The sequence below is a fragment of the Alosa alosa genome, chromosome 16 (genome assembly GCF_017589495.1).
Source record: "Alosa alosa isolate M-15738 ecotype Scorff River chromosome 16, AALO_Geno_1.1, whole genome shotgun sequence".
Lineage (NCBI taxonomy): Eukaryota > Metazoa > Chordata > Actinopteri > Clupeiformes > Clupeidae > Alosa > Alosa alosa.
Genome location: NC_063204.1, coordinates 26,493,869 through 26,565,957, shown reverse-complemented (window position 1 = coordinate 26,565,957; position 72,089 = coordinate 26,493,869). Strand labels below are relative to the sequence as shown.

The following is a 72,089-nucleotide window of genomic DNA, read 5'->3' as shown; positions in this document are numbered from 1 at the left end:
TTATGGGATTTTGGGTGTGAATGTGTTTTCGGTTGATGAGTCCATTTAGTTTCTTTAATAAGATGAAACCTTCAGAGGGCGGACGTATTCTTCTTGGGTGCTCTTTACTGTTAGCTTACAGTGCTAACTAGACTGTACCACATGTAAAACAATAAGGAAAATAGTGAACTAACATTTATTTGTGCATGTTTGTTATGTGCCTGTGTGTGTGTGTAACGGATGTGTTAAAATGTTGTTGCCGTTCCTACTTGGTGTGCCACCGGATCAGCCGACAGCTGGGAGTTCCACACCCTCGTCATTGGATCAGGGCCAGCTGGACCTGGCTGTGGCCCCTTCAATATGGGGAAGCCATTCCCAATCCTCTTCCACCCACCGGCGCAGAACTTAGAGATCCATTTCAGCATGGTCCAAGGACTCCCCAGCCCAACGGTCCTCTTGCTTGAGTTTCCATTGAAATGCACCAAGAACACACCTTGTACGCATAAGGCAGGCCAAACCACGGTGTAATTATTGTGGTATTGTTGTCGGATTATTGTTTGAGTCATACTGGAATTCATTGTCCATGCCATTACGTTAAGTCTACCATTTCTGTTTATGAGGACCAACCTTACCCATGAGTTTGGATTTTGTGGGTGTGTGTGTATGTAAGTTCTGGCCAGACAGTTTTGTGGTCTAGTTCATGCTGGCTTGGTTTTTATTTTCCCTTACTTCTTCACACCCTTAAGTGCTATTTGTGTTTTAACACCACAATGTGTTACCTTCATACTCTTGGCATCGGATTTCTTCCTCTGGCTAAGGTGTGAATCGCCTCCATCAAGCCTCCTAACAGAGTTTCGCACCCTGAAACTCTGATCCAGGGCCAGGTTTAGGCCATAGGGTGTAATATACTTAAAGATATGGGCACTGATCCCAAGCCCGTTTTTTAGCACTGCAAGTAAACGTAACTCCCTAAAGCCATTGACCCACTTTAGATTTAGCTGTGGCTTCTTTCTACCACGGAGGAGGTAGGGCAGTGATGGCCTCTCCCGCTGGGCCCCAGAAGCAACCCACAGACACTTAATACACTCTAAAATACTCACTTTTATTTTTACATTTCATATGGAAAAACATGGCAGGTTACACAAAACAGAGGGGCACATTTATAATTAATATTGTTCATTTTTTATTATTATTAATGATAATAATATTAAAAATAATAATAATTGCTTGATGATGTTGTCTATGCATTCACCAAACGTTATTGAATTGCCCTACAGCTACGTTCCGTGACACCACTATTTGTGGGTTAGGGCTGAAGAAAGCCTTTCCTGTAAATTCAGTTAGGCTACTTTGAAATTGATTTAGCAGTCAATAGAAGAGGGCCTGAGAGAAGCGACATCTGAAATGCATGATGGGAAATATAGTCCGTCCCCCCTGGGTGTACAGAAGACAGTGTGTGCTCCAGTTACCTTGGCACACTGAACACAAAGACCCAACGTGCATTTCTAACCTACTCTAAATGCAAGCTTTTTTTTGGGCTGTGGGCTTTGAAGCAGCAATGTGGACTAAACGAGAGTCAGGAAATACATATAAAAAAGGAGTTTTCTCTCTCTCTCTCTCACTGCCATCACTGATGGTCGGTTCAGTACGCCGTTGGTCTATGTGCGCTACAGTCGGGTTTTTCCCCTCCATGCTGCTCTATTCCCCCATGCAAGGGTGGAGAGGGGAAAAAGTCACTCTAAATGAAATGCCCTGGAACTTTCTGGTACCGCTCCAATGTACCTAACGCTAACACACACACACACACACACGCAGCTCAGTCACACTCTCATTTACCCAACTCTAACTGTTGCTCACACTCACTGCAAACTTGGTCTCTCCCTTTCACAGACACACACATACGCACACCTTCTTCACAGGGCAGAAACCTAGTCAGGGGGAACAGTTGGCAGACAGTTTTTACTGCATAATGAACTGCACGGCCTTCAGAAGGCTACCGCTTGTAGCCTGGTGGAGAGAGAGCGCTCACCTTCATACACATACACACAAATACTGTATATATATATATATATATATATATATAAACAGTATATACTACCATCTTCTGCACATACTTGTTTGTATATTTCCTTGATGTATCCCTAGTGTGTCTGGTGTCGTGTGTACTGTATGTATGTATGTATCTGAAAGAGAAAGGGTGAGTGTGTGTGTGTGTGTGTGTGTGTGTGTGTTTCCACTCACTTTGGTGAGGGGGCGGGGTGGAGCGTCACAGTCTGTGTCCCATGCTCACTTCATTAGAGTTTAACTGTCCTGTAGGGACAGGGGGGGACTGCTTTTCACATCATAGCACCTGGCTTTACCATTAAACACACGCACACACACACACACACACTTAGAGCTGCATACAAAACACTACACATTTTGTTTCTACAAAGGCTTTGATATTACACTGTACATTCGAATGGCACATTCACAATCACTCATACAGGCCATACGTGGGTATACTGTTATTATTTACAACAAAATATTTCATATACACACACACTTTTTTTCACTGTCATCACTCACCAAGGCTTCACAAAGCATACATTATGACTACATTTCACATCAATAACTTTAAACATTATTAATGTTGTCAGTCTCAGGAGTATTTCATACATTTCCTTTTGCGTGGGATTGCAAATGTTATTACAGTTGTGTGTCAGTGACTGAGTCAAGCTAAAGAATTCTGCCCCACATATGACGTCTGGAATCAGTCCTCAGACCTCCTCAAACCCTGAGACTATGCTTGCTGTGCCCCCATACACACACACACACACACACTGTTCCAACACATGACACAGTCTTGCTGAGGCATGAACTGATCCGTGGCTGTGTGTTCCCCACGTGACTCTTCATTCTCTGCTGACTCTGCTCTTGTAGTGTGCCTCTTAACAGACGTACACACACACATACACACACACCAGGTCCCCATAAGGAAATAGTCCCCACAAGGACAGGTTCCCATAAGGCAAGTCCCCACAAGGACAGGTTCCTATAAGGAAAAGTCCTCATAAGAATGACTCCCGCGAGACCTCTCAGTCATAAACAGTCCTTATGAGGCCTCACGTCCCTCACTCACACAGTCACAGGAGGGTGTTTCTGGTCGCTCGTCACACTGGCCATACTTGTGGGAGGGTAGGGGGACTGCAGCTGCCGGTAGCCTCCGTGCGTGGGGTCCAGGTAGGCAGGACCAGCCATCGTGTGCGCCACTGGGTGGGCATAACCGATGTACTGTGGGTGCAGGAACTGGCCCTGGTGGGGCATAATCTGCGTGGCCTGCTGGCAGTTCAGCACCGAGAAGTTGGTGGGCATGTTGACGTAGACGCTGGCGTCGGGTGGGATGCAGCAGGATGCCTGGGTGCGCAGGAGGGCGGCAGTGGCGCCCGCTGACGGAGGCGGGGACATGGCAGTGGGCGGGCGCTGGCCGCTAGGGGGCGCCGACGAGCTGGATGAGGTGGCCGTGCTGGACTGGCGCGAGGACGAGCCCCGCGAGGTGCCCACGCTGGCCATCATGGGGATGGTCTCCAGGAGGCGGCCGCCGCCACCACTACCCCCCTGCCCGCCACCTCCACCCCCAGACGAGGGCTCGTGTTTGGGGCGCAGACAGTGGCAGCAGCACACAGCCACCAACGAGCCCAGCAGGACGAAGGCCACAAACACGGAGCCCACGATCAGGAAGGGCACATAGATGGGCACTGCAGACAGAGAGGGCAGGAAACAGGGTCAGGCAGACAGACAGAGACACACATGCATTGGAGTGACTGCTTTAGGGCACTAATTGAGTTTTTCTTTTCCCCACAAGGGCAGGAGGTTACAAACCAAATGAGCATAAACCGTTAAATGTTAGTCCTTGTGACTCCACTGGTAGGTTGTGGTATAGTGATGTCTAGGTCAGAGGCGGCTTTCTCAGAAACCACAAACTCAAATAAAAAGTACTCGTGGGAATGAGCCTTGTGACATGTATATTACCAACTAAATTACATGGCGGGAACAGAGGCTCTTGGAGGCTTAAGGCTTGCACATTTAAAAATACATATAATGTTGTGTCAATCATGTTTACACGTTGACTTAGAGACTTTCGTCCATCATACAAGTTTTTGGAACAGGTTCAATTTTCTGCATTTTTCACCTTAATATAGTGGTTTTATTTGACAGATAAAAAAAATATGAATGTGGTGTGCTAGGGTCTTTTGGTTTTATACATCAAAGTAGATTTTAAAGATGATTATATGATTGCTTTTGCAGCAAGAAAAAACTATAGAATCGTGCCTAGTTCAGCTATGACTTGCATGTTACAATAAACACGTTCAGCAAATTGCTCAAAGTTGGATGGACAATTTGCAAATATGTTTAAAATTGTATTTCAACTGTATCACTTAACACACTGACAATTGTACAAGAGTAGTGTGAGAAGTTATGAGGTGAAAGTTATCCCATTTAAACCTGTGTTGACCTGAAGCTCTAGTCTCCCAGTGTAACTAAAACACCAGCAAACATATCAGTCTGTCCATCTCAGACTCCTGGCACCACAGTTATTTGTATCACTTGTTTGTTTTTGCTGCAACAAGCACCATGGCGTCCTCAACCACACATAACAACAGAACCCTCAGAATAGTATCTCAACGCACCATTCCAACGTTCCACTCCATGCTGCATTCCAAAATTCCAAACACACAGAAGCAAAGTAGGAAAAATCATTTGAATATGGCCAAATGCTCGTTTCATGTCTCTTTCAAGTGAGGTGACGCTATCTACATCAGCTAAGTGGGGTGCTCTGCGGAAACAAGATAAAGTCCTGCCCTTACAGGTCCTGACCCTAGACATCTTGCTGGCTTGTCAGAGTGAAACTGAAAGAACTAAGAAGAAAAGACGTGTGTGTGTGTGTGTGTGTGGGGGTATTAGGTGTTCTTTTGGATCTATGATGATGTCTAAGTATGTGTGTGATGTCTCTATGTGTGTTTGAGTTAGGTGTCCTTTTGGGTCTATGTGGATGTCTGAGTGTGTGTGTGAGTGAGTGAGTGAGTGAGTGAGTGTGTGTGATGTCTCTATGTGTGTGTGTTTAGGCGTTCTTTTGGATCTATGTGGATGTCTGAGAGTGTGTGTGATGTCTATGTGTGTGTGTGAGTGAGTGTGTGTGATGTCTGCATGTGTGTGTGTGTGTGTGTGTGTGTGTGTGTGTGTATGAGTGAGTAAGTGTGTGGAGAGTGTGTAGATATGAAAGAGCCCTAGAGCTGACCAGAGACACCCAGAGTAGAGCCGGGCAGTGAAGTGTCCCCCAGGGGGCCCGGGGCCCTCATTAGCGGTTATTAGCGTTGTTTTGATCTGTTCTAATCCAGCGCAGCCAGCTGTGACCCCACTGCCCCAATGCTGGCCCCAACTCCTCCAACCAAGTGGGCACAGACAGAGAGAGAGAGAAGAGTGGGGGAAGAGCCCAAGAGCTAGAGAAAGTGAAAGGGATAAGAGGAAGGAGATAAATTCAGGAGTGAAATGAGGAGAGATGGAGTGAAAATAAACGAGTTAAAGGAACATGATGGACATGATAAGACAGAAACCGCGTCGAGAGATACCGAGTAAGAACACAACAGCAAGAGAACATAGGAAGGGGTAAGAGATGGCAGGAGATAAACAGAGAGAAAGAGAAGGATGAATAAAGCAGACTGGAAAGTATGAAAGATGGAATAAGAGAGAAAGAATGTGTGTAGGATAGAGAGGTGGGATGGTAAGAGATAAAGGGAGGCAGAGAGGAGTTGCAAAATGGAGGCAGATAAACGAGACAGAGAGAGAGCGAGAGAGTGATGTCTTCCAAAGAAAGCCTTCCATACATAGCTCTTCACTCATGCATTCTAACTTAACTTTATAATGACATTAGTCTCAGATAACCTCAAATATGCAGCACGACGTTGCCAGAGGCCTGTTGATTCAGTCTGACAGCCCTCAAAACAAATTTAAGAATGTGTTACAAACTTCAGTTTTGCTGCTGCTATTCTGTGATAAGCATATCATTCAAACCTGTAATTGAATTACCACTACATGCAATAATGTTTGGATGTTGGTTTCAAGGAACATCACAGACCACTTTACAGTAATGATTGCAATACAAAGTGGAAGGAATAGAGGTGGTTGTTATATAAAACAACCTTATACACAAATGGTTAATGCTGACATGAGGAAACTGTATTTTTGTAATTCTGTGACTTCTGACCCTAACAGTGAGATGGAGAGGAAAGAGAGGGGGAGTTTTGGCAGTGGGGTTTTACGCTGGGCAGTGTGTCAGCGGTTGTTTTGGCATCATGTTCCTATCGGTTCTCCATTCACACGTTGTCCTCTCATTATCCACTGAAGAACAATGAGGAACCTGTTGGATTGGGCAGTGTTCAGACCCATTTACAGTTCCCAGGGGGCCGTTACACATTTTCCAGTTCACACAATCCAACCAACGTATTCCTGACTGTAACCGTAACCCAGAGAGAGACAGAGAGGGAGAGAGAGAGAGAGGGAGAGAGAAAGAGAGAGAGAGAGAGAGATGACGCACACTCACAGATGCAAGGACTGGGTACAATTATGCTGACAGTAAGCAAACAGTACATTAGCGGCCAATATGGTAGGTAGCCTACTGTGAAGACATTGAGTGAGCCACCATATGCAATGATGTCAAATATTAACTCTATATTGCATATGTATCATTCATTCATTCATTCATTCTGTACCACCTGGACAGGCTGGAAAATCAAGTATTGTTTGTACCTCTCTCACTCGTTCAATGACTTTCACACACACACAGTTGCACCCTAACGCATTCATGCACATGCATTCACACAAACACACACACACATGCATGAACACACACACACACACACACACACCATCTCCAGGGGACAAAATACTTTACATGAACACACAGTCACATGACCTAGGTGTCCTTACTGTATGTACCACATGGGTTCAAAAAGTTTAAATCCACCTTATCAATAAATGGTCAAATTACTATCTTTTTTACACTCATGACATGCCCAGATGTCCATAAAAGGTGATCTTGCCCACATTCTAACATTAGTCCACACCTGTTGCATTCCTCTGCACAGACTGGACGCCACACAAAAGCCAGGCACTCTATCAAATGCACACAGCTGGTGTGCATCCTTTCACCAAGTCCTTGACAAGACTATCTGTGCTGTCTCATTGAACTTCAGTTGGAGTAGAGCTTATCCAAAGGGAAGCTTTGATATTGAAATCCATTTCTTCTGATTAACTTGCATGATTTCTTATCATGATCTGTTTTATCAATAATTTTTACCTCAATCCCATTAACAATACACGCAGGCCTACAGTAGATTTCACTGTTGGAATGAATTTGAATATGAATTCAATTCAAAAATGAATTATTGGAGAAGCCGGCGCTCTTGGGCGTTTCTGTCAGCGTGTCAATGAGGGGTGTACTATGTGCGTGCAATACGCCAGGGACATGAGGGCACCGTTAGAAAGTTGAAGGCTTGGATGAAAGCACCGGGCATTCACACGCAAGCCTCGTCAATGAAACATAACGCGATTTGTTTTATGAATCCGGCTGTCAGCACCATCGAAACCGGGATCCGGTCAAGTCCAAACTTGATCCTCGTAGGGAGCCTTGCGATTCGAGCTCCGGTGTGCAGCAGTCCTTGTGGCGCGCGCGTGTGTGTTACTGCTAGAACAAACACAGCTATTTATAAACCGGCCAGCACAATTTGCCATTTGTGAGCGGCTGTCCAGTTAGCTTTCCAAAGTGTCTACCTTTCTACGCCAGCTGCTTCTGCATACAGCCTCCTGACATCTTAAACGGTTTCTGTACGCTATCGAAAGAATGCCTGCTGTTTTTAACTTGTCTCAGTCGGGCTACAACTTTGGCCTAATGTAATTTATCCCCGTTCTGCCCGGGGGTAGAGCAATACTACCCGTCTTAAAAACAACGAGGATAGTATACAGAGAACCTTGTTATGAGAGTAGGCCTACGGCTTTTCTTGCTAAACACTTATTGAGTTAACCTGTTAGAACATTAGGCCAGTATGGAATTGAATTAAGCTACCATGGCAAGATGATCTGGTGCGGCCAAAACAGCACGGAGAGTAGACTATGTTGCAGGTGAGTGACCTGTTTGAATGGCAACACCCGCACGACAACTGGATCGTAAAGGCAAATGTGCAAGAACACACCACTCACTCTCTCACACCCCCCTCTCTCTCTCTCTCTGTAGCTAGTATTCAATCTATTTACCTGCAGCGTTGTCTTTGTCATCTTTACTTCCTGGGATTGGATCTTGTGCTTGCTTGTCATTTTCGCAGGTTCCCTGGTCCAGTCGGGCATCGGTGCTAGCGCAACAGTATCTAAGCTCACATTTGCCGCAGCATATGATTGCATCCTCTTGGTCAAAGCGCTCTGGACACGGAAAGCCATCTCTCCAGCCACCTTCCACGGTCTGCCAGCCGTGACAATACTCGCCACTTGCCGTTACCTTGATAAACGCCAACAGTGTCACCACCATAGCCAGAGACATCGGGTAACTTCCACTCCTCATCCCTGCGCCAGACTTACAACTTGACGCTAGGTAACAAAAAGACTTTCACCTCTTTGGTGTAGCTCGGTAAATCTAATGTTGCGGTGGATTAAAGAGATGAGAGAAGAAGAATAGACAGACAGAAACCAAATTAACGACTTTGAAACTCTCATTTGACAGCGAAATTCCGAAGGTAATTTAATAGATCCTCAAGTGGGTAGCCAAAGAACTTCCAAGGAGTATCCTGTGTTCCCCTTTTATCACAGTAGTCTACTTGACGTTTCTTTATCTAAGGGTGAGTTCAAATCTCAGCGGACATAGCTACGCGGAACTACGCAGAGATTACTTAGGCTACGTTAAATCAAATCTCTCAACCGCTACACTTCAATTAGTTCCGAGACCTCCAGTAGACTTCACATCAATCCAACCCGAATGGAGCTGCGCTTCTGTGCAAGCGAGGCTGTCCATGTCCTGCAAATACACTTCTCATATGACCTCCCCAGAGAAACAGCCTGAGCAGCACTGTTTTTACATGTAATCCATACGCTCTTTAGATATTTTCTCACGGAATTATTTCTGTCCCGTCGAACAACAGAGAAAGTTGTTCTTAATCCATGTCAGGCGATGTGGTCCCTTCAATAAGTTAGTAACGGTTAGCCCCGGGCGTAAAGTTAGGCAAAGCATCACAGAGTAGCGGCGATGAAACTTTCAGTAATGTCACTGCAATGGAACTTCATTGGCGCAGCGCCACTTCCATCGGACTTGGCAGTGATGACTGAATGCAATGTGGACATGGTTCTCCCTTACAGTGAGAGGTACAGGTCACTCTGTGCGCCTGCGTACAGCTAACCAGATTTGCCGACGTTGTTTTGTGCTTGGTCGCCAGCGTTGACAAGTGGAGCTGTGCGGTCCCTCAGAATCAGAGCCCCTTCGTGTTTTTAGGGTAGCCCCGTGTGGTTGGGCAGGAGTGGTGCTTGTAGGGAGTTTAACGCAGAAATGGGAGAAGGGATGTGGCTACAGTCAATTACTTACTACGATACACAATTTTCATGTGGGCATGGGCGTCGATCAGTGACATGAAAGGATAAAACAGCACGGGAATAATTGTCATTTGAACGGCCTGTTACTGGCCAACTCCTAGAGTTTTTCCTCGCACCATCGCCTTGTGCGCATTTGGAGTCGATTGTTACTGACACTGCATAAGGGCCTATAATGATGATGATGATGATGATAATACTAATCACAATACTAATACATTGATCTTGAGATGTAACCTGATTACATGATCATGTACATGATTACATGTCTCACACACACACACACACACACACACACACACACACACACACAGACACACACACTTTCTTATAGCCTATTTAAAAATCCTGGTGTTGGATCATGGTGGCTCGTTGATGAGAAAAAAATGAGGACTGAACTGAAGTATGGGTAATATCTATATGCTGATGGAAAAGCAGAAGACTCATTAACTTATTTCAGATTCCCTGAACTATTGAATTATTTAAAACGGTAATGCTTACTGTAACAAGAAATACGACAGTTTGGCTATAATAATAGACGTAGGCCTACTCTTAAAATTGACCTGGGGTGGAATAGAACCGTTGCAAATCAATGCTCACCTCCTGTCACAACTTGTAGTTATTTGTAGATCCACAGCGCCATCTTTTGGTAGACATTATTATTGCAGTAGCCTTTTTTGTGTATTGCAGTAGCCGTATTCCGTTTTGAAGTCTACCTCTGTAAATCTGCTACAGCTGCGAGTTGGCAGCAGTTCACACCATTACTATTCCACACATACACATAATTAGGCCGTTAAAAGATGCTCACTGTAAACGTATGTTCCTGTAAAGTCTGTGAAATGAAGTGCATTTGTGTTGAGTCTGTGAACTGTGTATGTTTAAAAAAGCTATAGTAGGTGGTTCCCAAAAATGATACAAAATTATATAATGGCAGCCCTCTGTCACACGATTAATTGCATTTCCATAACCTAATCAGCTCATTTGGCAGTACTGTCTGCAGGTAGAGTTTTGTCAGGAAGACTGTGTTGCTTGCGGTGTCTTTGGAGTGAATTCAATTGACCAGAAGGGGGCGTATTAGCGCTATAAAGCATTTATTTTGAGGGTCTTTGCAGTGTCTCAACTCTAACGCCTGACAGACAGGTTCATGATCCGGAGGAGCAGGTGACAGTGGAGTGGAGGGCTGCAATGTCCAACGGATCTACCAGTACAGTTCAAAGAGAGGTCAAAGTGTGTATGTGTGTATGTGTGTGTGTGTGTGTGTGTGTGTTTGTCATTCAAAAGAGAGAGACTGTTTGTGGGTATGTGAATCTCTCTCTCTCTCTCTCTCTCTCTCTCTCTCTGTGTGTGTGCGTGAGCGATAGAGAGTCTATTGAATTTGAATTTGAGAGAGAGACTGAATGTGTGAATCTCTCTCTCTCTCTATCTTGTATGTGTGTGTGTGTGTGTGTGTGAATCTCTCTATCTTTTATGTGTGTGTGTGTGTGTGTGTGTGTGTGTGTGTGTGTGTGTGTGTGTGTGTGTGTGTGTGTGTGTGTGTGTGTGTGAGTGAGTGAGTGAGTGAGTGAAAGAATGAAGAGGGTGGGCTCGGTAGGGTTTCTTGAGGAGTCAGTGGTCTCATCTCTCAGGTGGGCAGGCAGAGAATCTGCTGAGAGGGTCCACTGGCCACTGCCTAACATCTCAGCACTGACAAGGGACAACATCGGATAGGTTACCAGCTGCTATTTCAGTCCCCTGGCTTTTCATGAGCGCAGCAGTGTGCCGGGGAGCTTACGTACATTCGGGTGCCACGCAGTCACGTGGGCGTCTCCCACTGCACTATCAAATTTAATTGACTCAGTGTTGATGCATTGCATGACCCATTGGGTTCTACTTTTGGATCATCTATATCCACAAACAGTCAATCACTTTAAAACCTTTTCACATGAACAATAGCTAAAGAATCTATCAGCTTGTGAAGTGTGTATGGATTTGCTTTGGTTTTACACCATCTACAATACAGACATAGTGTCTCTGATAAAGAAAGATTTTGAACTCATTAACATGTATCACTGAAGTCAAATGTAAGTAAGATACTGTAGCTGCCATCTTGTACTGTAACTTGCACCATCTTTGGCCAGAGAGGCAAGTAAGTACAGTCGGTCTCTTTCATTCAGCTCACCTGATATACCCACTCTCACTTACTGAGAAGGGGTCCAATTCAATAGGATAAACCTTGTTATCTTTAGCCTGGGAATACCCATACGAACCTTTGGCAAATTTGGGATTTGCCCTGCAGGTCCCTAAAACACAGGCATGCAAATGAACCCCCACATACAACATATTGTATGAGCCCAGTTACTGTGTCTTGTCATTCAACAGTAGTGCCCAGGTAAAGTGGCAGAGAGAGGACAACAGAGGTATCCATTTAATGCGGTGACTTTGCCACTGTACCCCAAGTCCTTTTATAAGAGAAAAAGCTCTGACTGGTGAAATACGAGGCTGTGTGTAGTCTGAGACTCCTGAGGTCTGGCTCTCGCTCCAAGTGCATGCTTGGAAGTCCTGCTGTTTGACCTGTGACGGTCAGGACCAAAATATCCCCAGCTTACTTCAGGGCCATTTGCATTTGCAAATAGCCATCATGAATAATAATATGCCTCATAACATGCATCACTGTCAATATTACTGTGATAACTGTTATTATTGTTATTGATTGAGTATTGATTTTGTTGTTAATATTATCAATTGTAAGTTGCTCTGCTCTCAAAATGCCTACTGCTAAATATCTGTTATATGCTAATATCATAAATATCTCATCTGTTATATCCTAACATCACACACTTAACCTTAAATATATTACAGAATATTCTGTAAAATATTGGTGTATACCTTGAATGAAGTGAATGAATAGGAATATAACTTTTTCTACTCCCAGGCAACCAACGAACAGAGGAGCTCCCTTTTTTTTTTGCTCTCAAAAGATTTGTCTCAATGGCAGGATATGATTACAGTGGCATTGTCAGGAGGGGGAAACCTTAGACGTGGCGCTGGAGGAATGTGACTGTGTACTCTTCTAATCAAATGAGTCAGGCACCTTGTAATTTTGGCTAATAACAGCTTTAGGGTGGCCTGGTGGCTGTGTTACAGTATGTTCCTGGGGCCAGCTGCTTCCACGCCGTGCCCAGAAAATGTCATGCCCACACTGTAGAGGCTTCATCTCTGCATGGAGCCGAGGATAACAGGGCAGTGTGTGTGTGTGTGTGTTTCTGTGTGTGAGTGTTTCTTGCTATGTGGGTCATATGGCACAGTATGTGAGATGTGTATTACCTGTTGTATGTGTGTTTCATAAGTGTGTCTGTGTGGGCGTCTGTGGGTGTCTGTGCTCAGTGAGGTCAATTTGGACAGAGGCTTAGTTGATTCATTCATTCATTCATTCATGAATTTCTTGATTCATTCAGGTATCAAAATCCTTTACATACATGCTGTATCATTAAGGGTACATTATGTAAAAATGTGTTGCCAGACTGATCTCCCTCCCATAAACACACACACACAACACACACAACACAAACACACACACACACACACACACACACACACACACACACACACACCCCTCAACCCACACTCATGCATGCTTGAAACAATCAGTGACCTTCCAGTCGCCCATTACGGCACTTACACAGATGATCAAATGGAGGCACGAGCCGCCGCCGCTTTGAAGCTCCTCGCAGATGAGCCTCCCCGCAGCAGCTGTGCCTGCCACTATTTTGGGGCGGGTACAAGCCAGGACTCTGAGCAGGGAAGTGTGTGTGTGTGTGTGGGGTGTCTTTCCACCTCAGGGTTACCGCACTCCGAGATTAAATCATCAGCTTTCATGACAAATGATTTGTCATGAAATAATGGCGCTCCGAGACAATTCATTGCCAGTACGATAGTTTGGTTTACGGTTTGGTTGAGGAAGAAAAAAAGATTTGGTCGAGAATTTCTCTACATGTTTTGGGAATGACAACACCAAACTCATTTCATAACAGCAACGTCTTTGGTGATAAACAAGCTGTGATGGAAAAAAACAATCCCATGTTAAAATAACAATACCATAGTATATGTTAAAATCATTAGCATAGTATAAGATAACTTAACATCATATTCGTCTCTTCATTGTAACATACCTCTTTTAGCTCTGTGGGTCATAATCAAGACTAGAACATATAATATATATTTTTGTGAGGTCTTGTGTTTAAGTTGAAAGCAGAAGGTCAATACGCCAATATCAGGCAGAGTGATTCACAATAGCTTTGAATGAAGCCTCTTAATAGTGAAACAAGGTCACCATGACAGACAATGAGGAGAGAAGAGGAGCGAGCTCAGCTGCGGAGCTCTGTCTCTTTAGAAAGGAGTTCCACATGTCAGATTGAATTTAGTGCTGCAAGCGCCATGCCCCAAAAGGCAGATCTGGGTCCTCGTTACTGTAAACCACTTGTACCAAAGAGCACCAAGCACCTGAGGGCATAATCTTGGCTTTATTGGAACATTCTGGATCTGCAGACTTCTGTTTAAAGAAGCAACAGCTTGAAACACATTTCTTCTAATTTAAAAATGTACCATGTAGCCACAAATTTCCAGCACATTTTTACAGGTCGTTGTTCACCATTACTTCAGCCTTTTATCCATTTCATCTTTATATTCCCAGGTCCAGATAGAACGATGAAATGCAGGTCCAGACAGAATGATGAAATGCAGTAATGTTGAGCACTAATGCCTGTTTATGGCCTGGTGTCCCTCCCATGGACACATGGTCGCTTCATTTGTCAGAGGGCAGAGGCCCAACACTATACATCAGCCAGACAGCACTAGCTACCGCGCTTATCTAAATTTGTTTAGAAGAACATCCGCATCTGTCATTTTCAATTATGCACAGGCTGAGGAATGAGGACATTTAATCAGCCAGCAGAATGATTTACTCAGATATCAGGGAGATGACTAAAGCTGTGACTAATTGATTACAACCTGTAGTCAAGTAAGGAAGAGCTTTGCAGCTTCTTCATAAGTTCACCTCCATTTTTATTAAGCAATATGTAATTTTATATGTATGAAACATAAGATGGAATACTTGACTTAAACTATAATGTGAGACATAAATTGTCCTGCATGCGTAAAAACAACAACAACAACAACATCTCACTAGAACTGAGTGTTTATTATGAGTAGCAAAAGGCAAGCATCTGAAGAAGAATGAAGGAATTACTTCCATTAGTCTGCTCAGAGACGCAGAGATAAACGGATAACAGGAGATGACAGCCAGTTAGCTGCTTTGGGGCCTGAGGGAAGCCAAAGCCAAGCTTGTTTAGACTACAAATGATTCATCCAGTTTGCAGCCGCATCTTCAGACTCAGTGCACACATCACAGTCAAGAGCAGACACAGTAGCAGCCCACTTTTTTAGCGTTTGCTGTCCTGTGGTAATAATGTGGTAATCTGTTTTGATTATAAGAGCATGTCACATATGCACACGTGTTTTTGAACTTTTTTTTCATTCTTCATGAATTTTACGGTTGTGTAAATGTGTAAACATTTGAACAGATTCACCATAGTCTCATTAATACGTAATAGATATACTGCTCAAGGCAGTGATACGTTGAACTGGCAAAGTAACTACCATACAGATTTGGCTGTCAAGAATGGCATGCGAACAGAAATCATGACAGTGTCATGAACTGATTCATGAGACTGTTGAGGAGCACAGAATTGAGCAGTCATCTGTGTGGAAAATGATGATTCAGCGTTAGTTGTGAGGAAACACACAGAGACTCACTCCACTGCCTGTTTCACATATGCCATGCACCTACCTTCTCCCAAATATTTATATGCAAACACCCTTATGTACGACAATGCTGTAATCCTGAAGAAAGTCAAGTGCCATCCAAAACATGGGTCAGAGACCTCCACATTTCACTGTATTAAATCAAACATCTATTTGTAAGCTGATTTTTGAATACTTTTTCTATTGCTGTGAAGGATTTTTATGAATATGGTTACTCTTTGACTGATTGAGTCTTTCCTGTTATATAGAACTACAGTTGATTGCACAGAAGATGATAATGTTAACAAGATTAATGATTTCTGGGTCATCAGACACTCAGCCTATAACCTGAAACCAAGTTTACTTTTACACCTATGACAAAAGTACAGTAGGCCTATGTTAAAAAATGAACATTATAGTTTAAATCTCTGCACTCAAATATGATCAGATTAAGAAAGTTTCAGACATTCCGCCAATTTTCTGAAAGATACACTAGTGTCAAAAACCATACACGCTGCTAAAATTGTCAGCAAAACAACATCTGATATCAACAGTGCCATCCCTTGTCCAATTTTCACCATGCCGCATGGCGGATGCTGACCCTGGGTGGGGCAGGGAGGGGAAATCAGATCCTCTATATACTTATGTCTTGGCAGCTTTTTGTTTTTAAAGAAACCAATCAGTAGTTCTCTCCTGTCCTCTCACTGCTTACGAGACCCGATCCATTTTTAGCCACACTGCACAGACACTTTTTAGTAGGTGATGGAGAGCCGGCCTCTGATGGAGGTTAAGATTACATGTGTCAGGGCCCTGCTTTAGCAGGGCTAAGTATGTCAAAGAATACATGGCCGTCTCGCATCCACTCAAGCAAAAAGTGAGACAGTGACAATATTTTAATGTCTGTCAAAGCTGTGCAGGAATTTTGTGTATGATGTATACAAATATCGTGAATAGGCCTGGCCTACATGTTGCAGACAACTTTTCTAATTTCTGCCTTTTGCTATTTGTTTAGTGATAAGGAAGAATGTGATACATTATCCCCCAGTTATGAATAGTCAGTGTTAATGTACAAAAAGCCCATTTCAGTACCTCATCAAACTGTTTTTTTAATGTGCCCTTTATGAAAACTGATCTCTTGTCCTCTGATTTTAAATCAGTTACCCCTCTTTGTGAGGCCAGATCCCAAGTTTTATGAATATGATCCCAAAAGGAAGATTAAGTTCTGCACAGAGATTGTGTGACTAGCCAGAAACAAAGAGAACCTGTCTCATAGTTGTCATGACGTTGGTTGTCATAGAGACATGGCTGCACATGTAGCCTCGCCACAGAGGATCCACTTAAAAGGAGCGAGGTTATATTTGTCATTGATGAGTGTACGCTTGAACCAGATCCAGCCATCGGAGTTCGGTCAGAATAGCAACGGATAACTTACACAGCACATGATGAATGGCCTACACACGCTTTCGCACCGCCACGACACAACCACCAGCTGTCAGAAGCCAATATTTTACCACCACTCGTCTCAATAATAAAATGAGCAATAGTTTCTTATGGTCAGGTGTTTACTCTCACCACCAGTAGTAGAAGCCACAAAAAAAAAAAAACGGTCGTAGCTAACATTTATATTTGGTCATGCATATCTAGAGCAGAGATTATTATATCATTACATAATGGTATTCTATTTGAGATTAAGAGCAGTGTTGGCAAATTACTAGGGCAAGGCATTAGCAACTTGTTCTAATGCCATCTATATCTATAAGGCTGAGCTATGCAGAGATCGTATCGAGTGCTTTAGAGACTAAAGAAGAGAGAATAAGTGGTTGAACTTGAACCAAGCTTTCCTATGTTGAGGATTTCTGCAGAATAAGTGGCTTGTGCCACATCAGCCAGGTCCCGACACCATCCCAGATCAGAGCCAGCCCTGGGCCACATCTGCCAATATCAGTTCAAGTTCAGGCTCAAATTCTCTTTAATGTCATCTCAGCAATATACAGTTCACTGTGTGTTGAAATAACCTATGTTGGATCCTTGGTGTGACATGGACACACAAGAAACAGCATAGAGTAAAGACAAGCAACATGGAGTAAAGGCAGACAACATGCAAAAATACCTAAAAACACACTAGTGCAATCTGGGCCAACATAATCTGCTACTTGGGGTTACTTATTGCAGGCACAGTTTTGTGTAACGCCATGCTAGTTAAACACTCAAGAGGTCCAAAATACAACCTGACTCAAACAGTTTGAAGAGTAAAAAGGGATGTCTAGCGTCAAAGTGTGATAAATAGTTGATTGATACTGTAATATATATTGCAATATTTCTGCTCATAATAAAATTATCATTACACAAAATATTGATCAAGACAGTAAAAAAGCAAATTGTTAAACTGACCTTTCTGTTTTTTAGAGAATGACTCCCCTCCACCTCCCATGTTCTCCTTAACTCTGTGCATTGTTTCATTTTAAGAGTAAAAAGTACCAAAGACACAATTAGAAGGTACTGGTCTGGGTACAGGGCATAAAGTCTTTTATTGTTATATATAGACAAACATCTCCTTAGACTTAAACACCATTCAATAGTTTTTCTGGGTTTGGCGATATCAAAAGTCACTCAGTTCAACTTTGATTCCTAAGGTCCAATGAGAATCCTTTTTTATTAGTTACTGACTGTAAATGGCTTTCATTAATAGATACATCTGATATTTTCCGTCAAAGGTTGTGTGCATCATGTTGTTCATTATGAAATGAGTTATATCCTTTGTCAAAATACAGCTGAGTAAATCTTTAGAAAAATACCATAAATTCATTTGAGATGTTGGATTGTGCTCTGTAAAAATCCTTATAAATAGTATATAACCTTCACTGTATATAAATGTATTTCAACATGCAATGTTGCTTTTAAAAAAATACCTATATACCGTCTTTTAAATTTGTATGATGTTATGGTTCATAAGTCTTTGAAATCATAATCAAATGAATGAGGCCATTTACATTGCATTTCAAAGAAAAGAATAACAATAACAGCTTGCCAAATTACCATACTTCCCATCAACGTTGCTTGTATGCATAAAACATCATTGTTCTCAAGTAAAAACACTTCATCATGGCTGCCTCTTCAGATGCTGGCCCTTTACAGTACATCCACTGACACACACACACACACACTTTCTCACACACAAACACACACACACACACTCACACAAACACACACACACACACACACACACACACAACACACAACCTTGCCTCTATACCTCAAGACCACTACTCTACTCAAGAGGCGAGATGCACTGACACCAATTTCCAAAGATTTGATATATGCGCTGCCTACATATAAGAAATAATTTATGTCACATAATGTATCCTTCATAAACCATGCAAACTAGCAGTCAAATCAAAGGTGAGATAAAAGTTCACTTTTCATCAAAGCCCTTGTAAAGATAGATTTTTGACATGAATATTCTGAAACGATACATTGTTATAACGAGGCTGTTTGAACAGAATAAATTAATGTTTTTGAAGTGATAACATACAAAGAATGGTATCTTTTTAAATAAAGTGAAAAAAAAAACCCACCATGCTGCACCTGCAACAAAGAATACACTAAAACAAACACTAACATGACAAGAGAGAGCAAAAAAGAAAACATTTCTCTACTTGTAGTAACAGTCCATTTCCACACTACAGGTTAAGACAAAGACTTCTTTACTTTTTGAGGCTTTTTTCTCTTTCATTCGCATCCTCCTCTTGATTTGAGGTAAACAGTATAACTGTTAAAGACTTTAAAAGGCAACACTCTTACCCTAGGGTATGATATCTTCCTCGGCTCTACCTGATCGAATCACACACACAAACACTTTTTTTCTTTGGGTCTGCCAAAGCGCACTGAAACTCCTATTTCCCACAAATATATGCAAGCAAGCAGTGTCCCTCGACAAAAAAGGGGTTTCACATTGTCGTTAAATCACTAATAATCCACTTTCATAGTTCCACATCAGAGGCAGAAAAAGACAACAATCTCATGCAAAACTGTCTAAGCTTCGGCTATAAATACCATGACATAATTTATTTGATTCTCAAAATAAATAAAATGTTTCTTTATTTTTAATAATAAGACTTCAAATTCAGCTCTGTGGTGTTGAGTGTAGCCTTGTTTGCTGAAACAGTGTTGATTCGCACAACAATAAAACCAGTAGTCAATCTAAACAAGTTTCCCTTTTAAGTCAGAGCACAGCATTTCATTCTAGTTGTGTGATTAAAAACAAAATGATGCCAAGATGACTTCTACAAGAATTAAAATGATGACCATACTACAAACCTTTAGTTGGCAAAATATATAATCCATCTTTAAAAAAATAAAACATATTGCACATTTCTCAAAATTAGAATATCATCTCTGTGAAAGTTGTTGTTATACCAAACAAAAATCAACCAAAGAGGGATGGACATTTGATGAAGGTAGTGATTCTTTTACGTTTTTTTTTGCCAATTTGCCATTGACTTCAATACAAAGCAAAACATGTAGAAATAAACTACAACAAGAAACAAAACAAAACAAAACAAAACCAACAGAAAAAAAAACAGAAGAATGAAAACTGTTCCATGCAAGGGAGTGGGGTGGGGGTTGGTGTTGTCAAAGAAACCAAAGGAACCTTCCTAAGCTGCATGTAGTTGTGATGCTAGGTGAAATTGGTGGTGACGCTAGCTGACGATATAAGACTGGTGTGCCTGTGTGTGTGTCTATGCATGTGTCTATGCATGCATGTGTGTGTGTGTGTTTGAGTGATTGTGTGTGTCTGTGTGTGTGTGTGTGTGTGACACGCCACCCCTATCGCATACAGTTTCCTCTGGCGGGATTGGCTGGAACGCAATCCCGTGGCAACAATGTCCCCTGGACACGTTCCCCTGGCAGCCGAGAGCGGACACCTCCCCACTAAAACGTCAGATGGTAAAATAGTAAGGCAGCTGTTGGCTCCCGTCAGTTTCAAAGTGCATCTCTGAATGTTTCCAGTTAAGTCTCTCCCTCCCCTCCCTCCCTCTCTCTATTTCTCTCTCTCCCTCCCTCTCTTTCTCTCTCTCATTCCCTGGGTGCGAGGACAGATAGGGAAGCCATACACTTCAGAGGATTGGGCTTAGATCAGCAGATTCAACGTGATTTTTATGTTATTTTTTTAATAGTTTATTAATTTTTTTCTTCATATAAATACAACTGTGTTTATATTTCTTCACCCCAACATTATCTCACTCCAGTTCTCACAGGACCCCCAAAGAGCCTCAAATCGTCAGGCAGGAAGCCGAACAGTCTCTTCGCTGGATGTTCCATGTCTCATGTATCTCCAGTGGTTCATGCTCATTCCAAAGCTCCTTTGGCCAATCCCGAATCGCCCGACGTCATTTTGTTTCTTTAAAGGCCGTCGACACAACTGCAACGGTTTTCATGACTCCACTAAGGCCAAGATAAAGTTAAGAAGGTTAGGTACATACAGTAGCAGTCTCTCGGGGACAAATGTGATGTCGCAAGAGCTCACAGCCTGAACAGAACCTATTGAAATTGCAAACTAGGAAGACACAGAAAAAGAATACTACCATTAACAAAGCTATACCTATAGTGAGTTTGGCCAACAAGACTACCTTTAGGCTCCTCTTTCAGAAGGCATTAGGATTGATTTATATATTTCGAATGTGTTTAATTGTATGTTCCGCAGGTCCTATGTTCCCCGGGTCCTATGTTCCCCGCTGTGTATGGGACCGTGGAACATAGGACCCTTTTTTAAAACCCTAACCATAACCCTAACCCCGAGTGGGGAACATAGGACCTGGGGAACATAGGGATGACCCCGTGAAAACTAGCTGTTGCTGACTGGCTAGGGCAAGGTCCAGTTAGAGTATAACTAAGCCTATGTGCCTCACATTCAATCTGAGTGCACAGCAGCACATGGATTAATAGTAATATGACCAAATTTAAAAGAAGGTTGTGTGTTGGAATGTCAATACCCAGATAGCAACCGGCTGGCAGACCACTGTCAGCCCACTGGGGGCAGATCTGCTGGCATTTTGTTCATCAGTTTTCTGGCGGTCCGCTCGTGGGTTGCTGACAAATGCCCCAATATTTTGCCACTTTTGGTCTAAAATCTATTTCATTTATTCAGGTGAAATTTAAAATTTAGTTAAATTTAAAGAGATGGCACGCCACTGGTGGTCCACTATCTGCCACTATCTGATTTTGCTATCTGGGTAGCCTCTGTATGGTACATGAAATCATTAGCTTACCTCAAATTCCAGTGCATCATGTCAGGAAATGGACAAAAATAATTGCAAGGCCAATATTCAAAAGCATAACCATGGCAACCAATATTGAATTGGGACCCTGTAATGTCAAAACAGAAAAAGCAAAATGTCAAAAGGTGTAGAGAAAAATATCATTACTTTTTTTAAAGCTACATAATGGTGTTATTTGTCTAGTATCTCTAAAGTACATGAACATCTTTATACAAAACAAACAAACCCTAAATCAAACGTTCTCGCACAAACATAGTTTGAATCCACTGCTATTTCTTCAGGCCTACTCATTTGCTTTCCAACCTACTGATGTCATTCCCACTGCTTCCATCGCCATGCGTATCATCCATACCCACAGTATTCTACTCAATGTAGGAGGCAGAAAACTAGCTAGCACATTTTCAGATAAGTATAAAATCTGTTGCCTCTTTTTTAGCACGAGCTCCAAACCCTATTAGCACACCTGAGTATGAATGAGGACATGCTAACGGCGCTAACTTAGCTTGTAACATTATCGTCATGAGGACATGCTAACTGCGCTAACTTAAGTTGTAACGTTATCGTCACTCCTAAAAGATAGTGCTTGATGTGAGATGTTATTGTATCTGATCATCTCAAGTCAAGTCTTAAAGCATGGCAAATCATCTCTCTTAATGCCTCAGCACACAGTCAATCATGTTCGCTGAACCACCCAGACACAGATGTGTTTACAGTTTGAGTGTGAACTTGTCAATTCCTGTTTGGTAACAAGTTCTTATTTTACTTCGTCTTGGGATGAATACTAGCAATCCCAAAACAATAGATTAAGCTCTGTTGTAAGTTTGATATATTGTAAAGGCTGCACTCAAAAAACCCTCTATAGACCCTTTCAACAATAAAAACAAAAACAATGCTTGAACGTTCTATTTGGTTCCCAATCTACTTCCTCTGCATTAAGATAACATATGGAATGTTAAAACAGAAGCCTTGTGGGGCCAACTATGATGCTGATAATGGAACTCTCTTGAAAGGGTCTATAGAAATGCATGGGGTTAGTTTGTAACGCCAAAATGGCAGTTGTCTACGCGTCACACCCCTTCCATGGCAAAATGTCGACATGTGAATACATTGAGCCAATCATGTGCTGTGTTGTGAATACATTGAGCCAATAATGTGGTGTGTTGTGAAGACATCGTGCCAATCATGTGTTGTGATCTCGCCGCTGGAGCAAGATTGGTGTCATGAAGCCTTGCACACGTGCATTTCTGCCGAAATAGATGCCTGATAAGTGCCCAAAAAGCATGGCCGCCGAGTGGAGGCACTTGCCAAAAAGGACTTTGACTAAGCCTAGTCCTAGGTTACCCGTTATTCTAAATGGAAATCTCCTCTGTTCTCCACATTCTCTTTTAGTCCAGGACTAGGCTTAAGGATTAGACTGGCCCTATGAATATGAATCATGGGAACATGAGAACTCCCGAAAAGAAGGTGAGTGGATTTGGAGCTACAGTATAGCTCGGTTGGAGCACTTACTGACTCTTCCTCGACCACGTCGAGAATCTCCATGCTGGCTTTCTTGGTTTCTGACAGGCTCTTTGGCTTGATCGACTCCTGCTTCCTGAGCTTGGGGTCTGGCTTGGCCTCAGTCTTGGCTCCGGCTCCGGCTCCTGCTCCGGCGGGCGTGGGGGTCCTGAACTTGGGGGGCATGCGCGCCAGCTCGGACTGCGTGGGCTCCTCAGGCTCCTCTTCCTCAGGCTCCTCGGGCGGTGGCGCTGCCTTGACAGGCGTCTTGACGTAGTAGCTGTGGTACTGCCGCTGGCGGTGTAGCATGCCGTTGCTTTGCCTGTCCTGCTGCTCGGACTCTGGCTCGGCCGCCGCCTTTGGTGGTTTGGGGGGAGGCTCGTCATGCTGGCTGTGGAAGGACACCTGCGCATGCGGCGGAGCGGGCACGACTTTGGCAACCTCGGCGGTGATGGCGGCTCTCTCTTCCTTGCTGATCTTACGGCTTACGCCGGAGACGCTCTGGTCTTTGCTGATCTTGCGTGTCGCGGCGACACTCTGATCCTTGCTGATCTTGCGCGCCACGCTGCTGTTGGCGAGTGCAGGGGCTTTCTTGGTGGGTGACGGGGGCGGTGAGACACCCGGACTCAGGGCAGGGGAGTCCGGATCTACCTCTTTCTTCTTCTCGTTCTCCACCGGGACTTCAACAGGAGTCTCCATAGGCTCTGCAAATCTCTGCTTGACATAGTCAAGGCCTTTGAGAAGACAAAAAGACAGGGAGAGAGAGTGGGAGGGGGAGAGGGAGAGAGAGATGGGGAGAGAGAGAGAGGAGAGAGAGAGAGAAGAAAACACACATTTACACACCAACCAACATATCAAGCTGTCATGTTTGTGCAGGCAGTGACACGAGAGATTACAGACCCATCAGTGGGAGCCAAGACGTGTAATCCTTGCTTCTCACACGCTGTCCAAGAACGTAGATTAGTGGGACGCAAGCATGCTACTATTCCCACTGATGAGAGTCCAGACACGGGCGCCCTGCCGGCCTCTCGCGCTCCAGGCTTTAAGTAACCATACTAATGTGAGCAACTCCTCACCGGCATCCCAGTAATGTCACACAGGGCTCTGCTTGTTTCGGCCAAAGCTGTACAAACCCTCAGTCTTAAATTATGCAACTGTGGGGTGCAGCGACTTTGATCTTCCTGAGATATGTTTGCCCTTGAGTAGAAGCAATGAAATCGCCTGTGCTCAGTTAAGCAAAGTGCAATCATTAAAGGCGTTTAGAAGACTAAGCTATGGATTCGCTGCATGCTACCACAGAGACTGGGATAGAGCTGCTCGTTAATCTATCTCCTAAAGTGAACAGTTAATCAATATTTTAAAAAACGCATACACAGACACACAAACATGCACACACGCACACACACACACACACACACACACACACAAAGACACACATTTGCTCCTGAGATCATGCGTTTGAGAACTGAAAATAGATTTTATGATAGCAGATAGTGGCAGAAAATAAAACAGATCCATACCAAATGAAAATAACTTTTATGTTTAGTAAAATTAGAGATGCTCAGAGTTGTATAGGTACCTTCCTTTAATGCAACAGTACAACTTGTACATGTTAAAAACTGTCAAAGCGACCTTTGGCCTTCATAAACTCTAGACGTAACATGGCATTGACAAATCAAAGTCAATTAAATTATGCCTCTGCATTGCTGAACCAAATGCCATCCCCAAAATGTACAGTTGGGTACAAGCAATTGTGCATTGGCATAATGGGTTTTTATAAGAAGTCTGTCGGTTACTGATCACTTAATCCACAGAAATGTTACGGTGGACTCAACTTTATAATTTACTGATCACCAACAGCAGCTAGCCAATGCTAACTACAAAGAGGGTGAGCAAATCTACTGTTGACGGAGCTTATAGTCGAACATAGCTTCAGTCTACAACTTGATAAGAGGTCTTACATAAGGCTGGTTGTGTGTGTCTAAGTTGTACTACCCATGCATGACTCACACATTAGCGGAGGGTACCATAACATAACAAGGTTTGCAACAGTATCATTATTGCACACCTCAAAACATTACAGACACTTCACTGAGTGATATCTTCAGGGGCTTGTTCTTCTTTAACTTGGCGGCTTTGAGTAGGCTCCTACGTGTTTGTGTTTTAGAAATATTTAAATACAATGATCTTGTCACTGCTGGGCAGCATGTTAAAAACCCAAACCCATTTATCGCTAATATTTGAGAGTCTTCTGGAGCATTATATGCTTACCTAAATGGAATGCTTAACTGGAATGACTAATCAAACATAATAAGGTTGTGTTTCATACAAAAGTAGACTGGTTTATGTAATTGTAATGTAATATGGTTTGATAAATTGGACAGTCCTGACTTTCCCTTTTTTACAGTGTAGAGACAAGATCCTAAATAAAACCTGGATAGCATAAGAGATGATTAGTGAGGGTCAGTCCCTCCAACAGCAAGTCCACCGGGTTGTTTTCTTGTTGCATGTTGCATTTCAGATATTTGGCTCCTTATTGCATTATTCCTTTACATTTGAAATGTTCAACACTGCACTAATTTTGTTTTTTGTCAGAGCACAGGAAAGCACATAAAAAACAAAGTGCACATATCTAAAACATCCGAGGCTCTTTTAATGGCGCTGCAGAGTATGCATCTCATGTAGTGGTTGATGGCTGCCTGACTCCCCGTTGGGGCCAGCAGAACTAGCACCGCGAAACCACACAGATACATAACATAATGTCCCAGTGTTGGGGAGAGGAGGTAGAAGCAATATCTGTGGAGATAGTCACCACATTTCATGTGGAGTAAAGAGACATTGGGGGAGCTTGTGATTCACTTCCAGCTGTCAGAACCAGGGCATGGCTCATATGTCCCTGTGTTTGGTTATTAAGGCGCATTATTGTAAAGTGCGCCCTCTATCCCACTGGGGTTGGGGGTGGGCGGGCTTTTCATAAGAATACTGCTTTTGTTCCGGATGTGGGGGACAGCCTCGCAGAGGATAATCCCAGACCTGCTTTCTGGTTCAGTGGGCAGACAGGGGGCAGAGGGTGGCTGGGTGGGCAGTGGGGAGCTGGTATGATATATTGGCCCGTTTAAATCCTCCAGAGCATCTCACTGCTGCTGACCTTAATTTCACATGAAAGGCCGTAATGAGAGGGGTCCATCTGAAGTGAGGTATAGCGGGTCATGCATGGTGGTGCATGGGGTGGGCTGGAGTGATCTAAGGCAGAGGCCTAACAAACCATGGCACGTTATGAGACTTATAGCACATCTGTTACCTGTGGAGATGAGGCTGGTGTGCTGGTGTTGTCAAGGAGAGGCACGAGGCAGTCAAATCAAAGGGAGGTGGAGCGCAACCACCAATAGGACTCATATTACACATTCCTCCTGTCAATGTGCGGTGGCACGGTTGGTTGTGTATGGTTACAGTAACCAAAATGAAATTAATAGAACATAAAATGATAGGTCTTTATGATAAAAAATGTACCTCCAATGATAACTTAGACATCAGTATGTCATCTACATATATAATGAAAAAAATCAATCTGGACCACTGAGCTCTAACGTTTTGAATCTTTTAATCTGAAGCAACGACGCTAAACAGTGATGTCATCACTGGTCAGTAGCTTGTTGACAAGAATTTTTATTTCTCTATCACATGGAGATAAAAGTATAATTTGTTTGGCAACAATATCCAAATGCCTGTGTCACTTAGTCTGAAAACAGCTGTGTTGTTAAAGATGCAGTCCAGTTTTGGGAAAGGTTGATGCTATTTGATAACAGCCAAATCAACCACTCCCTTCATGCTGTTGAATGACTGTGCTGATTGGCTTGGATAGTTTGGTTCAAGCCACTATATTTGTTTTTTATTTGTTGTTTTTATTTGTTTTATGGCCATGTTAATGCAGGTATGAGTTTATTTTAGTGCAAAAACTAGAGGACCATAATGACCTATTTGTTGAATATGACAACAAGGTAAATGGGACTGGAATAGAATGCTGCACCTTTAAACATATATTTTGAAATAATGAATCAACTATATCAGAAAAATGTACAAAGTCAATGTTTTGTAACATGCAGTAATCTTTACATAAGAAGTACACTGAAATACATGGGTGCATTGTACCTCTGGCTACTTCAAACAAAGTGAGATGCAGACCTCCTTTGTGTCAACTCTTGAGCACATCTGATAAATATGCCTTATCATCTCAATTTGTACTTCCATTTACACTGTCACCCTTAAGCCATTCTATATGTTACACTCCTCCACCTCAGTGGTGATGCATGGCAGTTTTAGCTGACACAAACACAAGGGCAGATGGGACAAGAGCCGACCCTTTTGTTTGCTTGTATTACAGATTACACACGACTGGCGACACTTAAGTGGGCCGGGTGTGTGTGTGGGGTGGGGGCAAAAATCCGCCCAGCACACATAAACACACACACACACACACGCTTCTCATGCAGATTGGGCCACTGCCTCATTCATTGTCTTCCCTTTGCATTCATTTTGAATAGGCCTTCAGAGGGGAAAAAAACCCAAACAAAACCAATACAAAACAAAAAACAAATGAGAGACTGGCTCACATGCTGTGGCATGTGAGGCGAGGGCTTGGTAATGTATGAAGCTATTAATCTCCTTAAATGTGCCCTGTGACTGACATCAGCTGTCTAATACCCTCGTATGATACTGTATGTGATAGATAAAGCTCTGGGTTAAACAAATACATGTGGCTCACAGTCTAAACTAGACTCAGAACTGGACTGACTGTTATCGGTGTCATTCTGGACACTGCCACCAATAAAAATGCCCATCCTCTGGACTGGCTGTGACTCATGCCTTTGTTGAAATGAGACATCAATACCTCAAGGTGACCCCCAACTTACATATATCCCATACATCACTTGTTTGATATAGGCTTGAGTTTTTTTGTGAGACTTGTATATAAATGCTTGTGTGTACTGTATGTGTAAGGAAGTAACTGTGAGAGTGTGAGTGACTACTTTGGTTATGGTTACTTAGCATAGTTTTAACAGATTTTAACAGTGTCTGTGTCGGTAAGTTTTAGTAATGTACTTTAAGTATGTACAGTATGTTGTGGTACATGGAGATACTGTAAACGTCTTACCTTCTGTATGTACATGTAAGCCTGTGTTAGTAGTGTACTACACAGTAGTGTGCTTTCAGTGAAATTTGTGTAGGAACTCCCTATCCTTATATGTGTGTGTCTTCATGTGTGTATCTGGGTGTTTTTTTTCTATCCGTTTGTCTGTATATATGCAAGTGTGTGTGTGTGTGTGTGTGTGTGTGTGTGTGTGTGTGTGTATGTATATGCATGCGTGCGTGTGTGTGTCTCTCTGCAGATGGCCCCGGCTGAAGGAATGGACAGCTGCAGTGAGTCAGTCAGTCCATCCATCCAGGCCCCAGAGCTCAGCCACTGCAGCTTCTCAGCTCGGCCATCCCAGCTATGTCTCCAGGGCTGGCCCCGTAAGGACACATTGGGGCCAAATATAGCTTGATTAACATCTCTCTATAAACTTCATGCAGTGCGGTCATGGCCTGCCTTTCGCACTGGGGGGTAGACAGGAACACAAGCACACACACACACACACACACACATGCGGCCTCAGAAAGGTCAATGTCTACAAAGAAAAGAGATCTGGTCCAGATTTGATATCAGTTAGATGGCTGCTATAACACACCTCACACCAAATGAGGCTGAAGGCATAGACTGTAACTTTTTTGTCAAAAAACAAGACGATGTAACCTCAAGGGAAGCATCTCCCAGTATTACTGGTTATTTAACTTTTTATGCTTCTCTCCTTGAGCTCTTGTTATGTGTTGGTTCACATTTTGGGGGCTCCACCAATCTGGTCAAGAAATACATTGAAAACAAGTGAAAGAAGGAATCAAAATGCACGGGAGAAACATAAACAACTGTCAGGATCACACTCGCAACCAGTTCCTTAACCACCAACAATAATAGCTGACTGTACCTTTAGTAGTTGCTGTTGTCTTAAGCCTAGAGAAGGTAGGCTACGTCTGATCACTGTACAGATTACCTGAGCTAGGGGAAAATGGAGTCTTGTCCATTTTAGAATCAGCCTGTGTGTTTTATGTAATGCCTATGTGCCTGTTTGAATAGCGCACATCCCTTCACTGTGATAATCCGATGTAAAACTGAAACATCAATTACAGCGCAAGCAGCAGTGTTGTCTCTTTTTAAAGGGGGACATTTTGTTGCTCTTGGAAGAGGAACTGTAAGCTTCGCCAGGGCCAAGTCTTTGTAGTGGAGATTGTCGAGGGCCCGTTCAGATTATGTGGGAAAGTCTCCCAAGTTTATCTTCACACCGTAGAGCATTGGATTTCATACACTTGCATCATCATCTCCTTTGTAGACTAAAAGAGCTTCTCCTCAGAGTCTTTCACACTATAGCGGTCTTCCCTGGCTAAAGTAAAGACCCAGCAACTGACTGTAAAGCAACAGACTGGCTCTGATCAAATTTGTAATCATGCAAGAGGTTGACATCTTCGATAGGAAGATTTTAAATGTATACATTTAAAAATATTTTATAAGTACTTCACATCCATGGATGGTAGGCATTGTTGAAGGGTTTTTCCAGTCTATGTCTATCTGTATGGAATTTTTCACACAGCTAAAAATACCTTCTCTTTTTTCCCCAGACTCTATATTTAAGCATAGGAATGCTGTCTGATAGGAAGTGTTTACATTAAACAGAGGAGTTGCCAGAACATGACAAATGATTAAGGGCACACTTACTAGCCCTGTGTCCAGGGCATCTATATTCTTTCACAACACTACACTATATAGTGAATATATATATATAGAGTGGATGGTCTCTGAACACATGGTAGGATGCTTAATTCATAGATTTAGTAGGTTCTCATCTTGATTCATAGATGTATAATATCAGTTAAACACACAATCTAACATATTGCTATCTTAATGTATAGAAATGTATGAGAATGAATGAATATCACACAGCTACCATCGAACCAGTCTATTATAACCTCATTACACTCCGTGTAATCCCTGACACTGTGAAAGGGCCCCAGGTGTGTGTGTGTGTGTGCATGGTGTGTGCTAGGAAACATTACCGCCTGTTTTCCAAACCACAAACAACAAGCCGTCTGTCCTCTGGGTCTCTTGTTCATGTCCAGGGTGTCTGTCCAAAGGCCCCTCATTGTCTGTGTGTTACTCACCCTCTCTTCTGGCACCCCTTGGCAGTGAGCCACCGCAGACTCACACATGGGGCACAACTCAGCTGCGCTTCAGAGCACAGAGGCTAAATGCTGCTAGCGGTTAGCCTGCTGGCTAAGTACAGTACGTGCTCATACTGACTACTTTTTTTTTTCTTCGTCATCTTTTGCTAGCCTGTAAAAATGGTGTTGACTGACTCTCACAAGTAAACCAGCATCGGATAGTCGGCTTATATAGCCGTATAAACATTGCCATGATTACATTGTAGGAATGTAGTTGTGACAGACATACTTCCAGACATTCCTCTGGCTGATCTAGCAAATTTGAATAATAGTGCTAGCTTCAAAAGGGCTTGGTAGCCACTCTACAGCCCTGAGTCACTGGTGAAAACCATGGCTTCTGGTGGTTCCAGTCACAACAAAACCGAAGCAGGGGAATACCTGCCAGCTTCCTGTCTTCCTGAAGGCTTTGTTTGCGCACTTAGAGACTTTAACTGTAGCCATAGAAACAGAACTGTGCAGATCCGTTCAAACATTTATCTCTCCCCAGAAACACACCAGTCCTTTTCAGCATGGGAGAGGGGGAGGATGAAGGTGTATTCCAGTTAACAATATACAGGAAAGCAACCAGCTTAACACGAGTATCTTATTCAATATTTCAAGGAGATGCAGTTGAATATGTTGCTGAGATACATGTTTAAGCTCTGCATCATGACTTAAATTAATCAAACATAAATGTACAATAGTATCAGAATTGATTATGAAATAAATAGGTTATCATTCTGTTAAAGGAATCAAATGTCACTTTCATCTTGTAGATCTTGTCCACATTATTTGTGTGAGGTTTATTCTAGAGACTATTTAGTTTGCCTTGACTCCAAAGCAGACACAAAGGGAGTAAGGGCAAAGGTGCCATGACAGAGAGAGAGAGAGAGAGAGAGAGAGACAGGTGGAAGGGTGAGAGACAGATGGAGGGAGAGTGAGGTTTAACACATGGCAAACACCAACAGAACGAAAGCCAATTCAATAACTCGGCCAAATCATTTTGCTAGCTTAATATCATGAGCAAACATGGGTGGACCAGCAGTACACCACATAATAGCTTTGCTTCATGCCCGAGACACTCTGCCTATTGCCCATCTTTAGTAGTCATTGCCCCTCATTCAAATTAGGGCCTTGGGACTTCAGAGTGGCGTCATCCCCATCAGCCCCAGCTTGCATGACTCAGTCCAGTGACAAACCACAACCCTGCCATAGCAGGTGCTCTGGTGGTCAGACGGGCTTTGGTGCCAAGAGCCATGTGGCCCTGAGAGGCGATAAGGTGTTGTTGACGTGGCCCCCAGGGGCCCCCGCGGCCCTTATCTGAACATGAACGTGCGTGGCGTGAGCTGTATGCCTCTTTACTGGCATGGCTCACATTCCCTCTCCCGACCCTGCTGGTGATGTGACGCTACATGGCACTATGTGACGTGGGTTCAGGTTAGCGCCTTGGGTGTTATTAGGAGAGACCACTCAAGCAAGACTGAAGCTCAAACACACTTAAGCACGTTGAAAGCTCCCACACACTAACACACACACACACACTAACACACGACTGCATCTCACACACACTCACGCAGGTCTACTCACACATCTGCAGGCACATCTAACTCTCACACCTGCTCAGTAGTAGTTCAACAGTCTGCACTTCGTTGCTGTTTCCAGATTTCATTTTAGCTCCGCTTTGTTTTAGCTTACTAAGGTCTTCAGTAACACCTTACTTTAGTGTCCTGCTCACAGAGATTTGGGACTTCAGAGAAGATTCAAGTTCCTTAACTCCTTAACCATGAATTATATATATATATATATAAGTATAAGTATATATACTCTTTTGATCCCATGAGGGAAATTTGGTCTCTGCATTTATCCCAATCCATGAATTAGTGAAACACACTCAGAACACACAGTGAGGTGAAGCACACACTAATCCCGGCACAGTGAGCTGCCTGCAACAACAGCGGCGCTCGGGGAGCAGTGAGGGGTTAGGTGACTTGCTCAAGGGCACTTCAGCCGCTTCCTACTGGTTGGGGTTCGAACCGGCAACTCTCCGGTCACAAGTCTGAAGCGCTAACCAGTAGGCCACGGCTACTACGAATTGTAGGCAACAGAGTGTAAACAGATAGTTTGTTAATAATCTAATCTGTGGGTGGACTCTCCAAGTAAAGTATGACCAGTTCTTTTTGGTTTGAAAACATGTACTGTATACATGTACAGTATGAACTCTCCCTGACACTGTTATGATAAACATACAGTAGAAGATTCATAGTGTGCAGCATGCACTATGGCCATATACACTACTGAGACTTAAGGTGTATAAACGCAAACTTCTTCAAACTGATAATTCAGTGATACTATGTTATACAAAGGGCCCCTTTAGGCTTTGCATTAAAATTTACTTGACTTACATATGTTACGTATACTCTATCACTGCAACCATATGCCATATATCTACAGCTTGACATTGACTATGATGAAACGTTCTTGTGTTCCATGCTGAAGGTGGTTCTAGACTTTTAGTTTGTGTACAAAGCACCTGGAATGAACCTACTGTAGCTGGGCCGGTTCAGGTTTCTGAACTGGGCCAAACCCAAATCCCATTCCACTTCCATGTTATCCACCTTCCCGTTAGCTGTGCTATAAAAAGATGCCTTGCTTTGAGAGAACAGGTGTGATGTGATGATGTGAAACACTGCTTCAACGCTCTTCACCCTGTCTGAAGTTTACAAACATAACACTGACTTACAACCTGTGGCAATGGCAGAGAAGGCCAGGCTTTAACTCTAGTTTGCTGCCTTTGAGCAAGAAAGCTGCTAAGATTCTGAGTCAGGACCTCAGTCTAAAGTCCTTTAAATACTTTTTTCTATCAAAAGGAAGCGACTTACGGAATATTTAAAAAAAAAACAAGCATTACATTATTTGGACTGTAAATTATGTGGGATGTTCCCATTGCCAACCAACAAAGTTGCTAACAGGTTAGCAACTAACAGGTTAGCAACTATGGTTTTGGGAAACGCACCCCTGAATAGTAAACGGCTCTGAAACTAATTCACCCCTGACTTGGCATGAGTCCTGTGGGGGTCCAAGAGCAAATTAGGTAAAAAGCAGGGACAAATCTGCTCCAAAGCTGCCATATTACAAAGGTAAAGGTGATTGGCCTTTGAAGGTGAAACCCAGGCTGATCAATTGTCAGGTGGTGACAATTCCACAGCTCCACCTCACCTGCCAAATTATCCAGATCTTGTGCTATCTTATGCAGATCTTCCACTTAATTGTAAAGATCTTGTGTTGGAAAGATTTTATTGTTGTTTGGGTAGACATTGTGTTGTGCAGTGGGGTATACTACGAAGCACGTTAGACATATCTAGGCTATGTAGACATATCGAGGCTTGACAAAGCCTTGACTCAGGGGTATACGTTAAGTGATACTACGATTGCAGTTATGTGATATATTTGTCAAACTAGGCTTTCAGCTCAGATCTGTGCGTTCTCGGTGTTGGGATGACTTTGGCCAATGTCGTGTAGCGTGGAGCGCGACAAGACCGCCTCTATTTAAAACAATTACTTCGCATTCATGAGCGATAGCTTAATCTACACTGCGGTCATTTTTTGTGTCTAACCTTTAACATCAAATAAATCAATTGTCATCAGTTGTTGTATGGTATGCACGTCCATAGTGGGATATTTGCACGCACAGCACTATTAAAGTCCATTCGAGCTCCAAAATGTTAGTAGAGGCGGAGCTCCACCTGTAAGATATATGACAGAATCCTACACGTGAGATAACTTCGTTTTTAAGACAATTGATTGGTCAGTGTGCGGTAGATTACACGATTTGAGCTATCTTAGCACATAACCTCCTCCCGACCAGGTTTGGTTGACAGCATAAGATACCATGTTGATATAGCGACACTAAAACAGATCCACTTTCGTGTCACAGCATAGCCTGGCTTTGAGCGCAACATACCTCGCTAACCCACTAATCGAGATTCGTAGTACACCCCACAGGTCTTGTGTTGTGATGTGCAGGTCTTGTGTTGTGTTGTGCAGGTGTTGTGTTGTGCAGGACGTGTGTTGTGTTGTGCAGGTGTTGTGTTGTGTTGTGTTGTGTTGTGCAGGACTTGTGTTATGTTGTGCAGGTGTTGTGTTGTGCAAGTGTTGTGTTGCGATGTGCAGGTATTGTGTTGTGTTGTGCAGGACTTGTGTTGTGTTGTGCAGGTGTTGTGTTGTACAAGTGTTGTGTTGTGCAGGTCTTGTGTTGTGTTGTGCAGGTGTTGTGTTGTGCAGGTCTTGTGTTGTGTTGTGCAGGTGTTGTGTTGTGCAAGTGTTGTGTTTGTGCAGGACTTGTGTTGTGCTGTGCAGGTCTTGTGTTGTGCAGGTGTTGCGTTGTGTTGTGCAGGTGTTGTGTTGTGCAGGTCTTGTGTTGTGTTGTGCAGGACTTGTGTTGTGCTGTGCAGGTCTTGTGTTGTGTTGTGCAGGCTGTGCCTTAGGTTACCTGGCTGATGGAAGCTTGGGGAGAGCTCTCTGGCCACTGATCTGGCCAGGTCAGAGTCATGGAGGGCTGCCAGAGCTGCCTGGTCAGCTGCTTCACTCTTGGTTCGTGCATGAGTGGTCCTGTGGCGATGAGTGCCAACACACACACACACACACACACACACACACACACACACACACACAGACAGACAGACAGACAGATAGACAGACAGACAGACAAAAAAGAGAGAAAGAGAGAGAGAAAGGATTAGATAAGGAACATCTTGTCATATATATAGACATTTGACAGTGGCAACACATGAGATGCTTTACTCAAAACTTATTTTACTACAAAATGAATCATTATTCAGGAGGGGAGTAAAAAGCAATTCATTAAGCAACCAATTCCACTGGAGCTCCAAGCGGTTGTGTACACGCAGCCTTACAACACTGTCTACAGCTCTTTGAGTCACGTTAAAATGTCATTTTTGGGACATAGCTAATTTAGATACACCTATGGTGTGGGTGGTTGCGTTTCTTTAGGAGTCTGCTGTCTTGGTTTGTATAGAAATGGATATTAAGTGACACATACACGCAAGACGGCGGAAATACGGGACCGACGGTAATAGGGGGAGTTCCGATACATACATGTGGTCATAGTGACCTTGAACTTTGACCTCCAAAATCATATCAGTTCATCTTAGAGTCCAAGTAAATATTCATACCAAATTTGAAGAACATGCCTCAAGGGGTTTTTGAGACATCACATTCACGAGAATGGGCCATATGTATGTCGTCACAGTGACCTTGCACTTTGGCCTTCTATTGTAACATCTAATTAATTCCAATCCAGAGTTCAATTGGATATTCATACCAAATTTGAAGCACGTGCCTTGAGGTGTTCTTGATATGTCTCGTCCACGAGACAGGTTGACTAACAGACATCTGGACATACGTACATACGGACTCAAAAACATGCTGCCTCCAGCCATCATAAACACCGGTGTGGAGGCATAAAAATCCAATAATAGAGGGAACAAAGACATTTTTCCTTACTATAGATTATTTTACAGGCTGAGAAATCTGTGTAGTACAACTGCAAAAAAAAGTCTCATCTTTGTTCAGCAAGTGCTGATGCAGCACTTCACCAACTCAGCAAAAATATTACCCTTCTAAGACCAGAACTGCTGAATGTATTAGGCCAGCACTTTGCCAGCCAAGATATTGCCACCAGCCGTTAGGCAGTCAGTATGTCTGTACGTATTCAAATCCTCCACACAGAGCAGACACAAACAAGCAAAACGGAAAATAGATGACAAAGATTGTGCAACATGTGACATATGTTATATGGCCTGGTATCATCATCAGGCCAGCAGCGATATGCAGGCCTTGTCTGGAGGCTTTTGTTTTGTAACAATAATGGTTATGAATGCCTACATCTGCTGGTATCTAATACATGTTGGTTGTTCAGGGTGAATCATACGTTTGCCGTTTACTGGCCAATCATCTATGCTGGATGATTAATCAGTCTGTGCATGTGTGTGAATTCAAAGTTTCTGTTATTGTCATTTTATCATTCACTTGCATACAATCAATAATTAAATAAATGGTTCTCCTGGACAGTGTGATATTTTAATTGATAATTAAAATTGATCATTTAAAAAAATAAATCGAAATAAAATAAATCGCAAAAAACAAAAACGTGTATATAAGCTTGTATGTCTGTGTATACTGACCATCTGTGTTTTGTGCATATGCCACTTTTGAGCATGGTTTTTGAGTGAATGTGTGTATGCGCACGCGTGTGGGGTGTGTGTGTGTGTGTGTGTGAGTGTGTAGTAGTGCATTCCGAGTGCACACTCCTGTCCGCTGGGTCACGCTCGGTGTTGACCCCCGCCCTCCTGTCAAATCCAAATCCTGCTTTTCCAAATGGATGGGAAGGAGGGGATCCGCCAAAGCACTTAATCCAGTCTAGAGGCCGCAGCAGAGGGCCGACTCCCTCTCCACACGGCACTCACGCACACCCACCCAACAGCAGCAGTAGCAATTGCACATAGCATCACACAGCAACAGCTGCAGTAGCAATAGCACATAGCATCACACAGCAACAGCTGCAGTAGCAATAGCACATAGCATCACACAGCAACAGCTACAGTAGCAATAGCACATAGCATCACACAGCAACAGCTGCAGTAGCGCATAGCAGCACACATCACCGGCTGCATCCACTCACAGCAGCACACAGCTGCTAAGACAGGCAGCAGCTACCTGCTATAAGTATTATGCTAACTGCTTTAATAATCTTCAAATCTAAGGGTAAAATAAACACTATAAGGTGTGGGACAACTTGCTGTTTTTCAACTTTTACATTATTCACATAACTGAAATTGGGAAATAGAGTAAAATGTGAGCAGTGTTTTTAGTTTTCAGACAGGCTGAGTGGTTAAAGGTTTTGACACTATATCTTTCACACATGTGCTGACTGAAATGTGTTTAATATGTATGAAGAGCAGCATCAGCAGGAGATGGGGACACTATGGTGTCTAGCTTTGGGTTCACAGACACAACAGCCAGTGTCTATTTGCAGTTTACAGACAGGTAATTCTGAATCAGTTAACAATTTAACTACCCTGTAAAAGGTAAAGGGGAATACAAAACAACCCATGGTGTTACTGAATAGAGCCATCTCTCTTCTCTACAGCGCACACTATGATCAATCACTCATGACAAACTTTCACATTGGTAGAGAATCAGTGTTTGGCCAACACATCAACTACCAGACTGTGTCGATGAACAGTGTCATTCTCAGCGCTGAGGAAATCCAACATGGTCTTGTGTTATGTGACTTGGAGCTGAACAACAGAGTGAGAGTCAGCGGGAGCCATGTCGCTAGAGTTGCCGCTGACATAAGAGAAGGTGGCTTTACTAGGCACACAGGAACTGAGAGGGGTGACCTGGTTCACAAATCTCCTGCAAGCCAGCATAGACACACACACACACACACACACACACACACACACACACACACACACACACACACACACACATATATATATACACACACAATAATTTCCATCCCCCTCTTCCCAGAGAAAGAAAGAGAGATAGAGACAGAAAGAGAAAGAGAGAGAAATAAAGAAAGACAAGAGAGAGAGAGAGAGAGAGAGGCTCTCTGGGCTATGTGCCATGCATTACAGGGGAATGGGGGATTTTTATTCCTTTTTTGCCAGGCTTACTCCAGCTGAACTAATTACGCAACACAGCATCAAAAAGGACAAAATATAAATTCCATCAAACGGAGGAGATTAAAGCTTTCTCTTTCATTTCTCTGTGCTGCTACAGGAACTCACCCCAAAGAGCGACAGAGATGGGAAGAGAGGTAAAGGAGAAGAGAGAAGAGGAGTTGAAGAGTTGAAAATGACACGGGGGAAGAGTGGAGATGAGAGGAGCTGGTAGACAGAGTGGAGTGGAGCAGAGTGGAGAATATTAAGGGGACACTTTAGGAGAGGAACGACACAGTGATAAATAAGTAGGGTGAAGAACAAAGGAGGAACCAGCATGCAGGGAAGAAGAGAGGAAGAGGACTGGGCAAGAGAGAAAACGAGAGGAGAAGAGAGAATGTATGAGGCTAGCAGTAGAAAGGAGAGAATGATAGAAGATTGTGGAAAAGAGGAGTAGTGAGAGGAATGGCGAGGGGAGGAGAGGCAAGGCACCGGCCGGGTGAGCTGAAGTAAGAAGATGAGTGGAGAGGAGGAGTGGTGGAGAAAAGAGAGACGAGGGGGAAAGGATAAAAGCTGGACACAGCGCAGAGGAGAAAAACACCACTGAGTGTCCAGCTGGTATGCATATCAGCCTGGGCAAAGCTTAACACAGAAATATCCTCTTCAGCTTTTTTTTTTCTATCTTCCACGGGCTGCCTGTTTTTAGCTGAGGCCGTTGGCCTCTGCCACTGTCGCAGGCAGACTGATGGATGTCGGCTTTTATCGCTCCTTCAGAGGCCTCGGACGGATGGACACAGAGCCCGGCCTGTTTCGGTTCGGGGATGCTTGGCAGGGCAGGAAGGGGGGGGGGGCATGGGGTGTGGGGCTTAGGGGTGGATTAAAGATGTATGACTGGCCATATGCTCAGGGAGAGCCCGGTTTGGGACGGACCCGAAATTAGACTTCGCTAGGGATGAAATGAAACATTGCCACGGACAGAATAAGACATGGCCAGGGAATACACGCCATGCTGGCGCGCACGAAGAGGAGATCCTGACAGCACTAATGGCCACTGATCAGTCACTCTATTAAACACATCCATTCGTGCACACACACACACACACACACACACACACACACACACACACACACACAGAAGCTGCCAAACATGCACACCAAACACAAACACACACACACAGACACACACAAGCACACACACAAAGTCACTGTAAAATAGGACACACACACTTATGCTAAACCAAAGGGTCTTTTTTCTGTTTCCAAAGGCATCTGGTGGAATTTGCGGGCTACAGTGTATGACCACTAGCAGGGCAGGAAGTGATGTAAGTTTTTCCGAGCACCCAGATGGGATGCCTTTGAGCCTGGGTCGCCTCCAGGGCGAGGGCGGCAGGAAGTCGGCGAGGAGACCACGGCGTCAGGTGTAGGGTCTACGTGCCAGTCCCTTCAAAGAGCTTCTGCTATTTCACACCTTACTCGCACACGCTTTGTGAAAGAGCTGGAGCCTCTGTCGACAAATCTGCAGCCGTTCAGTCATGCAGTGCAGTCACTTGTCAAGCGATGCCATTCACTCCTGTGCTTTTTTCCCACGACAGGTGAGGCGGCTCATTAGACAGCCAACACTGAGGCCAAACCCAAACTCATGTCTCTCTTTGAGTCAGTGTGGACTGGAGACAATGATGTCAGTTGGAATGTGAGGTAACTACGTCTGCCAGAGTCAGAGGAAAGTGAGTTGAACTTAACTATGCCATTCCTCTGTCTGTAACTTGTGAGGTAACATTGTATGTAACCTGTACGGAATCTCAGCCTGTAACTCGTAAGGAAACTCAGTCTGTAGATTGTGAGATGATGAAGTCCTCAGAGTCTGTGAAATATGAGGTCATTTAGTCTGAACAGTAAGAATATGAGGATAGTGAGGTAATTAAGAGTTACAGCTAGGCTACACTGGGTGTGCAATTTAACCTCACCGTTCGTAGGGCATAAAAATAGTTTTAGAAAATAGCCAGTTCCATTAATTTTATTGGAAGCTAATTGTTGAAGCATACGCTCCATGAAAGGAATGCTTCAGTTATGTGTCTGGCCTAGCCTACCAGTGAAAGTCTGTTAACTCTACCAGAGTGCATGAAAATGTTAGACAGAGCAGCTCTTCATGTCATTACGTGGTGGAGAAAACACTGTGCACCCAGTCTCTTCAACACTCTTTTCCCCTCCTTGGAGACTGCATGAATCCTCTGTCTTTTTTGCACTCCGTCACCATCTCTTTCTCTCATCTTGTTCTCTCTCTCTGCCAAAATAGACTTTAGAGTATTTAAAACCATAGTAGTATGTCTGCTTACTGTCCTGTCCAGTACTGTCCAGTACCCCCCCCCCCCCCCCCCCCATCTTACTGACTTCTTAAATTTCGAACCCCCCAACCCCACCCCCCCCCCCCGGGCTCCACCTGTCCCAGCACGCACTTGCAGACACGCAGACCCAGGGCCAGAACGGGGCCAGCGCTGGGACCAGCAGGAGGCTGGAATGCACACCGGTTTCTTTGCATGCCAGATCGAATACCAAAGTCAGATGTGCCCCCCCCCCATCAACCACCCCAAGCGTTTTGAGCCCTGTCCACTCACCCCATCTCAGTTCCATCCACAAGCCATACAGGAGGACCCCCCCCCTTTGCCAAACACACACCCTACTGGGTCTCCCCTCCCCAAAATTCTCACCAAAAAAGGGGGAAGAAGGTGTCAAATTTAAAAGGTGAGGGTTATAAGAATCTGAACAGCACAATGTACGGACATAAATCTGCTTCCCAATTAGGGGTAAAACTCAATCCCCATAACACTCTATCCCCATGCAGAATGTGGAGGACATCCTGCTGCCCGCTTCAGCATGGGGAAAATGTGTATGTGACTCAAATACATGGGCTGTGAACGTGGGCGACAGCTTGCGTATGTCCAGTAGAGTGGTTTGGTCTCGACGCCTCAGTAGTTCAGTTGACGAGAGCTGACACTGGTGAGAGCGCAGGGGACCAAGTGACTGGAAGAGGACACTGGGCTACTAATTTGATAACAGGAACAGTCATCCTAAATCATCAAGACGTCTGTTTCCAACAACCCAATTGACATGAAGGTTGTCATGGCTCTCTAGGCATCAAGGAGGCCACAAATGATGTAACAGTGATACTGTAAGTCATTATTCGGATCTATATCTGGAACACACACACACAAACACACACACACACACACACACACACACACACACACACACACACACACACACACACAGGGTCTACAATCCAAAGGGATGATCTCAATCCTCAGTAATTGCTTACAGGGTTTTATGTGGCACAACACATAACAAAATTCTACACAATTAGCACGACCGCTGCACTCTTCTCTCCCCGTGCTCAGACTGCGGTTGGGTTTCAGGCCCGTGCTCATTCAGGATTACTTAAGCATGACTAACACCATTACTGACTAGCGAAAAACCCAACACCAACCAAATTATGCCCCAATTATTTATGCGGCGGATGACAAGGACTTATTCATTTACAAATGAATGTCACTGCGCATTGATTTAGCCTACCAGCCTGTGGGAGGTAGAATGCCTGTCACAAACCCAGCCCAGCACTCGGAATGCCTCTCAGGGTGGCAGCTGGACTTGAAAGCTGAACGAACTGAATTCTGGTTGACCTCTGCGTATGAAAAGGGCCCTTTGAGCTCCCGTAACGTTGAGCGATGAGCGCCTCTGTGGAGAAGTGCGCTGGAGACGAGGGGGCCGGCCGCACGAGGAACTGGACCGAGGCCAGGCTACCTTAACGGCTCCCGCAGCTTTTCATAGGTAATGAATAGACCTGGCAGGCAGCAGAACAAAGGGAGTGGAGGTAAAACTGGGTGAACAATGAAGCTGTGGCCAGCGCGCTTCTACATCAAGCCTCAGGGGGCCTCAGCAAAGACCTTTTTAAGTCACTGAAGAATGCAGTCAGCATTTTTTCTGAGTTATTGTCTATCTATTTTCCAAGCACAGAACAAGGACTGTTCCTGATGACCAAGAGACTTACGATAATTGTCCAAGTCTCTTGTATTATAATAATTACAATAACTTATATAGTGAGGCTCCTATGTAGACGAGTGGGACTCTGGAATGAATCCAGATCATGCATACTCAAAATAGCAAATGCTAATAAGTTAGATATTAGTGAAGGCTTTCAAACAGTTTTCTGGGTTCACTGCATGCATTTGTGACCACATGGGTAAGGAGGTAGTTGGATGGATTTTGAGGAAAGGGTTGCAATTTTAATCAAACAATTTGGAAAATTTAAGCAAAAATGTAATATGTTTAAAAACTACTTTGTTGAATTAGAATGCAAAACAGGTCAGGCCAATGTCTGCTCCAGAATTGGTTTTTCAGTGGTGGTCAGCAGACATCACCATGTTGCAGGACATGAAGGAGGCAATTTAGTGACAATACATTTCGTCTACTGCAGTTTTGTCTATGAAGCTTCGTTTTTTTTTTACTAGTGGACAGTGCTACAACAGATCTTCTGAATAGGTCACACAGAGGAAACAAACTCAATGGAGTTACAGCAGCCTAAAGCCCCCTTGACATGGGCAGATGCTTCATTCTGAGAACTGTTGTGAAAATCGGCATGTATTAGTCTAAATGGAAAATACCCAGAGCAGTGACATTTACCACGGATTAAAGACATAATCCCTGCTGACGTACTCATGCTGGACACAGTCATGGACCCTTTCCTTAAAAGAGCCATGGTACCTACCTGACCACTCTCTTTGGGGGCAAGTGTGTGTGTGTGTGTGTGTGTGTGTGTGTTTAAGTCTCATATTGGTTGTGTGTGTGTGTGTTTGTGTGTATATATGGTTCTGTGTATATATGTATCTATGAGACAAAGAAAAAGAAAAACATTTCAACACTGCAAAAAAAAACCTTCACTATTGCAATGATGTCAATGTAATAGTTGACAAATGTGCCAAATCAAACCAAATTCAGGTTTACTATCAGCACGCACTTATGAGAGTATGAGAGGGTTTGTTTCAGGGGAAAGCTGACTTAGCATTCTGCGTAGTGCTCCATTTGAGCTAAATATTCGCTGACGATACGAAAGCCATCGAGGGATCGCAATCGAGGCAAGTGCTGGGGCCTCTTTCTCTCTCTCTCCCTCCTACCAACCCAGATCTGACAGGGGATGCATTGCGTTTTGTCAACACCAGACATTCTGACTGAAAGGACCAGACAGCTGAGCACAGTTTAAAATAAGATGTTGAGACCGGCCAAGTCTAACCGTCGTGTTGAGGAACCCACTGAATCTGCAGAACCCTCAGGAAGAGCAGGCTAACTCTGCGCTAGATCCACACAGGGGTCTCTCTGAATCCCTCTCGAGTCAACTGCTTGCTACCCATGACGGTGGCTGACTCTAAGACACATCTGAGCGGTTGTGAGCCAGATCAGAGGCAGTCAAACGGCCAAAGACAGAGGTGACTAACCTGGCTTCAGGAAGTATAAGTCCAACGAGACATTAGTTCTAACCATTCACAAAACCAGCTGATTCCACCTTGCACAACTCTTCAGCAAGATAGATAAGCTAATTAGTGAAATCATAGGTAGAGCCCATATATGGTAGGACTTTTACTTTCTGAACCTGGGCTTTCCCATCTCTGGTTGGGGGTCCATTTATGCAATATGGCCATAATCTCATCATCATTCTTTACCAATACCAGGCTGTGGAGAGGCATTGAAAATGTGAAAATATTAAAGGGGTTGTTCAGGGTTTTGGACATAGGACCTCATTTCCAAGTAAGCAAGTGTGATATTTATCAGTGGAGACCGTTTTCAACACGTTTTATCCAGTCCTTCTAATTGCAGAGTTCGCAGGTGCTAGGCTAGCACAAGTCAACGGTATGTGTTAGCCTGCCACTAAAAACAGTCTTACCCACTCCAAAGTACACCCGAGGCAAATAAATTATAACGCCAGACTATCGATGTAAATGTCTGTTGATAGTTTTATTTCTAACATTATTCTATCCTTGCATTTCAACGATCGCATTACATTTTGAGGGACTAGTTTCTTAGCAGCGGCGGAATTATACTTGCTCCGGTTAGTAGTACTACGCCGAAAAGTAAACAGTAAAGCGCACTCCAATGGGGATACCTAGTAGCAAAGAGTATAGAAGTAACTTCTATACTCTTTGCTAGTAGTAGCCTTGGTAATATCAGTCCGCCGCTGAGTTACTTTAATGAATACTACCAACTTCATGGAACAAAGTATAACTAGCGATGCAAGGGTAGTTGTATTTCTTACACTATTCTATCAACACAGACATTTACATCGATTGTCTGGAATTTGCCTCGGGTGTACTTTGGAGTGGGTAAGACTGTTTTTAGTGGCAGGCTAACACATACCGTTGACTTGCGCTAGCCTAGCACCTGCGAACTCTACAATTAGAAGGACTGGATGAAACGTGTTGAAAAAGGTCTCCACTGATAAATATCACACTTGCTTACTTGGAAATGAGGTCCTATGTCCAAAATCCTGAACCACATACTGCCTTTATTGACACTTTGATCTAGTTGTTATGTTTTTCATTACTTTATAACTGAATGTCTGTAACAACTGTAAACATAGACCACAGGGATATTTGTCAGTGCACAAGAAAAGGAAGTTAAAAGGTTATGAGCCACTGTGCTGCATAGTGTATAATGTTCACTAGTCTCAATGTTTAGTCTCAGAAAGGAATGTCCAGCTGCACGTTTATGGGCAAATCATATGGGAAATAGGGAATGTCTCATGACTACATCCTGTCTGTCTATATCTGTGTGTGTGTGTGTATCTGTGTGTTTGTGAGTGTGTGTGTATCTGTGTGTTTGTGTGTGTGTGTGTGTGTGTGTGTGTGTGTGCTTCTGTGTGTCAGAGAGTGTAAGTAAAGTAAATGAGCTCTCTGCCTCTCTGCTCCGCCTCCACTAATGTGGAAAACCGGAGCAAGGATGACAAGCTGACTGGAGCCGTCGTCATGACAACCATCCACCACTCGAGCAGGCAGGCAGGTCGAATGCATCATCTGGTGCGTGTAGACCAGGGGGTCCCGCATACACACAAACATGCACACGCACAAATGTGTCTACATACACACGGAGAAATAATCATACACACACACACACACACATGCACACTTTGTGTACACACGCCACCAGGAAGTAGACCTATCAGGTACTATAACCCAAATGTGCCTTACTTCCCACACAGCCCACACACACACACACACACACACGCACACACAGACTCCTATGTGTTATCACAAACACACTAAGCATGTATAAACGCACAAATGCACTCGCACACATTGAAACAGGCACTCACATAGTTCCACACACAGACAGATCTTCCAGCGGAGCTGGATGTCTTTTGCGCTCCATTAAACCGCTGTGCTCGACATCCGGCTGGAGGAAAGGTCACATCGCCTGGCAACAGATCGCCATGGCTTCAGCAGTGGTTTTAATGAGGGTGAGAGTAACTCAGCCCTCGCCCCATCCCACTGCACTCAAACACACACACACACACACACACTGGGACACACAATACTATTGGCCTCTGTCGAGCCTTGTGAATGTGCAAGGATAACAAATCCATATGCTTTCACGATCACATATCCATAATTCCATGTGTGGCTGCCTCAGAGAATACAGCCGCTTTTGTCTACAACAAAACAAAAACTTAACTTCAGTGATGTGGTAAATTAAAATACAGATTCTACAGAGAAATTATACAGCATTCATTTCCAGTTGAACAATAATGATCCTCCCTAGGCAAGAGAAGAATTCAGCCATCTTTTCCTGAATCATCTCTCACTCCCACCTTCTCTCTCTATTGCTCTCCCTCCCTCCCTCCCTCTCTGTCTCTCCCTCTCTCTTTTCTCTCCTCTCTTACACCCTCCACCCTCCCCCTTTGTGATTTGAATGTAAAATGAGCCCCCAGCAAGGTATTAACACATAATCATAGAGACGTGCCTTACACTCCTACACTGGGGGTGGCACGGGGTGACCCCATCCATTCTTCCAATGGAGCTGGAGAACGTTTTAGATTTACAGGACTGCCCCACGCCTCGCTGGAGGGGATAAATGAATGATGGTTTGCGGATTTAAGTCCCCTCTCCCGCTCGCGGCCGTCACCTTGGGTTGGCTTATTAATGTGGCTCATCTGAATGTAGGCACACTCGTCTGACCCAGTGGCCCTGTAATTGGGCACGGAAATGGGATTACAGGGCCTGATGAGATAGAGTGAGAATGATGAAAGAGAGAGAGAGATGGGAGGGAGGGAGGGAGAGTGAGACGGAGAGAAAGAGAGAGAGAGAGAGAGATGGGAGGGAGGGAGTGTGAGACAGGGAGAGAAAGAGAGAGAGAGAGAGGTAGAGAGGGGCTTAGAATCAGAGGGATAAAAAATGATCACATTTTTCTCTCATTATTTTAAAAAGACGGTTTAGCTGACTCGCTTTACACATACAGTAACAGCGCCCCCCCCCCCCCCCCCCCCACCCACACATGCACAAAGCAGCCAGTGGCAATGTGAAATTAAAACAGTTACTGCCTCCCACCACTGTTCTGTGCCAAGCTGCTTTTAGCGGCTGATGCCTATTTAAAAGGAAAGGGTCAAGGCCATGGTACATGTCAACACAAACTCCTGAACACATCGGCTATTTTGGCTTTACTGCACTTAATGGTTGTTTGGAGTCGCATGCAACGTTTTCTCTCTCGGTCATTCAACACAAGTCACTCTTATAGTCGCTCAACGCTGTAATGTTATTAAGGCTTTGGGAGTCTTCAGGCTGAGTAATGGCCAAACAAGATAAATCTTCCAATATCCTCCATCTCTGACTCCCTGTCAAGCTTTTCTTGTCTTTCCCCCTCTCTTTTTTAGCTCTGTTTTTTGCTTTCTCTTCCCATCTCTCACCCTCCCTCCCTCTCTCTCTTCCTTCTATCTTTTTCTCTGTGACTCTCATTCCTCTTTTTCCCTTCCTCTCCTCCCCCCATCTTCCTCCATATGCGTCTTATGTTTATTTTCCTCTCCCCAACTCTCTCACTCCCCCTCTCTCTCTGTCTGTCTCTCTCTCTTCCTCTCCCTCATTCCTCCAACTGGACACCCTGTATTCAGACCGTCTGTCTCCCGGCCTGTCCCTTCTACCCCCCTGGCCCTGGCCACCCTGTGCACCCCCTGGCCTGTCCCACCAGCCGTCCAGCATCTGACCACTCCACATTAGCTCATCTGGCCACAAATCTCCCAGGCGCCACCACGTGCCACAGCATCGTCGCCTGCTCTGGCCGGCGGCCCCATCCCATTCGCTCCTCACCACTCCGCGGCCTGGTCCTGCACACAACTCATTTAACACACAAGCAGAGACGCGCACAAACACACACACCCATACGCTGCTTGTCAAATGCTACATCAGAAAGCATTCAGAGAGTGTATGTGCGCTGCAACAATTAGCTTCCACTCCACTGTAGCCACTTCCAATCAATGGAAGTGGCTACAGCAGACGTGATAGCGTTACGTACATTTAAAAAAAAAAATTAGACCGGATTTCTAAAACTATTTTTATGCTCCACGAACAGAGCGGTTCACTTGCGCACCCAGTGTACTGTAGCCTGGCTGTCAGCGACAACATTGAACAAATTAAACATGTGCCCTGTACTCCACGAATAAACAATACGAGGAAGGCCACAAAGAACTCATGCATGCATACAAAGGACATGTATGTCCAGACTCCGTAGTACTAGTAGACAGAGGCCTATGAGAATATCAACACAAGGCAACTGCCAGTAGCTAAATTCATTGCATAATATGCTGATTATTAATTGAGAGTGAACGAACAAAAATATCTAGACATCTTGACAATACAATTAGATCATAAGTAAAAAGAAACTATAACTTGCCATTGTTAGTTCATTGCTATAAAAAATGAATTAATCCATCATAAATTGCTGTTGACAGAACATGAAACTCACATATATTACACACATTGCCTCACAATAACAGGTGCCTGGATACATTAAACATCAAAACAAAGCTTGGGAGAACAGCCCTGTGGTTTAAAACCATTATCAAGTGCACACAATGCCATGACATCAGCACACAGGTGAGTGTGACACACTACAGTGACTTTGTAGATGGTGACACACACACACACACACACACACACACACACACACACACACACACACACACACACACAAACATCCACACACATGGCCAGATGACCTAATCAACCTACCCTCACAACAAACACACATACACCCATAGAGTAAACATTTAAAAACCTATGCAATAAAATAATACTATGGGCAGTATCTGCCCACCCTAGGCTGGGCTACCTGCAATACTACAGAGAGAGAGAGAGAGAGAGAGGAGAGAGAGAGGAGAGAGAGAGAACGCGAAAAAGATCATGTTGTGTGTCTGATCCGGTTCAAGTGAAGTTTGATGTTTGGTTTGGCAGGACAGGCGTGTGAGGAGCTGGCAGTGACTGGATACAGCATGGGCATGGGTGCAGCAGCAGGAGGAGAACACAACGACTCTCCTTATCTCTCAACACCCCCCCCCCCACACACACACACACACTCACACTCTTCTTTCTCTCTCCCTACCCCTAACTGTGCCTCTTTTTCTCTCTCTCCCTGACAAGCTCTCTCACACCACTCTCTCCCTATTATTTTTTATTTATCATTATTTATTATTACCTAGACACCAGGGTTGTGCAAAATTCGAATTGCAATTCTGCTTCCAGTTTGCCTCAATTGAAATGCAAGTGAAATTCAAGAATTGAATTGGAATTTAAGAGCCAGTTTCAATTCAATTCTGGAATTTTGCACAAGCCTGCTAGACACACCTTCACACACACACACACACACACAAAAACAAACACAAACACACTAACTCACACACAAACTTATCCCTTACCCTCCTCCTCTCTCTCTCTCTCTCTCTCTCTCTCTCTCCCTCTCCCCCTCCCTCCCTCACTACGTCCCATGTTGGCATGTGGTGATGGCCTACTACAGTGTCTGCCTGCCTGTTGGGAGTTGTATATTCCTGTCTGCTGCTGATAAGATGAGACCCTCCTTGCCTTATTTAGTCAGTGCTGCACACACTGCTGACACACCACCACTGAATGTAAAGGACCCACACGCAGACACACACTCCGTGCGGATGGTGGTAGATATGTGTGTGTGTGTGTGTGTGTGTGTGTGTGTGGGGGTATACAAAGTTTCACTCTATGAGTCATTCACACTCATTCACACACACACACACACACTCACACACACACACACACACACACACACACACACACACAAAAAGACACACACACACACAGTATACCAAGAGAACTACCGAATATACAGCCCTACATTGCACCTTACATTAAACAGTCCTAGGGTCAGTCATCAAAAGCAACCCAAAGTTTTTTAGCATAGGTCATTACTAGTGTAATGAAAGACAAGACTGTAGCATTAAGGAGTTTTTCAGTTCAGCTACTTCATCTAAAATAATGTTAACCATGTTCTGTTGTGGTCAGTGTCATGGTAACCTGTTCACCTGCTGTGGGTCCTCCTCACCTGCTCTCTCTCTCATGTTTGCATTCAGACAAGATGTGAAGTTATCTCTAATCAGTAACACCCCTGACCAAACAACTGACCTCATTCCAAACCATGACGGAAATAAGTAAACAGACCTTTCAGTAAAAGCCAAAAAGTAAACACTGTGAAAGCCAAACACAAAACATGTCCTACCGAACCACAAACAAGCAAAAACAAAACCTGTCTTTCACAGTCAGAGAGGTCTGGTTTAGCAGGGTAGGAAGAAAAGACTGTAACACTGAACATGCTGGGAGCCATCATTCACTCAATCACACACTTACTCACACATACACACACACACACACACTCACAGCTCTCCCTCCCTCAGCCCTCCTGTCCTGACGTGAACCTCTGATAAGGTTACCGCGGCACTAAATACATCACCTTTCCCTTTCAGAGCACGGCTGGCTCCCGAGCGCGCTGGTAAAACGCTCACCGAAAGGCCTTCTGCAGCACATTCTGAGCCCAGAGGCCAAGGCTAGCCGGCAGGGGAGCTATATTTATGACTGCGCTGGGCGAGGGGTGCTGAGGGGTGGGGAGGTCGGGGGGTTGAGGGTGTTGTTGCCTGGCTATCTGAATGACTGCATTAAAGTTTAATGCTTGGCTACTGAGCGCTCGGTAAGCGTTAGCCTGCAAACGAGCTCTTAGTCAGCTGTAAAAGGATGCCTGTAACACATACTGTAGTAAATATTCCAGGGCCTGGTGTTTAACGGGTAAGCTAGCCAGCACTGGGGCTTGGGCCTGTGTGTGTTTGTGTGCGTGTGCGTGTGTGCGTGTTGTGACATGCTGGTGGCATTCTCACACACTCACTTTCTCTGTGGGCTGCGGTGTTGGACAGTGTCCACAATGAGAAGAGCCACACCTCTGCAGGAGGACAGCCAGACGGTATTGCATCCTTATCTGTGCTGTCACACACACACACACTCCCTCACTCACACGGGCATATGTCACTATGTTTCATAGGTCCTTTATTCTTCTTGCCCTACCTCATAACCACCGCCCCCCACCCACACAGATAAACACACACAAACACACTCACAGCACAGACACACACAACAAATACAATAATAATACTTGAATGCTATCTGTTCATGTCTGTCCAGAGAATAAAAGCTAATTCCTGGTAGCATGCTGTCTCTGGCTTCAGAGTGTCAGAGGTCTCTAGCAGGGCCCATTAGGTGCTTTGATCCTGGTGCAGAAAGGCAGGCTCTGGGTCCCAAGGGAGCCAGCACGCTCGTACACACATCATGTTAACTCAGCATCGAGGGACCACAAGCCATGGGGAGGTGGGAGAGGATCAGCTGTGTGTGTGTGTGTGTGTGTGTGTGTGTGTGTGTGTGTGTGTGTGTGTGTTTGTCAGTCTACATGGATGTAAATATGTGTGTGTGTTTGTGTGTGTGTGTATATGTGTGTGAAGGGCACCAACCCTCTATCTTTTCTCCATCTCTCCTTCTTCCTTCCTCTCCTCCCTTCTCTCTCACACTCGCTCTCTTTCTCCCTCTTGTTCTCGCATCCTCTCCCATTTCATCGCTCTCAATCTTTCTCCCTCCCTCCCCTCCCTCCCCTCCACCTAGTCAATGATGGAGTGCTGAGAGGTCTCATTCAGCACTTTGCTCTGCTTTTAAATCAATACTCACTCCCTGCTGATCTACCCACAGGTGTCTCGCAGACTACCGTCTCTCTCATAGTCCTTCGCTGCCTTAGGATCAAAAAGAAAGAGAAAAAGAAAGTGCATGCATGCTTTCCACCCACCGACTATGCATATAACTGACCAGTTTTTAATGCATCCAGGCATGCAAGGGAGACCATTCTGTCATCCACATATATTTCTTGCTGCAGGAGCATTATTCTGTCATAGTTGAGAGTCCTCTCCAAATGGTGTGGCATGTGGTCCTGCATGTCTGTATTAGCCAGCTTTATTTGAAGAGTAGAGTAAATGGGGACAGCTATTACTATATTAAAATATTCTAATGTGACCGTTCTCCTCGGTGAAATGCCTAGGCAGACTTGGATAATCCTTTTCATTGTCTCTCTAATGGCAAGTAACCTCACTTCCACTGACCATGTTTGTGTATGTGTGTGTGTGTGTGTGTGTGTGTGTGTGTGTGTGAGAGAGAGATAGAGTGAAAGGAAGCCACAGAATGAAGAGAGAGACAGAGAGTTTCAATAACAGAGAGTGAGTGAGAGAGAGAACAAGAGAGAGAGAGAGAGAGAGAGAGAAAGAGATCTTTGCATCCAGTGTGTGTGTGTGTGTGTGTGTGAGAGAGAGAGAGACAGACACAGAGATAGAAAGATTGCCTGTGTTTGACTGTGCACATGCCTGATAACAGCTGCTTGTTTATTCAGTATAACACCAACTTAACAAGGCAAACGATCTGTATGTTCAACATCTAGCTGACAGCAAAGCAGGTTTAAATAACCTTGCTGCTGCCAGCAGACACTGTTTCCATTCTCCATCTGTGTGTGTGTGTGTGTGTGACAACATTAAAATGTCAAAGCCAGGACCATTAAAAAGAGAATGCCCCCTTGGAGCTGCACTTGGCAGGGGAGGCCGGCATCGTTACGGTGCACACGAGATACGTGACTTCTGTATCGCTCTTAGAGCATCTCAGACATGGACAATTAATAGAAGTGAAACCTTCTAAAGGGCCTATCCTATAACACAATCCAACACACAATATACCATTAGACAAAGCACCCAAGCATCATCTGGGCGTATCCGTCCCACAGCATATAGTCTTGTACAATATAATGTAGTGTAGTGTAGTATAGTATATTATAGTATAGTATGGTATAGTGTAGTATAGTATATTATAGTGTAGTACAGTATAGTGTAGTATAGTATGGTGTAGTATAGTGTAATATAGTGTTGCATAGTGTAGTATACTGTATAGTGTAGCATAATGTAGTATAGTACAGTATAATATTCTACTGCATAGTGTAGTATAGTATGGTGCATTATGGTATGCTTAGGACAAAGGTGCTTTTTGCAGAAGAATTTATTTGTCTTTGTTAACACAAAATAGAGACTGAGAATATTCTACATGTCTATCCTCTTGTCTACATATGCTCTCTCACACAGCCTGATTTAATAATGCACAGTAACAACCGTCCTCCAGGCTAGTCTGGTGTTGTTGGCTTCCCTTTCTCTGTCTCATTGAGCTTGGGGTCAGCCGCAGGGTCGGATATCAAGCTGCTGTAAGATTCCAGGCCGGCCACGGATCACTGCGTTCCTAATCTCAGCCCGTCTCTGTCCTTTCATTTCCTCCTCGGTCTCATCAATAAATAATCACTCTGCTCCTAATGAGTCTGCCGACTGGACACTGGACGCTGGTCAAAGCCGCCGCCTCCTCGCTGACCTCCTCACTTTTCAGGCATAGAGGAGGAACGTGATGTCGAACTAGTAGCAGTGGAGAGGAGTGCATGGTCAGTCTCTGTGAATGAATCCTGCTATTTGAGCTCGGTGTTGCTAGACCAACAGTAATTCAGCTGAGGAATGGGTTATCAAATATTACCCACAGGGTGTGATGTTCAATTCCTTGCATTGCTACATGGCTTGCTTGGTACACATCAAAGTTCCTCTTTCAGGCCAGAGAATGTAGGCATGGGGTACAGCTCTCTTTCTGCAATAACTTGCCCAACTTGCCCACAGTCAAAAGGAGATAGTCTGTTGACTGGCACACACTGCAGTGTTTTTGCATGAGATGCCCCAAAATTCAGTGAGCTTTTTCCAAAAAGATTTGCTGGTACAATCAATCTGCAGCTCTGAATGCAAAATGACTTAATAAACTGATCTGAGGTCAAAAAATTAATGAATCAATACTGCACGGATTATGTTTTTAGGTGAGCTTAACCATCCCTGGGTATTTCCCAGGGTAGGCAGCCTGTGACTGTAACATAGCTGGTAAAGTTTAACCAGTGCTGTGTGAAACCAGCTGTTAACCACTGTGAAATAATGTTAACAGACAGTGTGTGGACAAGCTGTCTGGCAAAGAGACTGTCCATTCATTCAAGTACTTACTTTGCATTTAGTCATATAAAAGACGTTTTAATCCGAAGCATACAGCACTTACAGAGCAGATGTGCAACAGTGGTACTGCTCCATCTGACCTTTGATCTTGCAGTTAGCACCTTGTTCCATGGTTTTAGCACCTTGCTCCGTCAGTTAACAGTAAACATCAGGAATTTAGCAGAGACTTTTGTCCAAAGCAATTTACAGAGACACCTTGAAGTGGTCAGGAATTAAAAGTGGCTTGACCGTGTTGACAGCGACAACGCTAACCAATGCTAACCAAAACTAGCAGTTGAGCTACAGAAGCATCCTGATTCTTCATGTGACATGTAGGGAGTGCAAATGGGAAGGACTCATAAGACAACAACAACAAACAATCAGCAACAAGAAAATTAATTTGAAGCCAGGCTTTTTACCTTGATGCTGCTATTTCCACTTTTGTTCTTGCGATGGCTCCGGCCCTCCGCGCACCCTCCACGGCACGGTCCACTTTCTCTTTGGTTTTAGGGTTCTTAAGCGGAATGAGCTGCTTGCGTATGCCGCGCACGAGCACATTATTTTTGTATTTCCCTTCCTCCTTGGTGCCGTCAGGGAAGATGGTGCATCCGTAGCCGTGGCGCCGGTTGTTGAGCCATTCGCCCTCGTACTTCATGCCGTTGGAGCGCTCGGACACGCCGAAGCCGCAGCGCTTGTCGTTCTTCCACTCGCCGTTGTAGGTTTCGGTGGTGGTGGCGTCCACGTGGTCCTCGGGTGCGGTGTAGTCCCCGTCGCCCTCGCCGTAGCTGATGGTGGAGTTAGCGTCGCTGGAGCTGATGCGGCTCATGGTGGTGGCGTCACTGCGCGCCGAGCTGCGCTTGCTGGAGATGGACGTCCGCGAGTCGGACTTGCGCAGCTGCCGCAGGCTGCCGAAGAGCGAGCCGCGACGGAACAGGCCCTTCTTCTTGCCCGTCACCACCTCGCTGTCACTGTGGAAGTTGAGCACGAAGCCACCGCGCGTACCCACGGGCGTGTCAGTGCTGGACGCGTCCTGGTGGAGCGTGCCGTTGCTCTGCACGCTCCGCAGCGAGGCCAGTGAGGTGCGCAGCGGCGAGTGGATGACCGTTGCCATCCCATAAGGCACACTCTGCCGCACTCCGTAACCGTGACGCATCCCCCCCATCCACTGGCCCTGGTACGTACCTTCACAGGGCAAAAAATAAAAAAATTAAAAAATCTCACAATCACATGGCAGCAGCAAAATAAAACTTCATTTCAACCTTACCTCATTACACCTGAGTTTGTTGCTCTCTAAAACAGCATGCTGCCTGATTGCCTACAGCGACTGAATACCCAGAGCACCAGAGATAGATAGATAGATAGATAGATAGATAGATAGATAGATAGATACTGTAGATAGATAGATATAGATAGATAGATAGATAGATAGATACTTTATTCATCCCGAGGGAAATTTTAGCAACAGGGACTTGAATGTAATCAGAGGGACTTGAATGTACAAAGAAAGCTGAACCATGGGCTGAACAATATGCCCAGAGGGCAGGGGTCAATAGGTCAGGTGATACCTGTCAGTAGATACCATGGCAACCATTGTGCTGAATCAGGCACTGCCAGTGAAAATTCTTTCAAATTGATCCTCAACGACTAATTAAAGAAATCATGTAGTAGGCTTTAGGGGTCACTTACGCATAGGCAGCTGCCTTTATTATCTTTATTGAACATCAAATAGCAGTAATTCAGTCTTTAAGCTCATACCAGGTTCAGTTTTAGTCATAGGCAGTATCTATTCTCGTGTATAGAGAGAACTGCCCATATTACATATCAAATTAGAAAGCATTATAAGCATCCGCAGAATAAAAAAAGACTGCTTGTGTTAGATAGCCATACTGTAATTCTTGTGCCAACCACATTTCAGATTAAAGTAAATTTGAATGGAGGTGCTTGATGCAGAGACCCTTAGCAGCATCCTATGCTCCCTGCTGCCAGAGAGGAGGACAGAGAGCAGGTGACCACCTAAACCAGGGCTGCCTAAGCCAGGCCTGCTGCCAGACTGTGGCACACAGATGGGTGAGGCTGATTTGATCCAGGCTGGGCTGATTTTCTAGGAACCCTTTGTTACCTAAGAGGTCAAAGTCTTACATCCAGCAGAGATGCTGTTTTTCTTTTACATAATCGCTGTGAATTCCTATATTCAGAATGTTCACCTGGGGCTGCAAATATACTGTTAATGTCCCAAGAGGAGTGAACCCATGACATTCTTTATAAAGATGATGTTAACAACATTGACTTTTCTGTTTTGTAAAAACACAGTTTGATTTTGATATGACTCATCCACATTGAGAAGACAGAACATACAGTAGGCTATGTCAATAGCCTACATATTTATTTTTTGATCATGAAATGAAGCAGGGATTTAAAACTGTTTTAGCACTGTCCACATCATGGCTGGTATTTAGATTAACTTTAATTATATCACAGTTCTCAATTGGGCGGTCCAGATGGGGATCTTGCCAGATCGAATGACTTTGTAAGAGTAAGTCTTCGGAAGTGTTACGCCCAACTAGGCTGAAGTAATTAAGAGAACTTCATTACCGATTCATGATAGGGGACTTAGAGCCAAAGCTCGAGAGCTCAAAGATCATCAACGCTGCCCACCAAATCCGTTTGTATTTTCAGGTCAAGCCTAGAGTGTCGACACAAATCCTTGATTATTTTTTTAAAAAATGTTCGGAGAGCGCAAGCAACGACCGCTTGCAATCCGTCTCACAAACACGATAACGAATGTATCACTTTCTGCGCCCTATCGTCAAGTAGACTAGGCGAGATAAAAAATCCGAGTCACAAGAAAAAGCTTTACTATTTCTGGAATGAGTGTATATCATCTGTAGGCTATGCACATTGCTTTGAAATCTAAAACGGCTGAGCATCGATAGCTAATTCAACTGCATTCTCACTGACAGCTGGACCATGGGTTGTAAACCACATGATCTGATTTCTGTCATCATACGAGTAGCGTCCACAGATTTATCACGCAGGTCTATTTTGTAGGCTATTATTTAAATCCGGGCCTACGCAAAAAAATAGTAGCCTACATTATCTAATACCATAGTAGGCCTGTAACTATCGAGGCTACTTGAAAGGGAAATCAGTAGCAATACACCACAGCGTATCGATTTTCTCCAAGACTCATTCTGTCTTATCTTAAACTGGCAGACAGTTCAGTTCTAAACAAACAGATATTGTACAATGGCCACATTCCAATTATGATATAACCACACAGATATATAATGGCTCAATGTTTAACAATAATTTCAGTAAGTCATGTAAGCAAACATTCAGCATATCCACTGGCAATACTTACCACCATCCCCATAGGTCTCGATTCCATAGCCGTCTTGCAGCCCATTACTCCAAGTTCCATCGTATCTAGCAGGTGTACTGTGGCTTTGGCGAACTCCGTACCGACCCTTAAACCCATGACTCCACTCTCCGCGATAGATCCACTTTCCTTTGGTTTCAACCCCAAGCCCGTGTCGCTTCCCTTGCGACCAGTAACCCTGGTATGTATTCCCACTCGGCCAGGTGTAAACCCCTACTATCTCGAACCCGTGTGACCAGGACCCGGCGTATTCGCCTTGGCCCTTGGGTCCAGTGCAGATACCGTGTCCGTGGGCTTTCCCATCCTCCCAGCCCCCGCAATAAGTGCCTCCATCGTCGAAGTCGAACCGTCCGCCGCCCGTCATTCAGAATTGGAAACAAATGAGGCGATCGCAGCGTAGTGCCGATTTGAATATAATTCTCCCACGGACTCCAGCACCAAGGATGATATCAAGCTGGATGAGCCAACCGATGACTCTGCAAGAGTTACATACAGGCAAACAAATTAAGGAAAGATGCTTAAAATGCCATGTAGACTGTGTGTGATGGAAAGCATGCGTGAGTGGCTGAGAGTGTATGAATGGGAAGCCTAGATAGGCTAGTGCACAATTACCAGAGCCGCACGCTGAGGGCTGCTGTGGCTGTTTTTCTGACTCCCCCCTCGCTCACTGTACAGGGAGGGAGAGAGAAGAGGCGAGAGTCGTCAAGCAGGAAAGACACAGCAAATTGCTACGTCATTTCTGTGGCACCTCCCACGCTTGGCTGATTAAAGCGTGGACGTCGAGACCCCTTGAAATACTGTCTTCTCCCGTTGCACGTTCAGTCTTAACTCTTACCTCTGATTTCAATGCTCCGGTCACTTCTCTACCTTCTCTGGGGTGAAATTTGAAAAAAGGCGCCCTCATACACTACAGGTGTGAACGGAAAGTGAAGGTGCATTTCGGGATGGTCAAAAATAGTTTTCCATTTCGACAATAAAGACGTTATAGGCTACACAATTTATAATATTGATGTCAGGAACATGAGTCAGTCATTTTGATCTAAAAACGGCATAAGCTAGCCTAGAAACATGTGCACGATTCAAATGCCCAGCCCTTGTGGACCTAATAATAATAATAATACTAATAAAAAACAGTTGCTGGCAATTTTCTACGAGATAGCACATTTTAATTGACTTGTTAATCTGTTATTACCTGTTTAGAATAGTTTTTCATGTATAAGGTAGCCTACCACCTCTCTTCTAAAACAGCGACACCATGTGGCTTAGACACAGAGAGGAAAAAGTAAATGGGCATTAGGCTAGTCGTTTTGTTACAGAATAGTTTGCAGTATTGGCTTGAAAGATGATATTGCATCTAAAAACTTCGACAAAAACAAAAAAAAGTCTAATTTATTACTCTATTAAAGGCCAAGTGGATGGGAAACAATGATATGTGCTGCGTGTAGGGTATCCAGAATACAGTTAGACTAAACCTTGGTATCTCAGGGTTGCTGTCGAGAATTGCAAGGATGTCTGCTGATAATTGCAAGTACATTCAAGTATACATTGGGCAAAAAAGAACATCTGTTCTGCTCCCGGACGCTTGGGGGCCTACTCTCACTTCATCAGTGAAAAGTCGTGATGTTGACACACACACACACACACACACACAGCTAAGATGGCGGACGAAAATAGCACTGATGCGCAGGATGAAAAAGAAATAACTCTGAAGAAGAGACATGTTAAAGAAACGACAGAAGACGTGCAACCCGTGGTTGAAAGCACAAAAACCAAGGACTCGAAGCTCACCCTTTATCATTGGACACAATCGTTCAATTCGCAAAAGGTTGGTTTGAAGATGACATTTCAGCACCACGCTAGTGGACAGAGCTCCTTGGTTTTCGGCCAGTTGAATAATCTAGAATATTTGAAATGTTATTGTGAGCAGTGTATTTGCACAAATAAAATAAGCCATTGTCAGAAAAGTATTTTTTCCCCCATAGCAATGGCATTGCTGTGGTGGCAGATAACCATGTTTACATTCGCCCCTAAGGGTCTTGATAGTAGAATGCTACTCGTTTGCACTATTAAGGCGTGTTCAGTTGTCAAGGAGAACATTAGATCTAAATGACCTTAAATGACCCCAGACAGCTATTGTCAATAACAAAACATGCATTATGAAACAATGCACAATGGTACAGATTCAGAACTGACGTGTTTCTGGAAAGTAGCTTAGGTCTATTTGGTAGGGGCTGTTTGGTCTATTAAATGGATGTCACTTGCAGGTGAGACTGGCAATCGCAGAAAAAGGTTTGGAATGTGAAGAATATGACGTTAGCCTTCCGCTCAGCGAGCACAACGAGCCATGGTTCATGAAGCTGAACCCTGCCGGCGAGGTCCCCGTGTTGGTGCACGATGACAACGTTATCAGCGACCCGACCCAGATACTGGACTATCTAGAGCAAAACTTCAGAGATGGTATATTGTCAGTCGGACTTAAAATCACTCACATAACCTGAACATTATGGCCTTGTCTTTATTATAACATCGTTATGAAATTTCATTTAATGAATTAGCCTATCTGCAGTTCTACATTCATGTTTTCTTTGTATGATATATATTTTTTTCATATTGTTTTGCACCTTGTGTCTTCATTTATTACATTGACTTAATTTATTACATTTTGTGTTGTTTATTTCACCTTATGCACGAAGCCATTTTAAGTTCAGCATGCCCAGTGCAGACTGAAGATCTGAGCTGGTAAGTAGGCTATGCACTGCAGCTATAAATGAAACCAGTGGCTTCAGTGGCTTTGGCACCTCGATTGGCCCCATCTCATTGTTTAAATGAGTTAATTGTTTTACATAGACTATCAATAAAAAGTTGTGTGTCACTTTTCCCCAGTCTTCTATGATAACTCACATAAACTGAATTTGAACAAAACATATAGGAAATAAATAGGAAAAATAGTCTGTGACAAACTCAGAAATAATGACTTTCAATTACGACCCATCACATTTATTGTGTCTTTCAAAACTTTTCTGTCGTTAAATAATCTTCCATTAGCTTTTGTGTTGTAAACAAGGAAAGTCACCCCAAACCCTTGAATGGTAGGCTAATGTATGTAAATATGCAGTTAAAACCTAGGAAACAGCTGATTTACCTTGACCACTTTTGTTGTTTCTCAGAGAGCACTCCCAAGCTGATTCCAGAGGAGGGCAGTATGTACTATCCCAGGGTGCAGCACTACAGGGAGCTGCTGGACTCCCTCCAGATGGACGCCTACACCCACGGCTGCATCCTCCACCCCGAGATCACAGTGGACTCCCACATCCCTGCCTATGCCACCACCCGCATCCGCGGTACGCTTTCTGTGATGTGGTGTGTGTGTGCTTCTGTTGTGTTAGGGCTGTGCTCTGCTCTGGACAGCTATACTGCTAACTGTGTGGTCCAGTGCATGTTAACTATAGACACGCTTATTGTACAGCAAGGGAACTCTATCCTGGAGAAGCGGGGTGGAGCGGGACAGTGTAACAAGACTAGGTTGAATAGGATAAGATAGCAGGCTCCATTTACCCTGCTAATCCATATGTTTTTGGCACTGTTCAGAACATTTCCTCATCAAGGGGATTAGTAATACTATTAGTAGCTTATGTCAGGCATTTATAACGAGTTTTCCACTATTAGTAAATGTCCAGTATAAGAGAGTAAATAAGGCAACTGAAAAGGTGAATGCTGAAGCTCTAGTTTATCACACCTGTCTACACATTGACCCTTTGCTTTTGGCCAGTACACATCTTTCGGTATTAGTCAGTGGACAATTAGTGAGTGGATAATCTCCACACTGTGCAATGTCTCCACAGCTCAGATAGGAAACACAGAGTCAGAGCTGAAGAAACTGGCAGCAGAGAATCCTGATCTCAAAGACGCCTACATTGCCAAACAGAGGCGCTTAAAGGTAAGAGCCAGGTGTGCATGATCTGTGAGTGTGACTTAAAGAAGTCAATCTCTTTTCTGTTTAACATTGTCCCTTGAATCAATCAATCACTCAATCAATCAACATGTTGAATGTTATCACAACAAACACTATATATTACTATACCAATCAATGGTCATCAATCTCAATACTGAACATTTTCTGAATTTTGCGTTCAGTGAACAACCTTAGCATTTACGTTTCAGTTAGTTTGCCACCCACCCTGACTTTGAACACATTCTTTTTTTTTATTGCAGTCTAAGCTATTTGATCATGACAACATGAAGTACCTGAAGAAGCTGCTGGATGAGCTAGAGAATGTAATGGACCAGGTGGAGACAGAGCTACAGAGGAGGGTGGAGGAGACGCCAGGTGAGAGGAGAACCTCTAGCAGTGAATTCATACAACATCAACAACATTGGATTTAAAGGTGCTCTAAGCGATGCTGGGTAACGTCACTTCTGTTGACATTCAAACAAAACAGAGAGCTAGCGCGCTACTTCCTCCCCCTCCCTCCCGTTTGCCCAGGTTGTTTTTGTTGCAGTTTTTGGAGTCTAGGCTGTCCAGAGATCGCGTTTTTTTTACAGTGTATTCAGGACACAGGCAGCTAGCGGATGGTGAGGTGATGTTTGCTGTGAGTGACAAAAAATGTTTTAGCCTAAAAACGCATCACTTAGAGCACCTTTAAATAGTGCTTTTCAAGACACTAAAAGCGTTTCACAGTGAAGGGGTAATCTCACTAACCACCACCAATGTGCAGCACCCACCTGGCTGATGCACGGCAGCCATTATGCGCCAGAACGCTCACCACACACCAGCTTGAGGTGGAGAGTGTGGGAGTAACATAATACTGCAATATCACATTTCATCGGTACAAAACTCCTCTGCCCTTTCCCTCTTTGCATCTCCTTGCATCCATAGATATTAGAAAGCTAGATATCGCATTGGGCTCCAGAATGTACGTAAATAGCTCCGCCATCATGGTGGGGGCAACAAGCACTGTAGGCCATTGGAGAAAAAGGTGTCTCTGATTGTCGGTAACTGTTGCCCATAGACAGTAAGTTGTTTGCACCCAGCAATATGGTGGCTGCATTAGTATGCTACCTAATAGAACTCGACGGACATTGCAGTATCTAGCTTTCTAATATCTATGCTTGCATCTACCGGCTCAGTCCCCTCATACATCTCATACTCTTTCCTTCTCTCCTTCATCCCTCTCTTAGTGCTTTGGAGGATAGTAACCTGAGATGTATTTTTAGATTCTCTGAACAACAATGAAACCTTGGGTCAAATATGGTTTCTTTTAACCTTTTTATTTGACCGTTTTCATCTAAACATACCAAATTGTTCAGTTTCAACAATTGTTTTTTTATGAATGAAAACATTTTTTTTAAATATCTAAAGGACATCATTTAATTGATGGGACACTGGTGTAGCAATGAGTAAATGAACAGACTCCATCATGTGTGTGTTAAAGCTAATTTAAATTTTGGTTGGTCTTTTTTTGGTTGGTCTAATTTGGTTGGTCTAATTTAAACATTGGTGGGTCTTTGCGGTATTCCCACATGCAGTATTACCAAACTTTGCTCTTTGATTTGCTTGTTGCCCGTCACTGCCACCCCCCACTTCCTGTCCTCCAGAGGAAGGCAGCCAGATGTGGCTGTGTGGGGACTTCTTCAGCATGGCCGACGTGTCTCTCGCGGTCACTCTGCACCGCCTCAAGTTCCTGGGCCTCTCCCGCCGTTACTGGGGCAACGGCAGCCGGGTCAACCTGGAGACCTACTACGAGCGTGTCCTGGACCGGCCTGCCTTCCGGAGAGTTCTGGGCCACGTCAACAATATCCTGATCTCCGCCGTCCTGCCAACGGCGTTCCGAGTGGCTAAGAAGAGAGCGCCCTCCTTTGTGGGCACAGCGCTGGTGATTGGCGTCCTAGGTGGGGCCAGTTACCTGGCCTTCCTTTACTTTAAGAAGAGACTGACCACTTTGAGTTGAAATTGCCTTGATACTTCATCCTAAGGCGGGGATCACACTGGCCAGCGGCAAGCGTAACGCAACGCTCAGACCATAATAAGTTCTATCTCGTTCCTATGGTAACACAAACGGTTTGCCTAAACTGACAATTGAATATGCTCGTGTTGCGCTTTGAAAGTTTAACCAAGTTCAACGCTCAGCTTGCTCAACACTAACGTTACGCCAGCGCTGCCACTGTTCCGCTGCCGAACCATAAAGAACAATAGGAAACCTGCCGCTGGTCAGTGTGATCCCCACCTAACTGTTCTTCAGACACCTTCCTTGCCCCTTTTGTTTTCTACCAAACTCCATAGCCATGTTACTAGTTGCACAAGAAGCACTTTTAAGTACCCTACCCTTATGCCCACTGAAAGCAATTGGAGAGAGTCTTGATGAGTTTCAGAGACGTGCTGCCACTGCTGCGTGCGTTTGCTAGGAAAGTCATTATTTGTGTGTATGTGTGTGCATTTTACCATGCGTCATATTTTAGGATGCTTCATGGCAAACGCTTCAATATTACTGTGCAAGACAATGTTTTGGTCATTTGCATGTCAAGAGATACAACAAATAGGAGTTGATTCCTTAATTCGTGACAAGATTATAAAACAAGGGGAACATGTGAACAAATGTTTTCCTTTCCCCTTTCCTTACGGCTCGTGTCCATTATCGCGGCAAAGCCCACCGCGCTGCACATAGCCCATTGATTTCCTATGGGGAGCGGCAAGGCGTGGTTTACGCTTCCGCAATGCACCTTGGGAAGGCGGCGCGGCCATTCGAACAGAGGCGGCGCGTCAAGAAGTTGGGCTCGGCTGAACTTTATGCAAATGAGAGCGGTTAACGCGATGCGGTTAGCCAATGAAAGTACATCTTCGGTAAACAAGTTCTGTCATTTGCTCTAGTCTTCCGGTCCGGAACAATAGCCTGCCAGAAAGATTTGTTCCGCCTGATAATCGTGTAGGTTTTATGAAAATATATTAAGCTATATAGTGGCGAAGAAGTTAAGTTTAGAACAAGTTCGCCACTGCACCCTATCAAAGAGACCTTGTTGGCGACTTGAACCAAGACAGAATGTGCTTTGGAGGAACATGTCAGTGATATTTGTAAGTGTTTCAATAAAATATGTTAACAGTAGTAGGCTACCTCCACTTTAGTAGCCTACGTTAGCTGGCATTGTGTAATTACAAAAAATAAAACGTTACACCATGCACTTTAGCCTATACACGCCCACAAGCGGCGACGGGAGAGAGGGCTAGGCGTCTGCAAGCGTCTACGCGCCGCAATAATGGACACGAGCCGTTTAGTTAGGCCTTTACAAAGGTCAGCATTTGACACTGAAGTGCAGGTTTTGGGTAGTTTTTGATAAGGAACTACCAAATCGTATCCACTGTGTAATTTCAAATATATGAGAGATATTTCAGTCTTGTAGTGTAATTCATTTCAATATGTATCACCTGGTGTTGTCTGTTGTTCATTGTACTGGCTTTAGTGTGGGAAATCCTTATTGTTTATGCTATGAATGTACATAGTGTATGCAGCAAATTACTACTCTCTAAACAATGGATCATACATCACATTAAAGTTTATTTGCAAAATACATAGAGGCTTTGTTTTGGTTTATTTCAACTCAGCCAAGATTGTAGCAGACCCTGGGGTTCATTTGGCCCTCTCCTGGTGTATTTGGCCCAGGATCAGATCCATTGTAGCGAAGGTTACTCTGGCCTAAAACTCAATTATACACAACACACATATTGATGGTGTGTTGTCACACACTCTGATCTGGATCCATTTTTGTCACCTGCTATCACATATAGCTGATCATATATACCATCACAGAAGTTATGTCTGTCTCTCAGTCAACTCTCTTCGTAATAAAAATAGGTCTTTAAATACAGAAACCTACCCTTATAATATAGTGAACAGTATTGTTATTATAGCTCTGTGTAAATGCAGTATTTGTACAAATTAAATGAAAAAGCATCTTTTTTTTAGTGCAGAGCTTTGCTCTCAGGTGGCCGAAGATGGCATGAATAATTGTGTTGACTGTCACTCATTTCAGCCAACATCACCAAGCAAGACCTCACAAGGTCCAGGAGTCTTTATTTTACTTTTTAAATAAAAGGAAGGCCAACACAATCTCAAAAGCCAGTGAGCATAACTCCATAGCACCCAAGACAAACAAGCTTAGAAAGAAAACACTCTCATAGCAATAACAGCCACTGTCTACACCAACCACATATGTCATTAAGATCCTTTAACTGCAGTGCTGTATTTCAGTGCTACAGCTCCCCAAAACGCTGCAAGAAACATTGACTTTGGCATGTCAGAGACATATATATTTTCAATAGTTGGGCTAAGTGCAAATAGATGTCCTAAATTTGGAATGTTCCCTATACATATCCTCTAGGTGGCAGCATTAAGCTGTTTTGAATATTTCGATCCCATTCTGCAAGAAGGCTGACATTCCACTGTAGTGTTGGTGCAATTATGGTAATTGTGTTTTGTGTGGATAGAAATACAGTTAAAGAAACACAGTGGCCAACATCAGGTCAGGCAGCTGACAAAATAAACTCCATGTTGGAACTGTGCATAGTTGCATATTGATTGGACTTGACAGCTTGCTATTCAGTTGTTTAAAATTCAACAGGTGTTTCTCAGTGATTGGAGGACGATCTCCTCATCATGTGGAATGCAAAAGCATGTTGATTTTCCATTGCACTCTCTACAGAATCCAAATCATTTTTATCACGTCTGGTATGGATCGACCAAAAGTAATTATATATTATATAGTGCTAGAATAGGTCTGTTGAATATCAAAATATTTTGAAGTCTAGCTGTGCAAAGTTTCCACTTCGTCCTGCTTTCACCATACGCAGTCCAAACCTTGAACGCATTAGGGTGGTCAGATAAACAACAAGCCTTGCCACAAAACAACTAATTCAATCATATTGACAGATTAAATGTATTACAACAACATCTGACAAAAACAAAGGGGTTGAGAAATAGGTCTAGTAGACTAGACTAGGATATAGGGTATGAATCTACAATGTATCAATCCTTATTTTTTGTTGGCTATATGAAGTTATAATCAGAGCCGGACAGTAACGGAGTACATTTACTTGAGTACAATTTTGAGGGATCTGTACTTTACTCGAGTATCATTTTTGGGGAGTACTTATGACTTTACTCAAGTATATTTGAGAGGCAAATATTGTACTCTTTACTCCACTACATTTCTATCCATAACTGTGAGTACCCGTTACTACTTCTAAAAAAAAGGAAAAAGAAAAATCTCGGAAACCCTCAATTTGTTGTTTCCCTCTCAAACGTGATTGGATTGTGCAGGCGCCACTGATTGGGACAGCCTATCAGCAATCACCTTCAGCTTTCCGCCAAAGTCAACTCTATGGTCAGATTGAGATAAGAGACGAAACAATGGATGAAGACGCAGCAGGTCCATCCTGGGAATATGCCAACCTGTGGCCCCTTCTCGCCAGACTATTACAAAAAAGTATTTTGTATTTGAAATACGTATTTTAAATACATGTATTAGAAATACTGCCCATCCCTGGCAACATGGTAAAAAGATGAAAATGACTTGATTTTACTTCCAATTCATTTTACATTCACCAAGGTATTAACATTAACATTTTTCATAACTCCATGTACACAATGTAGGACGTTTCTGTACATAAATGTAAGCACTGTGGCAGTAGTAATGCAATATTTAGAAAATGTAGGCTACTCTTGTACTCTTGATACTTAAGTACTTTTAAAAACAAATACTTCAGTACTTTTACTTAAGTAGACATCTGACTGTTGTACTTTTACTTGTACTTGAGTAAAATTTAGCAAAGGGTATCTGTACTTTTACTCAAGCTGTGTACTCTGTCCACCTCTGGTTGTAATTATATGTTATTCGACCATGAATAAATAGGCCTAACCATATTAGGTTACTAGGTCTACTATCAGTACAAGACAATGCCATGTAGGACACAAAAGATGCATTGTCAATGTGTGGGAATCAACCACATGGATTCTTTTCATATGGGACCAATAAAAAGCTTCTCAAGTAGGTTCTTTTTGCACGCAAACACTGAACCATCTGCTCCCAGAAGCCACCGTTTTAATAAATAACACTGATTTTCCACTGTCCAGCAGACGTGCAGAGTGCCGACGGACGGTATTGGTGTCCTGTGGCGGGTGGCGTTTTAAGCGTCCATCCTGTTTACCTCTGAACACAGGCCAGGGCCAAGTGCGGCCTCGGAGTGGCACAGAGGAGAGTGGAGGTGTAGCGCAGGATCTGGAAAACTCCGGGCCCTCAGACGGGAGCAGCAGCAGCAGCAGCCAGCTGGGTAAAAAAGCGGTGGGCCCTGGCTCTGCACTTAGGTAAATAACGGCCCACGCAGGCAGCTGAGACCAGAGTGGCCGCGCTCCCAGTCCCCGAGTGGGTGGGGCGCATGGAAACTTCCAGCACTGATTTTTCACGCGTGCACCTCCGTGCCTCAGGAGTGCGGGAAGAGATGCAGAGTGGGCGGAGGATTACAGTTTCCATGGAAACTACTGATTTACAAATTTAAGTATTTAACAAGATCTCAGCAACCGTGTGATATTGGTCCTGAGGTGACAGTTGGCTTCTCAGACACGCAAGTTACCTCGACAATGATTTCTCATTCTGTGACTGTTTTTTGCACATAAACGCCAAATACAAGAGGCGTTTATGTGCAAAATAGATTCAAGAAGTGGATAACACAATACTTAACACTTACTGTCTATTCAATGGGGAATATTGCCCAGTTCTTTCTTATAAAGCAATTCAACAACTGAATGCCATAGTAACAAATTGAATTTCCCTTCAAGTCTCTGAATCTTGTGGACTGTAAGGTATCTTACCATAATCTCCATGACGACAGTGGCATTTGGTGTCAAGGAAGCACAGTTGCATAACTTCCTGCAGAACATCAGACACAGACAGTCATGAGTGATGTCAGGCATTTCACATTGATTTAACATTTTTGAATGGTTCGTCTGGCCAGCAGCTAGGGTGTATGTTGGCTCAATGGAAAAAGGGAGAGTGAGCGAGAGAGGGAGAGAGAGAGAGAGAGAGAGAGAGAGAGAGAGAGAGAGAGAGAGAGAGAGAGGATGGTGAAGACAGAGAATATGGTTTTTAGATTGTGACATTTGGCGGGTGCACTGGAAGACTCCCACTTGGAAGAAGACAAACTGCTTTTAAAAAGCTCTGGCCTAGCCCCATCCATTGCACTTCTGAGAATATGAGGGTGAAGTCTTTTCCAGCAAGTCACTGGCAGTCACCATTTCAAAGACCACTTTATGGTATTTGCTGATTTGACTAGCAGTGCTATAGCGGCTGTTGACACGAGTGTTAAAATCGCTCCCCCCCCTGCGAGTTTGCACATCACAGCTTTATGGTGAGATCTGTTGCCATCGTCCAGCCACACACAACCTTTGCTCAAATGTTTAAACAAGTGCTACATACCTTAAAGCAAGCAGGTTAAAAGGGGTGTTGGGAAAGTCTGAAGTGAACATTTGTAATGGTAAATTTCTATTTTGTTTGACACTGTTGGGCCAAATCAAGCACACCAGCTCATCTTATTTCCTTAATGAATATCATATTATCTAGATGCATCAGCAGTTTCAACACAAACAAAAGAAATAATAATACCAAAGAAAAGGCGTCAGGGCAACTCTCCGATCAGAGAAACAAGGAATGATATTTTCCTTTTCTCCTGTTCCTGGGATTGTTGGCTCTTTGCAGAGGGAATCATTTCTTTCCAAGGCATGCCTTCCGTATTCGCCCTCTCCCTGGTGGTCAGCATGTCTACTCACACCTGGCTGTGAACCCTCATGTATTTACTGGGCAAATACGCTGTTACTATTTCTGTACGTCGGCTTTGATCTATAGAGGGTTCAGGTCATCTCTTAGAAGAGCAGACGTAATGTTGATGACATGCACGCGGGGGTAAAAATACTTTTGACAAGAATGTGTTTTACCTTTGTGTGAGAATTTCCCTATTTTGGTTTCCACTCTTGGTTTTGTTTACATTTTTCTTTCAGCCCTCTGTTTTCATGGCTCCTAAATGGGTTGCCAAGCAGTAGCGATGTTGTGACAGTGCGCTCAGATCAGTTTGGTTTTGGCTGATGTTTAGTGGACCTGTTGATGTACCGGTTAATAAGAATCTTGACTGTGAACACATTACAGGTTTTCTATAGTCCATCTTCTCACTGGACCTGCAGATCTCCAAAGACAAACCAGCAGAATTATGAATCCTGTTACAGAGACTGGTGTTGGTAGCCTGGATACCAGACTCTCTGACTTCGGCCTAGATCCATTGGCAAACGTTTATTTCCTGGTTGGTGGACGCTTGTCTGAAGTTTGAAATCATTGGAGTTCAATCACTAATGTTTGGTAATGACGTATGTTAACCAAGGGGGACACAACGATAACGATAGGCTTACTTAAACGTAATCGCTCTCAGGAACGCCCTCTGTTTGCTGGTTGGTTCGGAGACAAGTTGCCGAAGTAAACAAAGTTAACGAGAGCTATTCCAGATGAAGTACTGTAGGGAAAAGAAATCGAGCGGAAGTACATAGGCAGGCGGAGGCCAGGCTATGGTGTTGGGGGTCGCTGGGAAATTTTTATTACACCTTCGCTACGCACAGATTCTCCTGATGTAAAGAGAAAATATTCCCAGCTTTTGAGGAACATCCTGTTTTAAGACCTTCAGCTTTCAAAGTGACCAACTGCAGCACAGTCTGTATTCATAGCACTGCAGATAGAGCATATCAGAGCAACAGATATACCCCATAAGCAGTGGTGTAGTCTACGTGATCCACAGGACTATGCAATATACACACTTAAAATAGGCAAGGATACGTATTAACATTTGGGATTGATCACAGTATACCCACTACAGCTGACTAGACTACACCACTGCCCATAAGCTATCATTGTATGCATAGTTATTGTGGAATTCATGTGCTAGTTCAATATTTCTGATTTTGTAACAGATTTTCATCGATTTTGTCTCTACTGAAAGTTTGGACCTAAAAAACATCTAAAAATAGGGCTTAGGTTGCCAGACTGTAGCATTGGATAGACTTTCACACTTGAAGCTCATTGACACTTGATATGCATTGCTATCAAGATAAGCCAACACATCTAGACCAAGTCCAAAGCAAGCTCACGAGACACAACACAAGTTATACACCATGTGAATGGAGAATTCTCTCAGGTGACACGCAAAACGTCTGGACAGAGTTAGCATTGCCGTGATTGAGTGATGTCACCCAGGTCATGCTGACTCAAGCTTGTTCGGGTGCCAGGAAATGTGGAGTTCTCTTACCTTAAAATAATGGATTCAAAATCATTTTGATGCTACACTGACTTCGAATACAGAGTAAGGAGTTTCTGACATTGCTTAAGTCTGGGATTGCACTATGTAACATTGTTTTGTGGGTAGGATCAAGACCATTTTTGTCCGTTTTTTGTCATTGAGTGCCCCCTTGGCTAAATGGGTATCCATAACATTGGAAATTTATGAAAAGGGGAATTCCAACATAGTGATACAGGAAAGTCTCCTCAATGTCAAATGGAAAAGTGGTGGTAACACTAAAATAACCATAGAATAACCATAACTATATAACTATGTGCTATATAAAAAAAGATTCCTCGTGGGACCTTAGCCAACATAGAGAGGGGCAGGGTTCACTTTAAATATGACTTCTTCTACAGAAAAAAAGGACATGTGGAATTTGCCACTTTTCTAAAACAAAATGTTTTTTCTCCTTTTCTCTCTCTTTTTTGGCCTCACATTCTAGTGAAAGGTATACTGGCCAGAAAGGGGGGGGGGGGAAATGAAGGCAAAGAAAACATGGCTTGATGTGGTGAAGGAGGCCTAATTCATCATTTGCAGTCATTGTCTTCTTCCTCACTAAATGGCCCCAAATACTGGACCAGCAGTTCATTTCTCATCTCTCTGCAACTGGACATCTTCTGGTGGCCTACTTTGGGGGGTTTCAGCGAGCTCTGATTTAAAGCTTGTTTACAGCTGGTCCTTTGTTCTGTCGCCAAGGTAGCAGCCCCCGCAAACAACCCCAGGCATTTTCTTCGAAAGCACACTAATTGAGAAATCAGTGATATATCTGGAAATGCCATTTGCTGACTTGTATATCTTGGAATATACAAACTTCATATTCAAGACAAAATATACAAGATTTTCATACTCACCTTGTGAAAATAATCTTGAACTGGTCAATCTTGAATAGTCAATTACAGTACAGACACCATCTGATTGACTTTCAATATACCATGGCCTAAATGTGCACTTTTCTTGTTTTGACTTTTGACATTTGGTATGCTACGCTGTTAGTAAGTTAGTTTTGTGGGTTTCCGTCATTTTTAGCCAACCAGCTGCTGACCCCCACTAGCCACTCCGCTTTTCTTGTTGATTTTATCTGAAGCATGATTTTCTCATTTCCAGCCGTCCAAGACAAACAGACAACATGAATACGACTGATTTATTTATTGAGTGCAGATTTTGTCTCATCAGAAGGGGCAATGCTTTAGCAAAGACAAATGGAGGTCGAGAAGACTGCAGCCAACCTAAACAGCGGCCATGCTTATTTGGCAAGCTCACAACCTGGGATTTTGGACGTGATCGGCATCTGGCAAGAGACCCTGAGTGGATTTCAAAGACTCCTGTCACTGCAATCTTTATCAGAAAGTAATGATATTAATGTAGCGCAATTTTAAAATAAACTAATTTAATTTGTCATTAAAAAGGGGTGCATGATATGGTAAAGCTACAGCCATAAAGCTAGTGATTACACGTGTCAACAAGGCAAAGCGAAAGCTCTGCATGTCTCTCATGGTGGACATGATTACGAGGGAAAATAGCCGAAAAAGGCTAGGAGACCAGCATTATGCTGAAGTGATTATTTCACCGGAAGTTAAATGTGTTTCGTGGAATTTTTGTCTGGAATTCAGTT

At 43.7% G+C, this 72,089-nt stretch overlaps 3 protein-coding genes across 3 annotated transcripts; 1 reads left to right on the top strand and 2 right to left on the bottom strand.

The window, feature by feature from the left end:
* Positions 1–1,062: 1,062 nt before the first annotated feature.
* On the bottom strand, positions 1,063–9,312 carry LOC125309033 (protein shisa-2). Its single transcript, XM_048265683.1, has 2 exons — positions 8,269–9,312; positions 1,063–3,716 (listed from the first exon to the last, which is right to left on the bottom strand). Exons 1-2 carry the CDS (start codon positions 8,567–8,569, stop codon positions 3,097–3,099), a joined length of 921 nt encoding a protein of 306 aa, XP_048121640.1. The 5' UTR covers positions 8,570–9,312; the 3' UTR covers positions 1,063–3,096.
* An 8,560-nt stretch (positions 9,313–17,872) lies between these two features.
* jph1a (junctophilin 1a) lies at positions 17,873–57,826 on the bottom strand. The gene is made up of 7 exons (XM_048266526.1): positions 57,730–57,826; positions 57,100–57,593; positions 54,158–54,920; positions 34,915–35,033; positions 23,151–23,872; positions 21,633–21,729; positions 17,873–20,808 (listed from the first exon to the last, which is right to left on the bottom strand). Exons 2-6 carry the CDS (start codon positions 57,479–57,481, stop codon positions 21,649–21,651), a joined length of 2,067 nt encoding a protein of 688 aa, XP_048122483.1. The 5' UTR covers positions 57,482–57,593; positions 57,730–57,826; the 3' UTR covers positions 17,873–20,808; positions 21,633–21,648.
* Positions 57,827–58,757: 931 nt separating this feature from the next.
* On the top strand, positions 58,758–64,677 carry gdap1 (ganglioside induced differentiation associated protein 1). The gene is made up of 6 exons (XM_048265682.1): positions 58,758–58,942; positions 59,382–59,574; positions 60,285–60,458; positions 60,960–61,054; positions 61,330–61,444; positions 62,713–64,677. The coding sequence occupies exons 1-6, from the start codon at positions 58,775–58,777 to the stop codon at positions 63,063–63,065; spliced, it is 1,098 nt and encodes a 365-aa protein (XP_048121639.1). The 5' UTR covers positions 58,758–58,774; the 3' UTR covers positions 63,066–64,677.
* Positions 64,678–72,089: the final 7,412 nt, after the last annotated feature.

Bases quoted from the DNA above. Each gene is read 5' to 3' on its own strand.
- LOC125309033 (XM_048265683.1), bottom strand. From the start codon at position 8,569: ATGAGGAGTGGAAGTTACCCGATGTCTCTGGCTATGGTGGTGACACTG. The intron at 3,717-8,268 runs GTAAATAGATTG...CTCTGTCTGCAG, and splicing joins TGACAAAGACAACGCTGCAG to TGCCCATCTATGTGCCCTTC.
- jph1a (XM_048266526.1), bottom strand. From the start codon at position 57,481: ATGACGGGCGGCGGACGGTTCGACTTCGACGATGGAGGCACTTATTGC. The intron at 35,034-54,157 runs GTAAAAAGCCTG...TCATCGCCACAG, and splicing joins GTGGAAATAGCAGCATCAAG to GACCACTCATGCACGAACCA. The intron at 21,730-23,150 runs GTAAGTGCTCCA...TTGACATTACAG, and splicing joins ACGTGGTCGAGGAAGAGTCA to GGTCCCAATTCAATATTGGT.
- gdap1 (XM_048265682.1), top strand. From the start codon at position 58,775: ATGGCGGACGAAAATAGCACTGATGCGCAGGATGAAAAAGAAATAACT. The intron at 58,943-59,381 runs GTTGGTTTGAAG...TGTCACTTGCAG, and splicing joins AATCGTTCAATTCGCAAAAG to GTGAGACTGGCAATCGCAGA. The intron at 61,055-61,329 runs GTAAGAGCCAGG...TTTTTATTGCAG, and splicing joins CCAAACAGAGGCGCTTAAAG to TCTAAGCTATTTGATCATGA.